This window comes from Haemorhous mexicanus, chromosome 32 (assembly GCF_027477595.1).
Source record: "Haemorhous mexicanus isolate bHaeMex1 chromosome 32, bHaeMex1.pri, whole genome shotgun sequence".
Taxonomy (NCBI): domain Eukaryota; kingdom Metazoa; phylum Chordata; class Aves; order Passeriformes; family Fringillidae; genus Haemorhous; species Haemorhous mexicanus.
The window spans coordinates 171571-242013 of NC_082372.1; positions in this window are offsets into that span (position 1 = coordinate 171571).

Here is a 70443-nt window from a genome sequence, read left to right on the forward strand (position 1 = left end):
AGGCTTGTTTGACAGTGCCAAGTACCTCCTGCAAACTGACACCAAGATGCTGAGCTGGTGATTATTGTTTACCTGGAAAACGGCCGGCATTTCTGATAGCGGGCCTGTGGGCCGGACTGGATTGCTGGTTCTTGAAATTCGGCATTGCGCAGGATGCCTCCCAGAGCCAAGCTGGCACCAGTGCCAAGTCAGGCTGGTTTGACAGTGCCAAGTACTTCCTCAAAACTGAAACCAAGAACCTGGTCTGGTGACTTTTCTTTGGCAGGGAAATGGACAGTGTTGGTGATCGGGGCCTGTAAGCCGGAGTGGCCGGATGGCTCCTGAAATTCGGCGTGGCGCAGGATGCCTCCCAGAGCCAAGCTGGCACCTGTGCCAAGTCAGGCTTGTTTGAAAGTGCCAAGTACATCCTGCAAACTGACACCTAATCCTGAGCTGGTGAGAATTTTTTACCTGGAAAAATGCCGGCATTTTTGATAGCGGGCCTGTGGGCACGAGTGGAAAGCTGGTTCCTGATACTCAGCATTGCGCAGGACGCCTCCCAGAACAGAGCTGGCCCCAGTGTCAAGTCAGGATGGTTTCACAGTGCCAAGAACCTCCTGCAAACTGCCACCAAGAACTTGGTCTGGTGACTTTCGTTTGTCAGGGAAAATCGACAGTGTTGGTGTTCCAGGGCCATTGTTGGTGTTCCAGGGCCTGTAAGACGGAGTGGCTGGCTGTGTCCCGAAATTCGGCCTTGCGCAGGATGCCTCCCAGAGCAAAGCTGACACCTGTGCCGAGACAGGCTTGTTTGAAAGTGCCAAGTACCTCCAGCAAATCGACCACAAGCTCCTGAGCTGGTGAGTATTGTTTACCTGGAAAAGAGCCGGCATTTTTGATAGTGGGCCTGTGCGCCGGAGTGGATGGCTGACTCCTGAAATTTGGCATTGCGCAGGATACCTCAAAGTGCCAAGCTGGCACCAGAGCCCAGTCAGGCTTGTTTGACAGTGCCATGTACCTCCAGTAAACTGGCACCAAGAACCTGGGCTGGTGAGTATTGTTTACCTGGGAAAATGGCCGGCGTTTGTGTGTGGTGGTCTGTGGGCCGGAGTGGCTGGCTGTCTCCTGAAATTCGGCATTGCGCAGGATGCCTCCCAGAGCCAAGCAGGCACCAGCACCAAGTCAGGCTGGTTTGACAGTGCCAAATGCCTCCAGAAAACTTTCACCAACATCCTGGGCTGGTGAGTATTGTTTACATGGGAAAATGGTCTGCGTTTCTGTTCGTGGACTGTGGGCCTGATTGTCCGGTTGGCTCCTGAAATTCGGCATTGCACAGGATGCCTCCATGAGCAGACCTGGCAACCATTCCAAGTCAGGCTTGTTTGACAGTTCCAAGTACCTCCTGCAAAATTACACCAAGTACCTGGGCTGGTGAGTACTGTTTATCTGGGAAAATGGCCGGCCTTTTGGTTCGGTGGCCTATAGTCCAGAGTGGCCTGCTGGCTCCTGAAATACAGCATTGCGCAGGGTGCCTCCCATAGCCAAGCTGGCACCAGTGCCAAGTCAAGCTGGTTTGACAGTTCCATGTACCTCCTGTAAACTGACACCTAGAATCTAGGCTCGTGAGTATTGTTTACCGGGAAAATGGCCAGCGTTTGTGTTTTCTGGGTCCTGTGGTCCTAAGTGGCCGGCTGGCTCCTGAAATTCAGCATTGCGCAGGATGCCTCCCAGTGCCAATGTGGACCAAGCATCAGATCAGGCTGGTTGGACAGTGCCAAGTACCTCCAGAAAACTGTCACCAACATCCTGGGCTGGTGAGTGTTTTTTACATGGGAAAATGGTCAGCGTTTTTGTTTGTGGACTGCGGGACTGAGTGGCTGGCTAGCTCCTGAAATTCGGCATTGCGCAGGATGCCTCCATGAGCAGACCTGGCAACCATTCCAAGTCAGGCTGGTTTGACAGTTCCAAGTACCTCCTGCAAAATTACACCAAGTACCTGGGCTGGTGAGTATTGTTTACCTGGGAAAATGGCCGGCGTTGGTTTTCGGGGTCCTGTGGTCCAGAGTGGCCGACTGACTCCTGAAATTGGGCATTGCGCAGGATGCCTCCCAGTGCCAATCTGGCCCAAGCGTCAGGTCATGCTTCTTTGACAGTTCCAAGGACCTCCTGCAAAATTACACCAAGAACCTGGGCTAGTGAGTATTGTTTACCTGGGTAAATGGCCGGCGTTTGTGTTTGGTGGCCTGTGGTCCAGAGTGTGTGGCTGTCTCCTGAAATTCGGCATTGCGCAGGATGCCTCCCAGTGCCAAGCTGGCACCAGCGCCAAGTCAGGCTGGTTTGACAGTGCCAAGTACTTCCTCAAAACTGAAACCAAGAACCTGGGCTGGTGACTTTTGTTTGGCATATAAAATGGACAGTGTTTGTGTTCCGGGGCCTGTAAGCCAGAGTGGCTTGCTGGCTCCTGAAATTCAGCGCTGCACAGGATGCCTCCCAGAGCAGAGCTGGCACCTGTGCCAAGTCAGGCTTGTTTGAAAGTGCCAAGTACCTCCTGCAAACTGACACCAAGATCCAGAGCTGGTGAGTATTTTTTACTTGGAAAAATGCCGGCATATTTGATAGCGGGCCTGTGGGCTGGAGTGGAAAGCTGGTTCCTGATATTCGGCATTGCGCAGGATGCCTCAAAGAGCAGAGCTGGCCCCAGCGTCAAGTCAGGCTGGTTTGACAGTGCCATGAATCTCCTGCAAACTGACACCAAGATCCTGAGCTGGTGAGTATTGTTTACCTGGGAAAATTGTCAGCATTTGTGTTCGGTGGACTGTCGCCCCGAGTGGCCGGATGGCTCCTGAAATTCGGCGTGGCGCAGGATGCCTTCCAGTGCCAAGCTGGCACCTGTGCCAAGTCAGGCTGGTTTGACAGTGCCAAATACCTCCTGAAAATTGTCACAAACATCCTGGTCTGGTGACTTTTGTTTGGTAGGGGAAATGGACAGTGTTGCTGTACCGAGGCCTGTAAGACGGGGTGGCTGGCTGTCTCCTGAAATTCGGCATTGCGCAGGATGCCTCCCAGAGCCAAGCTGGCACCTATGCCAAGTCAGGCTTGTTTGACAGTGCCAAGTACCTCCTGCAAACTGACACCAAGATGCTGAGCTGGTGATTATTGTTTACCTGGAAAACGGCCGGCATTTCTGATAGCGGGCCTGTGGGCCGGACTGGATTGCTGGTTCCTGAAATTCGGCATTGCGCAGGATGCCTCCCAGAGCCAAGCTGGCCCCAGTGCCAAGTCAGGCTGGTTTGACAGTGTCAAGTACTTCCTCAAAACTGAAACCAAGAACCTGGTCTGGTGACTTTTCTTTGGCAGGCAAATGGACAGTGTTGGTGATCGGGGCCTGTAAGCCGGAGTGGCCGGATGGCTCCTGAAATTCGGCGTGGCGCAGGATGCCTCCCAGAGCCAAGCTGGCACCTGTGCCAAGTCAGGCTTGTTTGAAAGTGCCAAGTACATCCTGCAAACTGACACCTAATCCTGAGCTGGTGAGTATTTTTTACCTGGAAAAATGCCGGCATTTTTGATAGCGGGCCTGTGGGCACGAGTGGAAAGCTGGTTCCTGATATTCAGCATTGTGCGGGACGCCTCCCAGAACAGAGCTGGCCCCAGTGTCAAGTCAGGATGGTTTCACAGTGCCAAGAACCTCCTGCAAACTGCCACCAAGAACTTGGTCTGGTGACTTTTGTTTGTCAGGGAAAATCGACAGTGTTGGTGTTCCAGGGCCATTGTTGGTGTTCCAGGGCCTGTAAGACGGAGTGGCTGGCTGTGTCCCGAAATTCGGCCTTGCGCAGGATGCCTCCCAGAGCAAAGCTGACACCTGTGCCGAGACAGGCTTGTTTGAAAGTGCCAAGTACCTCCAGCAAATCGACCACAAGCTCCTGAGCTGGTGAGTATTGTTTACCTGGAAAAGAGCCGGCATTTTTGATAGTGGGCCTGTGCGCCGGAGTGGATGGCTGACTCCTGAAATTTGGCATTGCGCAGGATACCTCAAAGTGCCAAGCTGGCACCAGAGCCCAGTCAGGCTGGTTTGACAGTGCCAAGTACCTCCTGCAAACTGACACCAAGAACCTGGGCTGGTGAGTATTGTTTACCCGGAAAATGGCCGGCGTTTGTGTTTTTTGGTCTGTGGTCCAGAGTGGCCGGATGGCTCCTTAAATTCGGCATTGCGCAGGATGCTTCCCAGAGCCAAGCTGGCACCAGTGCCAATTTAGGCTGGTTTGACAGTGCCAAATACCTCCAGAAAACTGTCACCAACATCCTGGGCTGGTGAGTAAAGTTTACCTGGGAAAATGGCCGGCGTCAGTATTCGGTGGCCTGCGGGCGGGAGTGGCCGGCTGGTTCCTGAAATTCGGCATTGCGCAGGTTGCCTCCATGAGCAGACCAGGCAACCATTCCAAGTCAGGCTGGTTTGACAGTTCCAAGTACCTCCTGCAAAATTACACCAAGAACCTGGGCTAGTGAGTATTGTTTACCTGGGTAAATGGCCGGCGTTTGTGTCTGCTATTCTGTGGGCCACAGTGTGTGGCTGGCTCCTGAAATTCGGCATTGCGCTAGATGCCTCCCAGTGCCAAGCTGGCCCCAGCACCAAGTCAGGCTGGTTTGACAGTGCCAAGTACCTCCTCAAACCTGAAACCAAGAACCTGGTCTGGTGACTTTTCTTTGGCATATAAAATGGACAGTGTTTGTGTTCCGGGGCCTGTAAGCCGGAGTGGCCGGCTGTCTCCTGAAATTCGGCATTGCGCAGGATGCCTCCCAGAGCCAAGCTGGCACCAGAGCCAAGTCAGGCTTGTTTGAAAGTTCCAAGTACCTCCAGCAAATCGACCACAAGCTCCTGAGCTGGTGAGTATTGTTTACCTGGAAAAGAGCCGGCATTTTTGATAGCGGGCCTGTGCGCCGGAGTGGATGGCTGGCTCCTGAAATTCAGCATTGCGCAGGATACCTCAAAGTGCCAAGCTGGCACCAGTGCCAAGTCAGGCTGGTTTGACAGTGCCAAATGCCTCCAGAAAACTTTCACCAACATCCTGGGCTGGTGAGTATTGTTTACATGGGAAAATGGTCTGCGTTTCTGTTCGTGGACTGTGGGCCTGATTGTCCGGTTGGCTCCTGAAATTCGGCATTGCACAGGATGCCTCCATGAGCAGACCTGGCAACCATTCCAAGTCAGGCTTGTTTGACAGTTCCAAGTACCTCCTGCAAAATTACACCAAGTACCTGGGCTGGTGAGTACTGTTTATCTGGGAAAATGGCCGGCGTTTTTGTTCGGTGGCCTGTAGTCCAGAGTGGCCTGCTGGCTCCTGAAATTCGGCATTGCGCAGGGTGCCTCCCATAGCCAAGCTGGCACCAGTGCCAAGTCAAGCTGGTTTGACAGTTCCATGTACCTCCTGTAAACTGACACCTAGAATCTAGGCTCATGAGTATTGTTTACCGGGAAAATGGCCAGCGTTTGTGTTTTCTGGGTCCTGTGGTCCTAAGTGGCCGGCTGGCTCCTGAAATTCGGCATTGCGCAGGATGCCTCCCAGTGCCAATGTGGACCAAGCATCAGATCAGGCTGGTTGGACAGTGCCAAGTACCTCCAGAAAACTGTCACCAACATCCTGGGCTGGTGAGTGTTTTTTACATGGGAAAATGGTCAGCGTTTTTGTTTGTGGACTGCGGGACTGAGTGGCTGGCTAGCTCCTGAAATTCGGCATTGCGCAGGATGCCTCCATGAGCAGACCTGGCAACCATTCCAAGTCAGGCTGGTTTGACAGTTCCAAGTACCTCCTGCAAAATTACACCAAGTACCTGGGCTGGTGAGTATTGTTTACCTGGGAAAAGGGCCGGCGTTTGTGTTTGGTGGCCTGTGGTCCAGAGTGGCCGGCTGGCACCTGAAATTCGGCATTGCGCAGGTTGCCTCCCATACACCAGCTGGCAATCATGCCAAGTTAGGCTGGTTTGACAGTGCCAAGTACCTCCTGCAAACTGACACCCAGTACGTGGACTGGTGAGTATTGTTTACCTGGAAAAGGGCCAGCATTGGTTTTCGGGGTCCAGTGGTCCAGAGTGGCCGACTGACTCCTGAAATTGGACATTGCGCAGGATGCCTCCCAGTGCCAATCTGGCCCAAGCGTCAGGTCATGCTTCTTTGACAGTTCCAAGGACCTCCTGCAAAATTACACCAAGAACCTGGGCTAGTGAGTATTGTTTACCTGGGTAAATGGCCGGCGTTTGTGTTTGGTGGCCTGTGGTCCAGAGTGTGTGGCTGTCTCCTGAAATTCGGCATTGCGCAGGATGCCTCCCAGTGCCAAGCTGGCACCAGCGCCAAGTCAGGCTGGTTTGACAGTGCCAAGTACTTCCTCAAAACTGAAACCAAGAACCTGGGCTGGTGACTTTTGTTTGGCATATAAAATGGGACAGTGTTTGTGTTCCGGGGCCTGTAAGCCAGATTGGCTTGCTGGCTCCTGAAATTCGGCGCTGCACAGGATGCCTCCCAGAGCAGAGCTGGCACCTGTGCCAAGTCAGGCTTGTTTGAAAGTGCCAAGTACCTCCTGCAAACTGACACCAAGATCCAGAGCTGGTGAGTATTTTTTACTTGGAAAAATGCCGGCATATTTGATAGCGGGCCTGTGGGCTGGAGTGGAAAGCTGGTTCCTGATATTCGGCATTGCGCAGGATGCCTCAAAGAGCAGAGCTGGCCCCAGCGTCAAGTCAGGCTGGTTTGACAGTGCCATGAATCTCCTGCAAACTGACACCAAGATCCTGAGCTGGTGAGTATTGTAGTTACCTGGGAAAATTGTCAGCATTTGTGTTCGGTGGACTGTCGCCGAGTGGCCGGACGGCTCCTGAAATTCGGCACTGCGCAGGATGCCTTCCAGTGCCAAGCTGGCACCTGTGCCAAGTCAGGCTGGTTTGACAGTGCCAAATACCTCCTGAAAATTGTCACAAACATCCTGGTCTGGTGACTTTTGTTTGGTAGGGGAAATGGACAGTGTTGCTGTAGCGAGGCCTGTAAGACGGGGTGGCTGGCTGTCTCCTGAAATTCGGCATTGCGCAGGATGCCTCCCAGAGCCAAGCTGGCACCTATGCCAAGTCAGGCTTGTTTGACAGTGCCAAGTACCTCCTGCAAACTGACACCAAGATGCTGAGCTGGTGATTATTGTTTACCTGGAAAACGGCCGGCATTTCTGATAGCGGGCCTGTGGGCCGGACTGGATTGCTGGTTCTTGAAATTCGGCATTGCGCAGGATGCCTCCCAGAGCCAAGCTGGCACCAGTGCCAAGTCAGGCTGGTTTGACAGTGCCAAGTACTTCCTCAAAACTGAAACCAAGAACCTGGTCTGGTGACTTTTCTTTGGCAGGGAAATGGACAGTGTTGGTGATCGGGGCCTGTAAGCCGGAGTGGCCGGATGGCTCCTGAAATTCGGCGTGGCGCAGGATGCCTCCCAGAGCCAAGCTGGCACCTGTGCCAAGTCAGGCTTGTTTGAAAGTGCCAAGTACATCCTGCAAACTGACACCTAATCCTGAGCTGGTGAGAATTTTTTACCTGGAAAAATGCCGGCATTTTTGATAGCGGGCCTGTGGGCACGAGTGGAAAGCTGGTTCCTGATACTCAGCATTGCGCAGGACGCCTCCCAGAACAGAGCTGGCCCCAGTGTCAAGTCAGGATGGTTTCACAGTGCCAAGAACCTCCTGCAAACTGCCACCAAGAACTTGGTCTGGTGACTTTCGTTTGTCAGGGAAAATCGACAGTGTTGGTGTTCCAGGGCCATTGTTGGTGTTCCAGGGCCTGTAAGACGGAGTGGCTGGCTGTGTCCCGAAATTCGGCCTTGCGCAGGATGCCTCCCAGAGCAAAGCTGACACCTGTGCCGAGACAGGCTTGTTTGAAAGTGCCAAGTACCTCCAGCAAATCGACCACAAGCTCCTGAGCTGGTGAGTATTGTTTACCTGGAAAAGAGCCGGCATTTTTGATAGTGGGCCTGTGCGCCGGAGTGGATGGCTGACTCCTGAAATTTGGCATTGCGCAGGATACCTCAAAGTGCCAAGCTGGCACCAGAGCCCAGTCAGGCTTGTTTGACAGTGCCATGTACCTCCAGTAAACTGGCACCAAGAACCTGGGCTGGTGAGTATTGTTTACCTGGGAAAATGGCCGGCGTTTGTGTGTGGTGGTCTGTGGGCCGGAGTGGCTGGCTGTCTCCTGAAATTCGGCATTGCGCAGGATGCCTCCCAGAGCCAAGCAGGCACCAGCACCAAGTCAGGCTGGTTTGACAGTGCCAAATGCCTCCAGAAAACTTTCACCAACATCCTGGGCTGGTGAGTATTGTTTACATGGGAAAATGGTCTGCGTTTCTGTTCGTGGACTGTGGGCCTGATTGTCCGGTTGGCTCCTGAAATTCGGCATTGCACAGGATGCCTCCATGAGCAGACCTGGCAACCATTCCAAGTCAGGCTTGTTTGACAGTTCCAAGTACCTCCTGCAAAATTACACCAAGTACCTGGGCTGGTGAGTACTGTTTATCTGGGAAAATGGCCGGCCTTTTGGTTCGGTGGCCTATAGTCCAGAGTGGCCTGCTGGCTCCTGAAATACAGCATTGCGCAGGGTGCCTCCCATAGCCAAGCTGGCACCAGTGCCAAGTCAAGCTGGTTTGACAGTTCCATGTACCTCCTGTAAACTGACACCTAGAATCTAGGCTCGTGAGTATTGTTTACCGGGAAAATGGCCAGCGTTTGTGTTTTCTGGGTCCTGTGGTCCTAAGTGGCCGGCTGGCTCCTGAAATTCAGCATTGCGCAGGATGCCTCCCAGTGCCAATGTGGACCAAGCATCAGATCAGGCTGGTTGGACAGTGCCAAGTACCTCCAGAAAACTGTCACCAACATCCTGGGCTGGTGAGTGTTTTTTACATGGGAAAATGGTCAGCGTTTTTGTTTGTGGACTGCGGGACTGAGTGGCTGGCTAGCTCCTGAAATTCGGCATTGCGCAGGATGCCTCCATGAGCAGACCTGGCAACCATTCCAAGTCAGGCTGGTTTGACAGTTCCAAGTACCTCCTGCAAAATTACACCAAGTACCTGGGCTGGTGAGTATTGTTTACCTGGGAAAATGGCCGGCGTTTGTGTTTGGTGGCCTGTGGTCCAGAGTGGCCGGCTGGCACCTGAAATTCGGCATTGCGCAGGTTGCCTCCCATACACCAGCTGGCAATCATGCCAAGTTAGGCTGGTTTGACAGTGCCAAGTACCTCCTGCAAACTGACACCCAGTACGTGGACTGGTGAGTATTGTTTACCTGGAAAAGGGCCAGCATTGGTTTTCGGGGTCCAGTGGTCCAGAGTGGCCGACTGACTCCTGAAATTGGACATTGCGCAGGATGCCTCCCAGTGCCAATCTGGCCCAAGCGTCAGGTCATGCTTCTTTGACAGTTCCAAGGACCTCCTGCAAAATTACACCAAGAACCTGGGCTAGTGAGTATTGTTTACCTGGGTAAATGGCCGGCGTTTGTGTTTGGTGGCCTGTGGTCCAGAGTGTGTGGCTGTCTCCTGAAATTCGGCATTGCGCAGGATGCCTCCCAGTGCCAAGCTGGCACCAGCGCCAAGTCAGGCTGGTTTGACAGTGCCAAGTACTTCCTCAAAACTGAAACCAAGAACCTGGGCTGGTGACTTTTGTTTGGCATATAAAATGGACAGTGTTTGTGTTCCGGGGCCTGTAAGCCAGATTGGCTTGCTGGCTCCTGAAATTCGGCGCTGCACAGGATGCCTCCCAGAGCAGAGCTGGCACCTGTGCCAAGTCAGGCTTGTTTGAAAGTGCCAAGTACCTCCTGCAAACTGACACCAAGATCCAGAGCTGGTGAGTATTTTTTACTTGGAAAAATGCCGGCATATTTGATAGCGGGCCTGTGGGCTGGAGTGGAAAGCTGGTTCCTGATATTCGGCATTGCGCAGGATGCCTCAAAGAGCAGAGCTGGCCCCAGCGTCAAGTCAGGCTGGTTTGACAGTGCCATGAATCTCCTGCAAACTGACACCAAGATCCTGAGCTGGTGAGTATTGTTTACCTGGGAAAATTGTCAGCATTTGTGTTCGGTGGACTGTCGCCCCGAGTGGCCGGACGGCTCCTGAAATTCGGCACTGCGCAGGATGCCTTCCAGTGCCAAGCTGGCACCTGTGCCAAGTCAGGCTGGTTTGACAGTGCCAAATACCTCCTGAAAATTGTCACAAACATCCTGGTCTGGTGACTTTTGTTTGGTAGGGGAAATGGACAGTGTTGCTGTAGCGAGGCCTGTAAGACGGGGTGGCTGGCTGTCTCCTGAAATTCGGCATTGCGCAGGATGCCTCCCAGAGCCAAGCTGGCACCTATGCCAAGTCAGGCTTGTTTGACAGTGCCAAGTACCTCCTGCAAACTGACACCAAGATGCTGAGCTGGTGATTATTGTTTACCTGGAAAACGGCCGGCATTTCTGATAGCGGGCCTGTGGGCCGGACTGGATTGCTGGTTCTTGAAATTCGGCATTGCGCAGGATGCCTCCCAGAGCCAAGCTGGCACCAGTGCCAAGTCAGGCTGGTTTGACAGTGCCAAGTACTTCCTCAAAACTGAAACCAAGAACCTGGTCTGGTGACTTTTCTTTGGCAGGGAAATGGACAGTGTTGGTGATCGGGGCCTGTAAGCCGGAGTGGCCGGATGGCTCCTGAAATTCGGCGTGGCGCAGGATGCCTCCCAGAGCCAAGCTGGCACCTGTGCCAAGTCAGGCTTGTTTGAAAGTGCCAAGTACATCCTGCAAACTGACACCTAATCCTGAGCTGGTGAGAATTTTTTACCTGGAAAAATGCCGGCATTTTTGATAGCGGGCCTGTGGGCACGAGTGGAAAGCTGGTTCCTGATACTCAGCATTGCGCAGGACGCCTCCCAGAACAGAGCTGGCCCCAGTGTCAAGTCAGGATGGTTTCACAGTGCCAAGAACCTCCTGCAAACTGCCACCAAGAACTTGGTCTGGTGACTTTCGTTTGTCAGGGAAAATCGACAGTGTTGGTGTTCCAGGGCCATTGTTGGTGTTCCAGGGCCTGTAAGACGGAGTGGCTGGCTGTGTCCCGAAATTCGGCCTTGCGCAGGATGCCTCCCAGAGCAAAGCTGACACCTGTGCCGAGACAGGCTTGTTTGAAAGTGCCAAGTACCTCCAGCAAATCGACCACAAGCTCCTGAGCTGGTGAGTATTGTTTACCTGGAAAAGAGCCGGCATTTTTGATAGTGGGCCTGTGCGCCGGAGTGGATGGCTGACTCCTGAAATTTGGCATTGCGCAGGATACCTCAAAGTGCCAAGCTGGCACCAGAGCCCAGTCAGGCTTGTTTGACAGTGCCATGTACCTCCAGTAAACTGGCACCAAGAACCTGGGCTGGTGAGTATTGTTTACCTGGGAAAATGGCCGGCGTTTGTGTGTGGTGGTCTGTGGGCCGGAGTGGCTGGCTGTCTCCTGAAATTCGGCATTGCGCAGGATGCCTCCCAGAGCCAAGCAGGCACCAGCACCAAGTCAGGCTGGTTTGACAGTGCCAAATGCCTCCAGAAAACTTTCACCAACATCCTGGGCTGGTGAGTATTGTTTACATGGGAAAATGGTCTGCGTTTCTGTTCGTGGACTGTGGGCCTGATTGTCCGGTTGGCTCCTGAAATTCGGCATTGCACAGGATGCCTCCATGAGCAGACCTGGCAACCATTCCAAGTCAGGCTTGTTTGACAGTTCCAAGTACCTCCTGCAAAATTACACCAAGTACCTGGGCTGGTGAGTACTGTTTATCTGGGAAAATGGCCGGCCTTTTGGTTCGGTGGCCTATAGTCCAGAGTGGCCTGCTGGCTCCTGAAATACAGCATTGCGCAGGGTGCCTCCCATAGCCAAGCTGGCACCAGTGCCAAGTCAAGCTGGTTTGACAGTTCCATGTACCTCCTGTAAACTGACACCTAGAATCTAGGCTCGTGAGTATTGTTTACCGGGAAAATGGCCAGCGTTTGTGTTTTCTGGGTCCTGTGGTCCTAAGTGGCCGGCTGGCTCCTGAAATTCAGCATTGCGCAGGATGCCTCCCAGTGCCAATGTGGACCAAGCATCAGATCAGGCTGGTTGGACAGTGCCAAGTACCTCCAGAAAACTGTCACCAACATCCTGGGCTGGTGAGTGTTTTTTACATGGGAAAATGGTCAGCGTTTTTGTTTGTGGACTGCGGGACTGAGTGGCTGGCTAGCTCCTGAAATTCGGCATTGCGCAGGATGCCTCCATGAGCAGACCTGGCAACCATTCCAAGTCAGGCTGGTTTGACAGTTCCAAGTACCTCCTGCAAAATTACACCAAGTACCTGGGCTGGTGAGTATTGTTTACCTGGGAAAATGGCCGGCGTTTGTGTTTGGTGGCCTGTGGTCCAGAGTGGCCGGCTGGCACCTGAAATTCGGCATTGCGCAGGTTGCCTCCCATACACCAGCTGGCAATCATGCCAAGTTAGGCTGGTTTGACAGTGCCAAGTACCTCCTGCAAACTGACACCCAGTACGTGGACTGGTGAGTATTGTTTACCTGGAAAAGGGCCAGCATTGGTTTTCGGGGTCCAGTGGTCCAGAGTGGCCGACTGACTCCTGAAATTGGACATTGCGCAGGATGCCTCCCAGTGCCAATCTGGCCCAAGCGTCAGGTCATGCTTCTTTGACAGTTCCAAGGACCTCCTGCAAAATTACACCAAGAACCTGGGCTAGTGAGTATTGTTTACCTGGGTAAATGGCCGGCGTTTGTGTTTGGTGGCCTGTGGTCCAGAGTGTGTGGCTGTCTCCTGAAATTCGGCATTGCGCAGGATGCCTCCCAGTGCCAAGCTGGCACCAGCGCCAAGTCAGGCTGGTTTGACAGTGCCAAGTACTTCCTCAAAACTGAAACCAAGAACCTGGGCTGGTGACTTTTGTTTGGCATATAAAATGGACAGTGTTTGTGTTCCGGGGCCTGTAAGCCAGATTGGCTTGCTGGCTCCTGAAATTCGGCGCTGCACAGGATGCCTCCCAGAGCAGAGCTGGCACCTGTGCCAAGTCAGGCTTGTTTGAAAGTGCCAAGTACCTCCTGCAAACTGACACCAAGATCCAGAGCTGGTGAGTATTTTTTACTTGGAAAAATGCCGGCATATTTGATAGCGGGCCTGTGGGCTGGAGTGGAAAGCTGGTTCCTGATATTCGGCATTGCGCAGGATGCCTCAAAGAGCAGAGCTGGCCCCAGCGTCAAGTCAGGCTGGTTTGACAGTGCCATGAATCTCCTGCAAACTGACACCAAGATCCTGAGCTGGTGAGTATTGTTTACCTGGGAAAATTGTCAGCATTTGTGTTCGGTGGACTGTCGCCCCGAGTGGCCGGACGGCTCCTGAAATTCGGCACTGCGCAGGATGCCTTCCAGTGCCAAGCTGGCACCTGTGCCAAGTCAGGCTGGTTTGACAGTGCCAAATACCTCCTGAAAATTGTCACAAACATCCTGGTCTGGTGACTTTTGTTTGGTAGGGGAAATGGACAGTGTTGCTGTAGCGAGGCCTGTAAGACGGGGTGGCTGGCTGTCTCCTGAAATTCGGCATTGCGCAGGATGCCTCCCAGAGCCAAGCTGGCACCTATGCCAAGTCAGGCTTGTTTGACAGTGCCAAGTACCTCCTGCAAACTGACACCAAGATGCTGAGCTGGTGATTATTGTTTACCTGGAAAACGGCCGGCATTTCTGATAGCGGGCCTGTGGGCCGGACTGGATTGCTGGTTCTTGAAATTCGGCATTGCGCAGGATGCCTCCCAGAGCCAAGCTGGCACCAGTGCCAAGTCAGGCTGGTTTGACAGTGCCAAGTACTTCCTCAAAACTGAAACCAAGAACCTGGTCTGGTGACTTTTCTTTGGCAGGGAAATGGACAGTGTTGGTGATCGGGGCCTGTAAGCCGGAGTGGCCGGATGGCTCCTGAAATTCGGCGTGGCGCAGGATGCCTCCCAGAGCCAAGCTGGCACCTGTGCCAAGTCAGGCTTGTTTGAAAGTGCCAAGTACATCCTGCAAACTGACACCTAATCCTGAGCTGGTGAGAATTTTTTACCTGGAAAAATGCCGGCATTTTTGATAGCGGGCCTGTGGGCACGAGTGGAAAGCTGGTTCCTGATACTCAGCATTGCGCAGGACGCCTCCCAGAACAGAGCTGGCCCCAGTGTCAAGTCAGGATGGTTTCACAGTGCCAAGAACCTCCTGCAAACTGCCACCAAGAACTTGGTCTGGTGACTTTCGTTTGTCAGGGAAAATCGACAGTGTTGGTGTTCCAGGGCCATTGTTGGTGTTCCAGGGCCTGTAAGACGGAGTGGCTGGCTGTGTCCCGAAATTCGGCCTTGCGCAGGATGCCTCCCAGAGCAAAGCTGACACCTGTGCCGAGACAGGCTTGTTTGAAAGTGCCAAGTACCTCCAGCAAATCGACCACAAGCTCCTGAGCTGGTGAGTATTGTTTACCTGGAAAAGAGCCGGCATTTTTGATAGTGGGCCTGTGCGCCGGAGTGGATGGCTGACTCCTGAAATTTGGCATTGCGCAGGATACCTCAAAGTGCCAAGCTGGCACCAGAGCCCAGTCAGGCTTGTTTGACAGTGCCATGTACCTCCAGTAAACTGGCACCAAGAACCTGGGCTGGTGAGTATTGTTTACCTGGGAAAATGGCCGGCGTTTGTGTGTGGTGGTCTGTGGGCCGGAGTGGCTGGCTGTCTCCTGAAATTCGGCATTGCGCAGGATGCCTCCCAGAGCCAAGCAGGCACCAGCACCAAGTCAGGCTGGTTTGACAGTGCCAAATGCCTCCAGAAAACTTTCACCAACATCCTGGGCTGGTGAGTATTGTTTACATGGGAAAATGGTCTGCGTTTCTGTTCGTGGACTGTGGGCCTGATTGTCCGGTTGGCTCCTGAAATTCGGCATTGCACAGGATGCCTCCATGAGCAGACCTGGCAACCATTCCAAGTCAGGCTTGTTTGACAGTTCCAAGTACCTCCTGCAAAATTACACCAAGTACCTGGGCTGGTGAGTACTGTTTATCTGGGAAAATGGCCGGCCTTTTGGTTCGGTGGCCTATAGTCCAGAGTGGCCTGCTGGCTCCTGAAATACAGCATTGCGCAGGGTGCCTCCCATAGCCAAGCTGGCACCAGTGCCAAGTCAAGCTGGTTTGACAGTTCCATGTACCTCCTGTAAACTGACACCTAGAATCTAGGCTCGTGAGTATTGTTTACCGGGAAAATGGCCAGCGTTTGTGTTTTCTGGGTCCTGTGGTCCTAAGTGGCCGGCTGGCTCCTGAAATTCAGCATTGCGCAGGATGCCTCCCAGTGCCAATGTGGACCAAGCATCAGATCAGGCTGGTTGGACAGTGCCAAGTACCTCCAGAAAACTGTCACCAACATCCTGGGCTGGTGAGTGTTTTTTACATGGGAAAATGGTCAGCGTTTTTGTTTGTGGACTGCGGGACTGAGTGGCTGGCTAGCTCCTGAAATTCGGCATTGCGCAGGATGCCTCCATGAGCAGACCTGGCAACCATTCCAAGTCAGGCTGGTTTGACAGTTCCAAGTACCTCCTGCAAAATTACACCAAGTACCTGGGCTGGTGAGTATTGTTTACCTGGGAAAATGGCCGGCGTTGGTTTTCGGGGTCCTGTGGTCCAGAGTGGCCGACTGACTCCTGAAATTGGGCATTGCGCAGGATGCCTCCCAGTGCCAATCTGGCCCAAGCGTCAGGTCATGCTTCTTTGACAGTTCCAAGGACCTCCTGCAAAATTACACCAAGAACCTGGGCTAGTGAGTATTGTTTACCTGGGTAAATGGCCGGCGTTTGTGTTTGGTGGCCTGTGGTCCAGAGTGTGTGGCTGTCTCCTGAAATTCGGCATTGCGCAGGATGCCTCCCAGTGCCAAGCTGGCACCAGCGCCAAGTCAGGCTGGTTTGACAGTGCCAAGTACTTCCTCAAAACTGAAACCAAGAACCTGGGCTGGTGACTTTTGTTTGGCATATAAAATGGACAGTGTTTGTGTTCCGGGGCCTGTAAGCCAGAGTGGCTTGCTGGCTCCTGAAATTCAGCGCTGCACAGGATGCCTCCCAGAGCAGAGCTGGCACCTGTGCCAAGTCAGGCTTGTTTGAAAGTGCCAAGTACCTCCTGCAAACTGACACCAAGATCCAGAGCTGGTGAGTATTTTTTACTTGGAAAAATGCCGGCATATTTGATAGCGGGCCTGTGGGCTGGAGTGGAAAGCTGGTTCCTGATATTCGGCATTGCGCAGGATGCCTCAAAGAGCAGAGCTGGCCCCAGCGTCAAGTCAGGCTGGTTTGACAGTGCCATGAATCTCCTGCAAACTGACACCAAGATCCTGAGCTGGTGAGTATTGTTTACCTGGGAAAATTGTCAGCATTTGTGTTCGGTGGACTGTCGCCCCGAGTGGCCGGATGGCTCCTGAAATTCGGCGTGGCGCAGGATGCCTTCCAGTGCCAAGCTGGCACCTGTGCCAAGTCAGGCTGGTTTGACAGTGCCAAATACCTCCTGAAAATTGTCACAAACATCCTGGTCTGGTGACTTTTGTTTGGTAGGGGAAATGGACAGTGTTGCTGTACCGAGGCCTGTAAGACGGGGTGGCTGGCTGTCTCCTGAAATTCGGCATTGCGCAGGATGCCTCCCAGAGCCAAGCTGGCACCTATGCCAAGTCAGGCTTGTTTGACAGTGCCAAGTACCTCCTGCAAACTGACACCAAGATGCTGAGCTGGTGATTATTGTTTACCTGGAAAACGGCCGGCATTTCTGATAGCGGGCCTGTGGGCCGGACTGGATTGCTGGTTCCTGAAATTCGGCATTGCGCAGGATGCCTCCCAGAGCCAAGCTGGCCCCAGTGCCAAGTCAGGCTGGTTTGACAGTGTCAAGTACTTCCTCAAAACTGAAACCAAGAACCTGGTCTGGTGACTTTTCTTTGGCAGGCAAATGGACAGTGTTGGTGATCGGGGCCTGTAAGCCGGAGTGGCCGGATGGCTCCTGAAATTCGGCGTGGCGCAGGATGCCTCCCAGAGCCAAGCTGGCACCTGTGCCAAGTCAGGCTTGTTTGAAAGTGCCAAGTACATCCTGCAAACTGACACCTAATCCTGAGCTGGTGAGTATTTTTTACCTGGAAAAATGCCGGCATTTTTGATAGCGGGCCTGTGGGCACGAGTGGAAAGCTGGTTCCTGATATTCAGCATTGTGCGGGACGCCTCCCAGAACAGAGCTGGCCCCAGTGTCAAGTCAGGATGGTTTCACAGTGCCAAGAACCTCCTGCAAACTGCCACCAAGAACTTGGTCTGGTGACTTTTGTTTGTCAGGGAAAATCGACAGTGTTGGTGTTCCAGGGCCATTGTTGGTGTTCCAGGGCCTGTAAGACGGAGTGGCTGGCTGTGTCCCGAAATTCGGCCTTGCGCAGGATGCCTCCCAGAGCAAAGCTGACACCTGTGCCGAGACAGGCTTGTTTGAAAGTGCCAAGTACCTCCAGCAAATCGACCACAAGCTCCTGAGCTGGTGAGTATTGTTTACCTGGAAAAGAGCCGGCATTTTTGATAGTGGGCCTGTGCGCCGGAGTGGATGGCTGACTCCTGAAATTTGGCATTGCGCAGGATACCTCAAAGTGCCAAGCTGGCACCAGAGCCCAGTCAGGCTGGTTTGACAGTGCCAAGTACCTCCTGCAAACTGACACCAAGAACCTGGGCTGGTGAGTATTGTTTACCCGGAAAATGGCCGGCGTTTGTGTTTTTTGGTCTGTGGTCCAGAGTGGCCGGATGGCTCCTTAAATTCGGCATTGCGCAGGATGCTTCCCAGAGCCAAGCTGGCACCAGTGCCAATTTAGGCTGGTTTGACAGTGCCAAATACCTCCAGAAAACTGTCACCAACATCCTGGGCTGGTGAGTAAAGTTTACCTGGGAAAATGGCCGGCGTCAGTATTCGGTGGCCTGCGGGCGGGAGTGGCCGGCTGGTTCCTGAAATTCGGCATTGCGCAGGTTGCCTCCATGAGCAGACCAGGCAACCATTCCAAGTCAGGCTGGTTTGACAGTTCCAAGTACCTCCTGCAAAATTACACCAAGAACCTGGGCTAGTGAGTATTGTTTACCTGGGTAAATGGCCGGCGTTTGTGTCTGCTATTCTGTGGGCCACAGTGTGTGGCTGGCTCCTGAAATTCGGCATTGCGCTAGATGCCTCCCAGTGCCAAGCTGGCCCCAGCACCAAGTCAGGCTGGTTTGACAGTGCCAAGTACCTCCTCAAACCTGAAACCAAGAACCTGGTCTGGTGACTTTTCTTTGGCATATAAAATGGACAGTGTTTGTGTTCCGGGGCCTGTAAGCCGGAGTGGCGTGCTGTCTCCTGAAATTCGGCATTGCGCAGGATGCCTCCCAGAGCCAAGCTGGCACCAGAGCCAAGTCAGGCTTGTTTGAAAGTTCCAAGTACCTCCAGCAAATCGACCACAAGCTCCTGAGCTGGTGAGTATTGTTTACCTGGAAAAGAGCCGGCATTTTTGATAGCGGGCCTGTGCGCCGGAGTGGATGGCTGGCTCCTGAAATTCAGCATTGCGCAGGATACCTCAAAGTGCCAAGCTGGCACCAGAGCCCAGTCAGGCTGGTTTGACAGTGCCAAATGCCTCCAGAAAACTTTCACCAACATCCTGGGCTGGTGAGTATTGTTTACATGGGAAAATGGTCTGCGTTTCTGTTCGTGGACTGTGGGCCTGATTGTCCGGTTGGCTCCTGAAATTCGGCATTGCACAGGATGCCTCCATGAGCAGACCTGGCAACCATTCCAAGTCAGGCTTGTTTGACAGTTCCAAGTACCTCCTGCAAAATTACACCAAGTACCTGGGCTGGTGAGTACTGTTTATCTGGGAAAATGGCCGGCGTTTTTGTTCGGTGGCCTGTAGTCCAGAGTGGCCTGCTGGCTCCTGAAATTCGGCATTGCGCAGGGTGCCTCCCATAGCCAAGCTGGCACCAGTGCCAAGTCAAGCTGGTTTGACAGTTCCATGTACCTCCTGTAAACTGACACCTAGAATCTAGGCTCATGAGTATTGTTTACCGGGAAAATGGCCAGCGTTTGTGTTTTCTGGGTCCTGTGGTCCTAAGTGGCCGGCTGGCTCCTGAAATTCGGCATTGCGCAGGATGCCTCCCAGTGCCAATGTGGACCAAGCATCAGATCAGGCTGGTTGGACAGTGCCAAGTACCTCCAGAAAACTGTCACCAACATCCTGGGCTGGTGAGTGTTTTTTACATGGGAAAATGGTCAGCGTTTTTGTTTGTGGACTGCGGGACTGAGTGGCTGGCTAGCTCCTGAAATTCGGCATTGCGCAGGATGCCTCCATGAGCAGACCTGGCAACCATTCCAAGTCAGGCTGGTTTGACAGTTCCAAGTACCTCCTGCAAAATTACACCAAGTACCTGGGCTGGTGAGTATTGTTTACCTGGGAAAAGGGCCGGCGTTTGTGTTTGGTGGCCTGTGGTCCAGAGTGGCCGGCTGGCACCTGAAATTCGGCATTGCGCAGGTTGCCTCCCATACACCAGCTGGCAATCATGCCAAGTTAGGCTGGTTTGACAGTGCCAAGTACCTCCTGCAAACTGACACCCAGTACGTGGACTGGTGAGTATTGTTTACCTGGAAAAGGGCCAGCATTGGTTTTCGGGGTCCAGTGGTCCAGAGTGGCCGACTGACTCCTGAAATTGGACATTGCGCAGGATGCCTCCCAGTGCCAATCTGGCCCAAGCGTCAGGTCATGCTTCTTTGACAGTTCCAAGGACCTCCTGCAAAATTACACCAAGAACCTGGGCTAGTGAGTATTGTTTACCTGGGTAAATGGCCGGCGTTTGTGTTTGGTGGCCTGTGGTCCAGAGTGTGTGGCTGTCTCCTGAAATTCGGCATTGCGCAGGATGCCTCCCAGTGCCAAGCTGGCACCAGCGCCAAGTCAGGCTGGTTTGACAGTGCCAAGTACTTCCTCAAAACTGAAACCAAGAACCTGGGCTGGTGACTTTTGTTTGGCATATAAAATGGACAGTGTTTGTGTTCCGGGGCCTGTAAGCCAGATTGGCTTGCTGGCTCCTGAAATTCGGCGCTGCACAGGATGCCTCCCAGAGCAGAGCTGGCACCTGTGCCAAGTCAGGCTTGTTTGAAAGTGCCAAGTACCTCCTGCAAACTGACACCAAGATCCAGAGCTGGTGAGTATTTTTTACTTGGAAAAATGCCGGCATATTTGATAGCGGGCCTGTGGGCTGGAGTGGAAAGCTGGTTCCTGATATTCGGCATTGCGCAGGATGCCTCAAAGAGCAGAGCTGGCCCCAGCGTCAAGTCAGGCTGGTTTGACAGTGCCATGAATCTCCTGCAAACTGACACCAAGATCCTGAGCTGGTGAGTATTGTTTACCTGGGAAAATTGTCAGCATTTGTGTTCGGTGGACTGTCGCCCCGAGTGGCCGGACGGCTCCTGAAATTCGGCACTGCGCAGGATGCCTTCCAGTGCCAAGCTGGCACCTGTGCCAAGTCAGGCTGGTTTGACAGTGCCAAATACCTCCTGAAAATTGTCACAAACATCCTGGTCTGGTGACTTTTGTTTGGTAGGGGAAATGGACAGTGTTGCTGTAGCGAGGCCTGTAAGACGGGGTGGCTGGCTGTCTCCTGAAATTCGGCATTGCGCAGGATGCCTCCCAGAGCCAAGCTGGCACCTATGCCAAGTCAGGCTTGTTTGACAGTGCCAAGTACCTCCTGCAAACTGACACCAAGATGCTGAGCTGGTGATTATTGTTTACCTGGAAAACGGCCGGCATTTCTGATAGCGGGCCTGTGGGCCGGACTGGATTGCTGGTTCTTGAAATTCGGCATTGCGCAGGATGCCTCCCAGAGCCAAGCTGGCACCAGTGCCAAGTCAGGCTGGTTTGACAGTGCCAAGTACTTCCTCAAAACTGAAACCAAGAACCTGGTCTGGTGACTTTTCTTTGGCAGGGAAATGGACAGTGTTGGTGATCGGGGCCTGTAAGCCGGAGTGGCCGGATGGCTCCTGAAATTCGGCGTGGCGCAGGATGCCTCCCAGAGCCAAGCTGGCACCTGTGCCAAGTCAGGCTTGTTTGAAAGTGCCAAGTACATCCTGCAAACTGACACCTAATCCTGAGCTGGTGAGAATTTTTTACCTGGAAAAATGCCGGCATTTTTGATAGCGGGCCTGTGGGCACGAGTGGAAAGCTGGTTCCTGATACTCAGCATTGCGCAGGACGCCTCCCAGAACAGAGCTGGCCCCAGTGTCAAGTCAGGATGGTTTCACAGTGCCAAGAACCTCCTGCAAACTGCCACCAAGAACTTGGTCTGGTGACTTTCGTTTGTCAGGGAAAATCGACAGTGTTGGTGTTCCAGGGCCATTGTTGGTGTTCCAGGGCCTGTAAGACGGAGTGGCTGGCTGTGTCCCGAAATTCGGCCTTGCGCAGGATGCCTCCCAGAGCAAAGCTGACACCTGTGCCGAGACAGGCTTGTTTGAAAGTGCCAAGTACCTCCAGCAAATCGACCACAAGCTCCTGAGCTGGTGAGTATTGTTTACCTGGAAAAGAGCCGGCATTTTTGATAGTGGGCCTGTGCGCCGGAGTGGATGGCTGACTCCTGAAATTTGGCATTGCGCAGGATACCTCAAAGTGCCAAGCTGGCACCAGAGCCCAGTCAGGCTTGTTTGACAGTGCCATGTACCTCCAGTAAACTGGCACCAAGAACCTGGGCTGGTGAGTATTGTTTACCTGGGAAAATGGCCGGCGTTTGTGTGTGGTGGTCTGTGGGCCGGAGTGGCTGGCTGTCTCCTGAAATTCGGCATTGCGCAGGATGCCTCCCAGAGCCAAGCTGGCACCAGCACCAAGTCAGGCTGGTTTGACAGTGCCAAATGCCTCCAGAAAACTTTCACCAACATCCTGGGCTGGTGAGTATTGTTTACATGGGAAAATGGTCTGCGTTTCTGTTCGTGGACTGTGGGCCTGATTGTCCGGTTGGCTCCTGAAATTCGGCATTGCACAGGATGCCTCCATGAGCAGACCTGGCAACCATTCCAAGTCAGGCTTGTTTGACAGTTCCAAGTACCTCCTGCAAAATTACACCAAGTACCTGGGCTGGTGAGTACTGTTTATCTGGGAAAATGGCCGGCCTTTTTGTTCGGTGGCCTATAGTCCAGAGTGGCCTGCTGGCTCCTGAAATACAGCATTGCGCAGGGTGCCTCCCATAGCCAAGCTGGCACCAGTGCCAAGTCAAGCTGGTTTGACAGTTCCATGTACCTCCTGTAAACTGACACCTAGAATCTAGGCTCGTGAGTATTGTTTACCGGGAAAATGGCCAGCGTTTGTGTTTTCTGGGTCCTGTGGTCCTAAGTGGCCGGCTGGCTCCTGAAATTCAGCATTGCGCAGGATGCCTCCCAGTGCCAATGTGGACCAAGCATCAGATCAGGCTGGTTGGACAGTGCCAAGTACCTCCAGAAAACTGTCACCAACATCCTGGGCTGGTGAGTGTTTTTTACATGGGAAAATGGTCAGCGTTTTTGTTTGTGGACTGCGGGACTGAGTGGCTGGCTAGCTCCTGAAATTCGGCATTGCGCAGGATGCCTCCATGAGCAGACCTGGCAACCATTCCAAGTCAGGCTGGTTTGACAGTTCCAAGTACCTCCTGCAAAATTACACCAAGTACCTGGGCTGGTGAGTATTGTTTACCTGGGAAAATGGCCGGCGTTGGTTTTCGGGGTCCTGTGGTCCAGAGTGGCCGACTGACTCCTGAAATTGGGCATTGCGCAGGATGCCTCCCAGTGCCAATCTGGCCCAAGCGTCAGGTCATGCTTCTTTGACAGTTCCAAGGACCTCCTGCAAAATTACACCAAGAACCTGGGCTAGTGAGTATTGTTTACCTGGGTAAATGGCCGGCGTTTGTGTCTGCTATTCTGTGGGCCAGAGTGTGTGGCTGTCTCCTGAAATTCGGCATTGCGCAGGATGCCTCCCAGTTCCAAGCTGGCCCCAGCGCCAAGTCAGGCTGGTTTGACAGTGCCAAGTACCTCCTCAAAACTGAAACCAAGAACCTGGGCTGGTGACTTTTCTTTGGCATATAAAATGGACAGTGTTTGTGTTCCGGGGCCTGTAAGCCGGAGTGGCCGGATGGCTCCTGAAATTCGGCGTTGCACAGGATGCCTCCCAGAGCAGAGCTGGCACCTGTGCCAAGTCAGGCTTGTTTGAAAGTGCCAAGTACCTCCTGCAAACTGACACCAAGATCCAGAGCTGGTGAGTATTTTTTACTTGGAAAAATGCCGGCATATTTGATAGCGGGCCTGTGGGCTGGAGTGGAAAGCTGGTTCCTGATATTCGGCATTGCGCAGGATGCCTCAAAGAGCAGAGCTGGCCCCAGCGTCAAGTCAGGCTGGTTTGACAGTGCCATGAATCTCCTGCAAACTGACACCAAGATCCTGAGCTGGTGAGTATTGTTTACCTGGGAAAATTGTCAGCATTTGTGTTCGGTGGACTGTCGCCCCGAGTGGCCGGACGGCTCCTGAAATTCGGCACTGCGCAGGATGCCTTCCAGTGCCAAGCTGGCACCTGTGCCAAGTCAGGCTGGTTTGACAGTGCCAAATACCTCCTGAAAATTGTCACAAACATCCTGGTCTGGTGACTTTTGTTTGGTAGGGGAAATGGACAGTGTTGCTGTAGCGAGGCCTGTAAGACGGGGTGGCTGGCTGTCTCCTGAAATTCGGCATTGCGCAGGATGCCTCCCAGAGCCAAGCTGGCACCTATGCCAAGTCAGGCTTGTTTGACAGTGCCAAGTACCTCCTGCAAACTGACACCAAGATGCTGAGCTGGTGATTATTGTTTACCTGGAAAACGGCCGGCATTTCTGATAGCGGGCCTGTGGGCCGGACTGGATTGCTGGTTCTTGAAATTCGGCATTGCGCAGGATGCCTCCCAGAGCCAAGCTGGCACCAGTGCCAAGTCAGGCTGGTTTGACAGTGCCAAGTACTTCCTCAAAACTGAAACCAAGAACCTGGTCTGGTGACTTTTCTTTGGCAGGGAAATGGACAGTGTTGGTGATCGGGGCCTGTAAGCCGGAGTGGCCGGATGGCTCCTGAAATTCGGCGTGGCGCAGGATGCCTCCCAGAGCCAAGCTGGCACCTGTGCCAAGTCAGGCTTGTTTGAAAGTGCCAAGTACATCCTGCAAACTGACACCTAATCCTGAGCTGGTGAGAATTTTTTACCTGGAAAAATGCCGGCATTTTTGATAGCGGGCCTGTGGGCACGAGTGGAAAGCTGGTTCCTGATACTCAGCATTGCGCAGGACGCCTCCCAGAACAGAGCTGGCCCCAGTGTCAAGTCAGGATGGTTTCACAGTGCCAAGAACCTCCTGCAAACTGCCACCAAGAACTTGGTCTGGTGACTTTTGTTTGTCAGGGAAAATCGACAGTGTTGGTGTTCCAGGGCCATTGTTGGTGTTCCAGGGCCTGTAAGACGGAGTGGCTGGCTGTGTCCCGAAATTCGGCCTTGCGCAGGATGCCTCCCAGAGCAAAGCTGACACCTGTGCCGAGACAGGCTTGTTTGAAAGTGCCAAGTACCTCCAGCAAATCGACCACAAGCTCCTGAGCTGGTGAGTATTGTTTACCTGGAAAAGAGCCGGCATTTTTGATAGTGGGCCTGTGCGCCGGAGTGGATGGCTGACTCCTGAAATTTGGCATTGCGCAGGATACCTCAAAGTGCCAAGCTGGCACCAGAGCCCAGTCAGGCTTGTTTGACAGTGCCATGTACCTCCAGTAAACTGGCACCAAGAACCTGGGCTGGTGAGTATTGTTTACCTGGGAAAATGGCCGGCGTTTGTGTGTGGTGGTCTGTGGGCCGGAGTGGCTGGCTGTCTCCTGAAATTCGGCATTGCGCAGGATGCCTCCCAGAGCCAAGCAGGCACCCGCACCAAGTCAGGCTGGTTTGACAGTGCCAAATGCCTCCAGAAAACTTTCACCAACATCCTGGGCTGGTGAGTATTGTTTACATGGGAAAATGGTCTGCGTTTCTGTTCGTGGACTGTGGGCCTGATTGTCCGGTTGGCTCCTGAAATTCGGCATTGCACAGGATGCCTCCATGAGCAGACCTGGCAACCATTCCAAGTCAGGCTTGTTTGACAGTTCCAAGTACCTCCTGCAAAATTACACCAAGTACCTGGGCTGGTGAGTACTGTTTATCTGGGAAAATGGCCGGCCTTTTGGTTCGGTGGCCTATAGTCCAGAGTGGCCTGCTGGCTCCTGAAATACAGCATTGCGCAGGGTGCCTCCCATAGCCAAGCTGGCACCAGTGCCAAGTCAAGCTGGTTTGACAGTTCCATGTACCTCCTGTAAACTGACACCTAGAATCTAGGCTCGTGAGTATTGTTTACCGGGAAAATGGCCAGCGTTTGTGTTTTCTGGGTCCTGTGGTCCTAAGTGGCCGGCTGGCTCCTGAAATTCAGCATTGCGCAGGATGCCTCCCAGTGCCAATGTGGACCAAGCATCAGATCAGGCTGGTTGGACAGTGCCAAGTACCTCCAGAAAACTGTCACCAACATCCTGGGCTGGTGAGTGTTTTTTACATGGGAAAATGGTCAGCGTTTTTGTTTGTGGACTGCGGGACTGAGTGGCTGGCTAGCTCCTGAAATTCGGCATTGCGCAGGATGCCTCCATGAGCAGACCTGGCAACCATTCCAAGTCAGGCTGGTTTGACAGTTCCAAGTACCTCCTGCAAAATTACACCAAGTACCTGGGCTGGTGAGTATTGTTTACCTGGGAAAATGGCCGGCGTTGGTTTTCGGGGTCCTGTGGTCCAGAGTGGCCGACTGACTCCTGAAATTGGGCATTGCGCAGGATGCCTCCCAGTGCCAATCTGGCCCAAGCGTCAGGTCATGCTTCTTTGACAGTTCCAAGGACCTCCTGCAAAATTACACCAAGAACCTGGGCTAGTGAGTATTGTTTACCTGGGTAAATGGCCGGCGTTTGTGTTTGGTGGCCTGTGGTCCAGAGTGTGTGGCTGTCTCCTGAAATTCGGCATTGCGCAGGATGCCTCCCAGTGCCAAGCTGGCACCAGCGCCAAGTCAGGCTGGTTTGACAGTGCCAAGTACTTCCTCAAAACTGAAACCAAGAACCTGGGCTGGTGACTTTTGTTTGGCATATAAAATGGACAGTGTTTGTGTTCCGGGGCCTGTAAGCCAGATTGGCTTGCTGGCTCCTGAAATTCGGCGCTGCACAGGATGCCTCCCAGAGCAGAGCTGGCACCTGTGCCAAGTCAGGCTTGTTTGAAAGTGCCAAGTACCTCCTGCAAACTGACACCAAGATCCAGAGCTGGTGAGTATTTTTTACTTGGAAAAATGCCGGCATATTTGATAGCGGGCCTGTGGGCTGGAGTGGAAAGCTGGTTCCTGATATTCGGCATTGCGCAGGATGCCTCAAAGAGCAGAGCTGGCCCCAGCGTCAAGTCAGGCTGGTTTGACAGTGCCATGAATCTCCTGCAAACTGACACCAAGATCCTGAGCTGGTGAGTATTGTTTACCTGGGAAAATTGTCAGCATTTGTGTTCGGTGGACTGTCGCCCCGAGTGGCCGGACGGCTCCTGAAATTCGGCACTGCGCAGGATGCCTTCCAGTGCCAAGCTGGCACCTGTGCCAAGTCAGGCTGGTTTGACAGTGCCAAATACCTCCTGAAAATTGTCACAAACATCCTGGTCTGGTGACTTTTGTTTGGTAGGGGAAATGGACAGTGTTGCTGTAGCGAGGCCTGTAAGACGGGGTGGCTGGCTGTCTCCTGAAATTCGGCATTGCGCAGGATGCCTCCCAGAGCCAAGCTGGCACCTATGCCAAGTCAGGCTTGTTTGACAGTGCCAAGTACCTCCTGCAAACTGACACCAAGATGCTGAGCTGGTGATTATTGTTTACCTGGAAAACGGCCGGCATTTCTGATAGCGGGCCTGTGGGCCGGACTGGATTGCTGGTTCTTGAAATTCGGCATTGCGCAGGATGCCTCCCAGAGCCAAGCTGGCACCAGTGCCAAGTCAGGCTGGTTTGACAGTGCCAAGTACTTCCTCAAAACTGAAACCAAGAACCTGGTCTGGTGACTTTTCTTTGGCAGGGAAATGGACAGTGTTGGTGATCGGGGCCTGTAAGCCGGAGTGGCCGGATGGCTCCTGAAATTCGGCGTGGCGCAGGATGCCTCCCAGAGCCAAGCTGGCACCTGTGCCAAGTCAGGCTTGTTTGAAAGTGCCAAGTACATCCTGCAAACTGACACCTAATCCTGAGCTGGTGAGAATTTTTTACCTGGAAAAATGCCGGCATTTTTGATAGCGGGCCTGTGGGCACGAGTGGAAAGCTGGTTCCTGATACTCAGCATTGCGCAGGACGCCTCCCAGAACAGAGCTGGCCCCAGTGTCAAGTCAGGATGGTTTCACAGTGCCAAGAACCTCCTGCAAACTGCCACCAAGAACTTGGTCTGGTGACTTTTGTTTGTCAGGGAAAATCGACAGTGTTGGTGTTCCAGGGCCATTGTTGGTGTTCCAGGGCCTGTAAGACGGAGTGGCTGGCTGTGTCCCGAAATTCGGCCTTGCGCAGGATGCCTCCCAGAGCAAAGCTGACACCTGTGCCGAGACAGGCTTGTTTGAAAGTGCCAAGTACCTCCAGCAAATCGACCACAAGCTCCTGAGCTGGTGAGTATTGTTTACCTGGAAAAGAGCCGGCATTTTTGATAGTGGGCCTGTGCGCCGGAGTGGATGGCTGACTCCTGAAATTTGGCATTGCGCAGGATACCTCAAAGTGCCAAGCTGGCACCAGAGCCCAGTCAGGCTTGTTTGACAGTGCCATGTACCTCCAGTAAACTGGCACCAAGAACCTGGGCTGGTGAGTATTGTTTACCTGGGAAAATGGCCGGCGTTTGTGTGTGGTGGTCTGTGGGCCGGAGTGGCTGGCTGTCTCCTGAAATTCGGCATTGCGCAGGATGCCTCCCAGAGCCAAGCAGGCACCAGCACCAAGTCAGGCTGGTTTGACAGTGCCAAATGCCTCCAGAAAACTTTCACCAACATCCTGGGCTGGTGAGTATTGTTTACATGGGAAAATGGTCTGCGTTTCTGTTCGTGGACTGTGGGCCTGATTGTCCGGTTGGCTCCTGAAATTCGGCATTGCACAGGATGCCTCCATGAGCAGACCTGGCAACCATTCCAAGTCAGGCTTGTTTGACAGTTCCAAGTACCTCCTGCAAAATTACACCAAGTACCTGGGCTGGTGAGTACTGTTTATCTGGGAAAATGGCCGGCCTTTTTGTTCGGTGGCCTATAGTCCAGAGTGGCCTGCTGGCTCCTGAAATACAGCATTGCGCAGGGTGCCTCCCATAGCCAAGCTGGCACCAGTGCCAAGTCAAGCTGGTTTGACAGTTCCATGTACCTCCTGTAAACTGACACCTAGAATCTAGGCTCGTGAGTATTGTTTACCGGGAAAATGGCCAGCGTTTGTGTTTTCTGGGTCCTGTGGTCCTAAGTGGCCGGCTGGCTCCTGAAATTCAGCATTGCGCAGGATGCCTCCCAGTGCCAATGTGGACCAAGCATCAGATCAGGCTGGTTGGACAGTGCCAAGTACCTCCAGAAAACTGTCACCAACATCCTGGGCTGGTGAGTGTTTTTTACATGGGAAAATGGTCAGCGTTTTTGTTTGTGGACTGCGGGACTGAGTGGCTGGCTAGCTCCTGAAATTCGGCATTGCGCAGGATGCCTCCATGAGCAGACCTGGCAACCATTCCAAGTCAGGCTGGTTTGACAGTTCCAAGTACCTCCTGCAAAATTACACCAAGTACCTGGGCTGGTGAGTATTGTTTACCTGGGAAAATGGCCGGCGTTGGTTTTCGGGGTCCTGTGGTCCAGAGTGGCCGACTGACTCCTGAAATTGGGCATTGCGCAGGATGCCTCCCAGTGCCAATCTGGCCCAAGCGTCAGGTCATGCTTCTTTGACAGTTCCAAGGACCTCCTGCAAAATTACACCAAGAACCTGGGCTAGTGAGTATTGTTTACCTGGGTAAATGGCCGGCGTTTGTGTCTGCTATTCTGTGGGCCAGAGTGTGTGGCTGTCTCCTGAAATTCGGCATTGCGCAGGATGCCTCCCAGTTCCAAGCTGGCCCCAGCGCCAAGTCAGGCTGGTTTGACAGTGCCAAGTACCTCCTCAAAACTGAAACCAAGAACCTGGGCTGGTGACTTTTCTTTGGCATATAAAATGGACAGTGTTTGTGTTCCGGGGCCTGTAAGCCGGAGTGGCCGGATGGCTCCTGAAATTCGGCGTTGCACAGGATGCCTCCCAGAGCAGAGCTGGCACCTGTGCCAAGTCAGGCTTGTTTGAAAGTGCCAAGTACCTCCTGCAAACTGACACCAAGATCCAGAGCTGGTGAGTATTTTTTACTTGGAAAAATGCCGGCATATTTGATAGCGGGCCTGTGGGCTGGAGTGGAAAGCTGGTTCCTGATATTCGGCATTGCGCAGGATGCCTCAAAGAGCAGAGCTGGCCCCAGCGTCAAGTCAGGCTGGTTTGACAGTGCCATGAATCTCCTGCAAACTGACACCAAGATCCTGAGCTGGTGAGTATTGTTTACCTGGGAAAATTGTCAGCATTTGTGTTCGGTGGACTGTCGCCCCGAGTGGCCGGATGGCTCCTGAAATTCGGCGTGGCGCAGGATGCCTTCCAGAGCCAAGCTGGCACCTGTGCCAAGTCAGGCTGGTTTGACAGTGCCAAATACCTCCTGAAAATTGTCACAAACATCCTGGTCTGGTGACTTTTGTTTGGTAGGGGAAATGGACAGTGTTGCTGTACCGAGGCCTGTAAGACGGAGTGGCTGGCTGTCTCCTGAAATTCGGCGTTGCGCAGGATGCCTCCCAGAGCCAAGCTGGCACCTATGCCAAGTCAGGCTTGTTTGACAGTGCCAAGTACCTCCTGCAAACTGACACCAAGATGCTGAGCTGGTGATTATTGTTTACCTGGAAATCGGCCGGCATTTCTGATAGCGGGCCTGTGGGCCGGACTGGATTGCTGGTTCCTGAAATTCGGCATTGCGCAGGATGCCTCCCAGAGCCAAGCTGGCACCAGTGCCAAGTCAGGCTGGTTTGACAGTGCCAAGTACTTCCTCAAAACTGAAACCAAGAACCTGGTCTGGTGACTTTTCTTTGGCAGGCAAATGGACAGTGTTGGTGTTCCGGGGCCTGTAAGCCGGAGTGGCCGGATGGCTCCTGAAATTCGGCGTGGCGCAGGATGCCTCCCAGAGCCAAGCTGGCACCTGTGCCAAGTCAGGCTTGTTTGAAAGTGCCAAGTACATCCTGCAAACTGACACCTAATCCTGAGCTGGTGAGTATTTTTTACCTGGAAAAATGCCGGCATTTTTGATAGCGGGCCTGTGGGCACGAGTGGAAAGCTGATTCCTGATATTCGGCATTGCGCAGGACGCCTCCCAGAACAGAGCTGGCCCCAGTGTCAAGTCAGGATGGTTTCACAGTGCCAAGAACCTCCTGCAAACTGCCACCAAGAACTTGTTCTGGTGTCTTTTGTTTGTCAGGGAAAATCGACAGTGTTGGTGTTCCAGGGCCAGTGTTGGTGTTCCAGGGCCTGTAAGACGGAGTGGCTGGCTGTGTCCCGAAATTCGGCCTTGCGCAGGATGCCTCCCAGAGCAAAGCTGGCACCTGTGCCAAGTCGGGTTTGTTTGAAAGTGCCACGTACCTCCTGCAAACTGACACCAAGATCCTGAGCAGGTGAGTATTGTTTACCTGGAAAAGGGCCGGCATTTCTGATAGCGGGCCTGTGGGCCGGACTGGATTGCTGGTTCCTGAAATTCGGCATTGCGCAGGATGCCTCCCAGAGCCAAGCTGGCCCCAGCGTCAAGTCAGGCTGGTTTGACTATGCCAAGTACCTCCAGTAAACTGTCACCAAGATCCTGGGCTGGTGACTATTTTTTACATGGGAAAATGGCCAGCGTTTTTGTTCATGGACTGTGGGCCTGAGTGGCCGGCTGGCTCCTGAAATTCGGCATTGCGCAGGATGCCTCCATGAGCAGACCTGGCAACCATTCCAAGTCAGGTTGGTTTGACAGTTCCAAGTACCTCCTGCAAAATTACGCCAAGTACCTGGGCTGGTGAGTATTGTTTACCTGGGAAAATGGCCGGTGTTTGTGTTCGGTAGCCTGTGGTCCAGAGTGGCCGGCTGGCTCCTGAAATTCGGCATTGCGCAGGTTGCCTCCCATACACCAGCTGGTAATCATGCCAAGTTAGGCTGGTTTGACAGTGCCAAGTACCTCCTGCAAACTGACACCCTGTATGTGGACTGGTGAGTATTGTTTACCTGGAAAAAGGCCAGCATTGGTTTTCGGGGTCCTGTGGTCCAGAGTGGCCGGCTGTCTCCTGAAATTTGGCATTGCGCAGGATGCCTCCCAGTGCCAATCTGGCCCAAGCGTCAGGTCAGGCTTCTTTGACATTTCCAAGTACCTCCAGAAAACTGACACCAAGATCCAGAGCTGGTACGAATTTTTTACCTGGGAAAATGGCCGGCGTCTGTGTCTGCTAGTGTGTGGGCCAGAGTGTGTGGCTGTCTCCTGAAATTCGGCATTGCGCAGGATGCCTTCCAGTGCCAAGCTGGCACCTGTGCCAAGTCAGGCTGGTTTGACAGTGCCAAATACCTCCAGAAAATTGTCACAAACATCCTGGTCTGGTGACTTTTGCTTGGCAGGGGAAATGGACAGTGTTGCTGTACCGAGGCCTGTAAGACGGAGTGGCTGGCTGTCTCCTGAAATTCGGCGTTGCGCAGGATGCCTCCCAGAGCCAAGCTGGCACCTGTGCCAAGTCAGGCTTGTTTGAAAGTGCCAAGTACCTCCTGCAAACTGACACCAAGATGCTGAGCTGGTGAGTATTTTTTACCTGGAAAAGGGCCGGCATTTCTGATAGCGGGCCTGTGGGCCGGACTGGATTGCTGGTTCCTGAAATTCGGCATTGCGCAGGATGCCTCCCAGTGCCAAGCTGGCCCCAGCATCAAGTCAGGCTTGTTTGACAGTGCCAAGTACTTCCTCAAAACCTAAACCAAGAACCTGGTCTGGTGACTTTTGTTTGGCATAGATAATGGACAGTGTTGCTGTACCGAGGCCTGTAAGCCGGAGTGGCTGGCTGTCTCCTGAAATTCAGCGTTGCACAGGATGCCTCCCAGAGCCAAGCTGGCACCTGTGCCAAGTCAGGCTTGTTTGAAAGTGCCAAGTACCTCCTGCAAACTGACACCAAGATCCTGAGCTGGTGATTATTGTTTACCTGGAAAAATGCCAGCATTTTTGATAGCGGATCTTTGGGCCAGAGTTGAAGGCTGGTTCCTGATATTCGGCATTGCGCAGGATGCCTCCCAGAGCAGAGCTTGCCCCAGCGTCAAGTCAGGCTGGTTTGACTATGCCAAGTACCTCCAGAAAACTGTCACCAAGATCCTGGGCTGGTGAGTTGTTCTGGATTGCAAGGCAGGATGTATTCTATTGCCATCTGTATGGCAGTTGTCTAGGTGTTAAGTAGGCAATTTCCCCTTATCTCTCTCCCTGGGAGATCACAATCACTCCTCCCTCAGCAGGGGGCATCCCGTGATAAGAGGCTATGGAATGTCACTGCATGGCTGATAAGAACTGTAACATCCCATTGTGAGATGCTCCGCCCAGAGGGAGGAGCCGAGCATTGCTATCCAGATATAATCAGGAGATTCTGACACACCAGCACAGCTTCTCCACTGGATTCACCAGAAGAACAGCAGCTGCTTCTACTTCCACGGATCTGCGGAGGAAGAATCACCCTTTTTCTACAAGACCCCCTGCTCCAACAGAACCACACCTGACACCTCAAGAGGACCGCAGCCACTTTTCCAACTGGACTGCTGCCAGCACCCTGACCAACAGGGTGTCAGGTTGAGTTCTGACTCTGTCATTTTAGTGTACTGCATTGTTTTTATTTTATCATTTTATGTTTTTTCCCCCCTTCCCTATTAAAGAACTGTTATTTCCTGCTCCCGTTTTTTTTTTTTTTTTGTTGCCTGAGAGCCCCTTAATTTAAAATTCATAGCAATTTGGAGGGGTTGGGAGAGTTTGCATTCTCCATTTCAGAAGCTCCTGCCTTCTTTAGCAGGCACCTGTCTTATCCAAACCAAGACAGATTTTTGGCGCCCAACGTAGGGCTTGAGGGCAAATAAACAAAAAGGGAATAACAGTTCTTGAGTAATCTAATTTTTGTGTGGCTATACAAACCTCATCAAGTGACACCATGTGGTCCAGTTTACCCTGGTCTGGGTGGCACGTGATCATGGCTGTATTTCTCCCATTTGTAGGCCCTTATCTTAACATGGGTCCTATAACCAAGGCTACTGTGGCTATTATCCGGTTTGTCTTATGGGTGAATAAGGTGAGGAATTAATGGATTTTTAACTTCCTCTGGAAGGCAGGCACATGGATTCACAGCTATCACACCTTAACTATGTGTTTTTGGGGTTACTTTAATAATGGCACCTGCTGTAAGGAAATTACACCAGGAGAAATCTTCTCCCAACTCTTTAATCACCTCTTTGGGTCCACCCCACCAGTTTTTGAAGGGTTCAGATCCAATCTAAACATTAATGATATCATACAGTGGCTGGTGTTGCTGATAGGCCTGTTCTATTTAGCATTTAGAGAGAGAGAGAGACTAACCTGGATAACTACCCTGACACCTACATCAGAACCTAACACGCCACCAGAGTCCAGGGATGCTGTTGCCCCAGAGCCTACTCCTACCCCACAGCCCGTCCCAGATGTGAACTACCCAGATTGGGTGGGGGGTCTGGTGAAGGAGATACGTGAGATAGGCCAGACCCTGAAGGAGTACACTTCCCCAGCTGGTGCAGAGCCCTCCCCCTGCTTTGAAGAGAATCTAATAGTGCAGCAGCAGAACCCACAGATGTTACAACTGTCCAGGTTCCAGCTGAACTGCAGAGGCAGTCACAGCCAGCAGCAGTTGCCCCTGTAGAAACAAGGAGATCTAAAACAAAAGCAGAGCACCCAGATAGGGGAGGGCCCTCACAACCCACAGGGGAGCCAGAGGTTGCAATCATCACCGAGTCCCTGACTTACGAAAGTCTCCGTAATCTACAAAAAGACATTGTATGACGGGGACGTGAGGCTTATACAACCTGGCTACTTCGAGTCTGGGACCTTATGAGTACAGGTGTGCAACTGGATGGTGGTAAGGCAAGGAATCTGGGACCCTTAACTCAGGACTCTGGTATCAATCAGATTTTTGTAAGGGAGCCAGAGTCCCTTTCCCTCTGGGAGCGGCTTTTAACAAGTGTCAGAGAGAGATTTGTCCACAGGGAAAGAATGCAGGAGCAGCACCACAGAATGCGCTGGAAGACTCTTGAGGAAGGGATCCAACAGCTGAGGGAAGTGGCAGTATTGGAGGTACTCTTTGGGAGAGATGGACAGCATGATAATGACCCCGACCAGGTCAGGTGCACAGGGCAGATGCTGTGGAGTCTGGCAAATCTGGGGCCATCTCAATAAACCACTTTCATTGCAACGATCAATGCCGATACCAACCGAGAGACAGTGGGTTCTGTGGCAAACAAACTTAGAAATTATGAAAGTATGATCAATGGCCCCATGCAAGCTCATGTCTCTGCCGTGGTCCAAGAACTCAGAGAGGAGATGAGGGAGATGAGGGAGGCGGTGAGAAGGAACAATTCCCATATTGCACCAGTGCGAGTCACAGGCCCCAGAGTTAGAGCCCAACATTTTCCACCTAGAGAGAGAGGGTACACCCCACGGGCTGACTTGTGGTTCTTTCTGAGGGACCATGGGGAAGACATGGGAAAGTGAGATGGAAAACCCACTTCAGTCCTGACAGCAAGGGTGCGTCAACTCAAGGAGGGAAACACTAACCGAGAGAACTCCAGTAAAGTGAAGGTAGCCTCAACCTCCCATGACCGAGCTGCTGAGTATGATCCGTCAGATCCCCTTGAGGGTACCTCTACCATGTATGCCCAGGGAAGAAATAATAACCAGGGTTAGGGGGGCCCTGCCTCTAGCCAGGGAGAGGCACGGGAAAATCGGATTTTCTGGACGGTGTGGATCCGATGGCCTGGCACATCAGAACCACAAAGGTACGATGCTTTAGTGGATACTGGTGCACAGTGTACCCTGATACCATCGGGACATGTGGGGGCCGAACCTGTTTCCATTGCCGGGGTGACGGGGGGATCACAGCAATTGACCCTTTTGGAAGCTGAAATGAGCCTGACTGGGAAAGACTGGAAGAAACATCCTATTGTGACTGGCCCAGAGGCCCCATGTATTCTAGGCATAGACTTCCTCCGGAATGGCTATTACAAAGACCCAAAAAGACTCAGATGGGCTTTTGGCATAGCTGCTGTAGAGGCAGAGAACATTAAGCAGTTGAACACCTTGCCTGGACTGTCAGAAAACCCATCCGCAGTAGGACTCTTGAATGTGGAAGAGCAACGAGTGCCAATCGCCACCTCAACGGTGCACCGCCAGCAGTATCGGACGAATCGAGACGCCGTGATCCCCATCCACAAAATGATCCGTGAGCTGGAGAGCCAAGGGGTGGTCAGCAAGACTCACTCACCCTTTAACAGTCCCATCTGGCCTGTGTGCAAGTCTGACAAAGAATGGAGATTGACTGTGGACTATCGTGGCTTGAATGAAGTGTCTCCACCGCTGAGCGCTGCTGTGCCAGACATGCTGGAACTCCAGTACGAGCTGGAGTCCAAGGCAGTGAAATGGTATGCCACCATTGACATTGCTAACGCGTTTTTCTCCATTCCTCTGGCAGCAGAGTGCAGGCCTCAGTTTGCTTTCACCTGGAGGGGCGCGCAGTACATCTGGAACCGACTGCCCCAGGGGTAGAAGCACAGCCCCACCATCTGCCATGGACTGATCCAGACTGCACTGGAAAAGGGTGAGGCCCCAGAACATCTGCAATACATCGATGACATCATTGTGTGGGGGAACACGGCAGTGGAAGTATTTGAGAAAAGAAAGAAAATCATCCAGATTCTGCTAGAAGCCGGTTGCGCCATCAAGAAGAGCAAAGTCAAGGGACCTGCTCGAGAGATCCAGTTCCTGGGAGTAAAGTGGCAAGATAGACGGCGTCAGATTCCCATTGAAGTCATCAACAAGATCACCGCAATGTCTCCACCAACTAGCAAGAAGGAAACACAAGCTTTCCTGGGTGCCATAGGCTTTTGGAGGATGCACATTCCCGAGTACAGCCAGATCGTGAGCCCTCTTTACCTAGTCACCCGCAAGAAGAACGAGTTCCACTGGGGCCCTGAGCAGCAACAAGCTTTTGCCCAGATTAAGCAAGAAATTGCTCATGCTGTTGCCCTTGGCCCAGTCAGGACGGGACCAGAGGTAAAGAACGTACTCTACTCTGCAGCCGGGAACCATGGTTTGTCCTGGAGCCTTTGGCAGAAGGTGCCTGGGGAGACTCGAGGCCGACCACTGGGATTCTAGAGTCGAAGCTTCAGAGGGTCTGAAGCCAATTACACTCCCACAGAAAAAGAAATCTTGGCTGCCTACGAAGGAGTTCAAGCTGCCTCAGAGGTGATTGGCACGGAAGCACAACTCCTCCTGGCACCCCGACTACCAGTGCTGGGGTGGATGTTCAAAGGAAAGGCTCCCACCACCCACCATGCCACTGATGCTACATGGAGTAAATGGATTGCCCTCATCACACAGCGCACCCGTATTGGAAACCTGAATCGCCCTGGGATTTTAGAGATAATTACAAACTGGCCGGAAGGTGAAGATTTTGGTCTTTCTGATGAAGAGGAACAAGAGCAAGTAACACGTGCCGAAGAAGCTCCACCATACAACCAACTCCCAGCAGAGGAAACACGCTACGCTCTTTTCACTGACGGTTCCTGTCGCATCGTAAGGTTGAACCGGAAGTGGAAAGCAGCCGTATGGAGCCCCACACGACAGGTTGCTCAGGCTATCGAAGGAGAAGGTGGATCAAGTCAACTTGCTGAACTCAAAGCTGTTCAGCTAGCCCTGGACATTGCTGAGAGAGAGAAATGGTCAAAGCTCTATCTTTATACTGATTCGTAGATGGTAGCCAATGCTCTGTGGGGCTGGCTGGAAAAGTGGAAAAAGGCCAACTGGCAGCGTAAGGGAAAACCAATCTGAGCTGCTGAGGAATGGAAAGAAATTGCCGCTCAGTTGGAGAACCTACCTGTGAAAGTCCGCCACGTAGATGCCCACATCCCCAAGAGCCGGGCTAATGAGGAACATCGAAACAATGAACAGGTAGATCAGGCAGCAAAAATAGAGGTGTCGAAGATAGACTTAGATTGGCAACATAAGGGAGAGTTGTTCCTAGCTCGATGGGCCCACGATGCCTCAGGTCATCAAGGTAGAGATGCCACCTATAGGTGGGCACGAGACCGAAGAGTAGATTTAACCAAAGACAGTATTTCTCAGGTTATCCATGACTGTGAAACGTGTGCTGCCATCAAGCACGCCAAGAGAGTGAAGCCCCTGTGGTATGGTGGGCGGTAGTCTAAGTACAAGTATAGAGAGGCCTAGCAGATTGACTACATCACACTGCCCTAGACACGCCAAGGCAAGCGCTACGTGCTGACCATGGTGGAAGCCACCACGGGATGGTTAGAGACCCACCCTGTGCCTCACACCACTGCCCGGAACACCATCCTGGGCCTGGAAAAGCAAGTGCTGTGGAGACATGGAACCCCTGAGAGAATTGAGTCGGACAATGGGACCCATTTCAAGAACGGCCTTATCAACACCTGGGCCAGGGAACATGGTATTGAATGGATATACCATATCCCCTACCATGCACCAGCTGCCCGGAAAGTTGAACGGTGCAATGGACTACTCAAGACTACCCTGAAGGCACTTGGTGGGGGGACTTTTAGAAATTGAGAGATGAACTTAGCAAAGGCCACCTAGATAGTCAACACCAGAGAGTCTATCAATCGAGCTGGTCCTGCCCAGTCTGAACCCCTGCACACTGTAGATGGAGATAAAGTCCCTGTTGTACACATGAAAAGTATTTTAGGAAAGACTGTTTAGATTACTCCCACCTCAGGAAAAGACAAACCCATCCGTGGAATTGTTTTTGCTCAAAGACCTGTTTACACTTGGTGGGTAATGCAGAAAGATGGAGAAAGCCGTTGTGTACCACAGGGAAACCTAGTCTTAAGTGAAAACTGTGTGTAAGGATTCATTGTGATGCAGATAGAAATAGAACAAGGGGTGGATTATGTTCTGGATTGCAAGGCAGGATGTATTCTATTACCATCTGTATGGCAGTTGTCTAGGTGTTAAGTAGGCAATTTCCCCTTATCTCTCTCCCTGGGAGATCACAATCACTCCTCCCTCAGCAGGGGGCATCCCGTGATAAGAGGCTATGGAATGTCACTGCATGGCTGATAAGAACTGTAACATCCCATTGTGAGATGCTCCGCCCAGAGGGAGGAGCCGAGCATTGCTATCCAGATATAATCAGGAGATTCTGACACACCAGCACAGCTTCTCCACTGGATTCACCAGAAGAACAGCAGCTGCTTCTACTTCCACGGATCTGCGGAGGAAGAATCACCCTTTTTCTACAAGACCCCCTGCTCCAACAGAACCACACCTGACACCTCAAGAGGACCGCAGCCACTTTTCCAACTGGACTGCTGCCAGCACCCTGACCAACAGGGTGTCAGGTTGAGTTCTGACTCTGTCATTTTAGTGTACTGCATTGTTTTTATTTTATCATTTTATGTTTTTTCCCCCCTTCCCTATTAAAGAACTGTTATTTCCTGCTCCCGTTTTTTTTTTTTTTTTGTTGCCTGAGAGCCCCTTAATTTAAAATTCATAGCAATTTGGAGGGGTTGGGAGAGTTTGCATTCTCCATTTCAGGAGAAACTCCTGCCTTCTTTAGCAGGCACCTGTCTTATCAAAACGAAGACATGAGTATTTTTTGCATGGGAAAATGGCCGGCGTTTTTGTTCACGGACTGTGGGCTTGAGTGGCCGGTTGGCTCCTGAAATTCGGCATTGCGCAGGATGCCTCCATGAGCAGACCTGGCAACCATTCCAAGTCAGGCTTGTTTGACAGTTCCAAGTACCTCCTGCAAAATTACACCAAGTACCTGGGCTGGTGAGTATTGTTTACCTGCGAAAATGGCCGGTGTTTGTGTTTGGTGGCCTGTAGTCCAGAGTGGCCTGCTGGCTCCTGAAATTCGGCATTGCGCAGGGTGCCTCCCATACGCCAGCTGGCAATCATGCCAAGTCAGGCTGGTTTGACAGTGCCAAGTACCTCCTGTAAACTGACACACAGTATGTGGACTGGTGAGTATTGTTTATCTGGAAAAGGGCCGGCGTTTGTGTTTTCAGGGTTCTGTGGTCCAGAGTGGCCGGCTGGCTCCTGAAATTTGGCATTGCGCAGGATGCCTCCTAGTGCCAATCTGGCCCAAGTGTCAGGACAAGCTTCTTTGCAAGTGCCAAGTACCTCCTGAAAATTGACACCAAGATCCTGAGCTGGAACCAATATTTTACCTGGGAAAATGGCCGGCGTCTGTGCCTGCTAGTGTGTGGGCCAGAGTGTGTGGCTGTCTCCTGAAATTCAGCACTGCGCAGGATGCCTTCCAGTGCCAAGCTGGCACCTGTGCCAAGTCAGGCTGGTTTGACAGTGCCAAATACCTCCTGCAAACTGACACCAAGAACCTGGACTGGTGAGTATTGTTTACCTGGGAACAGGGCCGGCGTTTGTGTCTGCTATTCTGTGTGCTGGAGTGTGTGGCTGTCTCCTGAAATTCGCCATTGCGTAGGATGCCTCACAGAGCCACGCTGGCCCCAGCGCCAAGTCATGCTGGTTTGACAGTGCCAAGTTCTCCTGCAAACTGACACCAATAACCCCGGCTGGTGAGTATTGTCTACCTGTGAAAATGGTTGGCGTTTGTGTTCGGTGGCCTGTGGTCCGTGGTGGCCGGAAGGCTCCTGAAATTCGGCATTGCGCAGGATGCCTCCCAGTGCCAAGTTGAAACCAGGGTCAAGTCATTCTGGTTTGACAGTGCCAAGTACCTCCTGCAAACTCGCAGCAAGAACCTGGGCTGGTGAGTATTGTTTACCTGCAAAAATGGCCGACGTCTGTGTTCGGTGGCCTGTGACCCGGAGTGGCCGGATGGCTCCTGAAATTCTGCATTGGGCAGGGTGCCTCCCAGAGCAAAGCTAGCAACAGCACGAACTCAGGCTTGTTCGACAGTGCTAAGAACCTCCTGCAAAATGGCACCAAGAACCTCGGCTGCTGAGTATAATTTACCTGGGAAAATGGTTGGCGTTTGTGTTCAGTGGCGTGTAAACCGGAGTGGCCGGCTGGCTCCTGAAATTCGGCATTGCGCAGGATGCCTCCTGGAGCAAAGCAGGCACCAGTGCCAAGTCAGGCTTTTCTGGCAGTGCTAAGAACCTCCTGCAAACTGGCACCAAGAACCTGGGCTGGTGAGTATTGTTTGCCTGCGAAAATGGCCGGAGTTTTTTTTTAGTGGCCTGTGGTCCAGAGTGGCCGGCTGGCTCCTGAAATACGGCATTGAGCAAGATGCCTCCCAGAGCCAAGCTGGCACCAGCGCCAAGTCAGGCCTGTTTGAATGTGCCAAGTACCTCCAGCAAACTGACACCAAGATTCTGAGCTGGTGAGTATTTTTTACCTGGAAAAGGGCCTGCATTTTTGATAGGGGCCCTGTGGGCCGGAGTGGATGGCTTGTTCCTGAAATTCGGCATTGCGCAGAATGCCTCCCAGTGCAAAGCAGGCCCCAGCGTCAAGTCAGGCACGTTTGACAGTGCCAAGAACCTCCTGCAAACTGGCACCAAGAACCGCAGCTGGTGAGTGTTCTTTACCTGAGAAAATCGCCGGCGTTTGTGTTCGGTGGCCTGTGGTCCGGAGTGGCCGGCTGGCTCCTGAAATTCGGCATTGCGCAGGATGCCTCCCATACACAAGCTGGCAATCATGCCAAGTCAGGCTGGTTTGACAGTGTCAAGTACCTCCTGCAAACTGACACCCACTACCAGGCCTGGTGAGTATGGTTTACCTGGAAAAGGGCCGGCATTGCTTTTCGGGGTCCTGTGGTCCGGAGTGGCTGGCTGGCTCCTGAAATAAGGCATTGCGCAGGATGCCTCCCAGAGCAGAGCTGGCCCCAGCGTGAAGTCAGGCTGGTTTGACAGTGCCAAGTACCTCCTGCAAACTGACACCAAGAATCTAGGCTCGTGAGTATTGTTTACCTGGGAAAATGGCTGGCGTCTCTGTTCGGTGGCCTGTGGTCCGGAGTGGCTGTATGGCTCCTGAAATTCGGCATTGCGCAGGATGCCTCCAAGTGCAAAGCTGGCACCAGCGCCTAGTCAGGCTGGTTTGACAGTGCCAAGAACCTCCTGCAAACTGGCACCAAGAGCCTCAGCTGGTGAGTTTTATTACCTGGGAAAATGGCCGGCGTTTGTGTTTGGGGGTCTGTGGTCCGGAGTGGCTGGCTGTCTCCTGAAATTCAGCATTGCGCAGGATGCCTCCCAGTCCCAAGCTGGCACCTGTGCCAAGTCATTCTGGTTTGACAGTGCCAACAACCTCCTGCAAACTGGCACCAACAATCTAGGCTCGTGAGTATTGTTTACCTGGGAAATTGGCCAGCGTTTGTTTTTGGTGGCCTGTGGTCTGGAGTGCCTGTATGGCCCCTGAAATTCGGCCTTGCGCAGGATGCCACCCAGAGCCAAGCTGGCACCAGCGACATGTCAGGCTTGTTTGAATGAGCCAAGTACCTCCTGCAAACTGACACAAAGATCCTGGGCTGGTGAGTATTTTTTCCTGGAAAAATTCCAGTATTTTTCAAAGGGGCCAGGTGGGCTGGAGTGGATGGCTGGTTCCTGAAATTCGTCATTGCGCATGATGCCTCCCAGAGCCGAGCTGGAACCAGCGCCAAGTCAGGCAGGTTTGACAGTGCCAAGAACCGCCTGAAAATTGGCACCAAGAACCTGGGCTGATGAGTGTTGTTTATCTGCGAAAATGGCCGGCGTTTGTGTTCGGTGGCCTGTGGTCCAGAGTGGCTGGCTGGATCCTGAAATTCGGCATTGCGCAGGATGCCGCCTGGAGCTAAGCTGGCCCTAGCGTCAAGTCAGGCTTGTTTGACAGTGCCAAGTTCTCCTGCAAACTGACACCAATAACCCCGGCTGGTGAGTATTGTCTACCTGCGAAAATCGTTGGCGTTTGTGTTCGGTGGCCTGTGGTCCGGGGTGGACGGAAGGCTCCTGAAATTCGGCATTGAGCAGGATGCCTCCCAGTGCCAAGTTGAACCCAGGGTCAAGCCATTCTGGTTTGACAGTGCCAAGTACCTCCTGCAAACTGGCACCAAGAACCTGGGCTGGTGAGTATTGTTTACCGGCAAAAATGGCCGACGTCTGTGTTCGGTGGCCTGTGACCCGGAGTGGCCGGATGGCTCCTGAAAATCAGTATTGCGCAGGGTGCCCCCCAGAGCAAAGCTGGCACCAGCACGAACTCAGGCAGGTTTGACAGTGCCAAGAACCTCCTGCAAACTGGCACCAAGAACCTGGGCTGGTGAGTATTGTTTACCTGCGAAAATGGTCGGTGTTTGTGTTCGGTGGCCTGTGACCCAGAGTGGCCGGATGGCTCCTGAAAATCGGTATTGCGCAGGGTGCACCCCAGAGCCAAGCTTGCACCAGTGCCAAGTCAGGCTTGTTTGACAGTGCCAAGAACCTCCTGCAAACTGGCACCAAGAACCTGGGCCGGTGAGTATTGTTTACCTGCGAAAATGGTCGGTGTTTGTGTTCGGTGGCCTGTGACCCAGAGTGGCCGGATGGCTCCTGAAAATCGGTATTGCGCAGGGTGCCCCCCAGAGCCAAGCTTGCACCAGTGCCAAGCCAGGCTTGTTTGACAATGCCAAGAACCTCCTGCAAACTGGCAGCAAGAACCTCGGCTGCTGAGTATAATTTACCTGGGAAAATGGTTGTCGTTTGTGTTCAGTGGCGTGTAAACCAGAGTGGCCGGCTGGCTCCTGAAATTCGGCATTGCGCAGGATGCCTCCTGGAGCAAAACAGGCACCAGTGCCAAGTCAGGCTTTTTTGGCAGTGCTAAGAACCTCCTGCAAACTGGCACCAAGAACCTGGGCTGGTGAGTATTGTTTACCTGCGAAAATGGCCGGCGTTTGTTTTCCGTGGCCTGTGGTCCAGAGTGGCCGCATGGCTCCTGAAATTCGGCATTGAGCAGGATGCCTCCAAGAGCCAACCTGGCACCAGCGCCAAGTCAGGCCTGTTTGACAGTGCCAAGTACCTCCTGCAAAATGACAACAAGATCCTGAGCTGCTGAGTATTTTTTACCTGCAAAAGGCCCTGCATTTTTGATATGGGCCCTGTGGGCAGGAGTGGATGGCTTGTTCCTGAAATTCGGCATTCCGCAGGATGCCTCCCAGTGCAAAGCAGGCCCCAGCGCCAAGTCAGGCTGGTTTGACAGTGCCAAGAACCTCCTGCAAATTGGCACCAAGAACCGTGACTGGTGAGTGTTTTTTACCTGAGAAAATCGCCGGCGTTTGTGTTCGGTGCCTGTGGTCCGGAGTGGCCGGCTGGCTCCTGAAATTCGGCATTGCGCAGGATGCCTCCCATACACAAGCTGGCAATCATGCCAAGTCAGGCTGGTTTGACAGTGTCAAGTACCTCCTGCAAACTGACACCCACTACCAGGCCTGGTGAGTATGGTTTACCTGGAAAAGGGCCGGCATTGCTTTTCGGGGTCCTGTGGTCCGGAGTGGCCGGCTGGCTCCTGAAATTGGGCATTGCGCAGGATGCCTCCCAGAGCAGAGCTGGCCCCAGCGTGAAGTCAGGCCTGTTTGACAGTGCCAAGTACCTCCTGCAAACTGGCACCAAGTACCTAGCATGGTGAGTATTGTTTAACTGGGAAAATGGCTGGCGTCTCTGTTCGGTGGCCTGTGGTCCGGAGTGGCTGTATGGCTCCTGAAATTCGGCATTTAGCAGGATGCTGCCTGGAGCTAAGCTGGCACCAGTGCCAAGTCAGGCTGGTTTGACAGTGCCAAGTACCTCCTGCAAACTGGCACCAAGTACCTAGCATGGTGAGTATTGTTTAACTGGGAAAATGGCTGGCGTCTCTGTTCGGTGGCCTGTGGTCCGGAGTGGCCGTATGGCTCCTGAAATTCGGCATTGTGCAGGATGCTGCCTGGAGCTAAGCTGGCACCAGTGCCAAGTCAGGCTGGTTTGACAGTACCAAGTACCTCCTCAAAACTGAAACCAAGAACCTGGTCTGGTTACTTTTATTTGGCAAGGAAAATGGACAGTGTTGGTGTTCCGGGGCCTATAAGCAAGTGTGGCTGTCTGTCTCCTGAAATTCGGCACTGCGCAGGATGCCTCCCAGAGCCAAGGTGGCACATGTGCCAAATCAGGCTTGTTTGACAGTGCCAAGTAACTCCTGCAAACTGACACCAAGATCCTGAGCTGCTGAGTATTTTTTACCTGGAAAAGAGACGGCATTTTTGATAGGGTGCCTGTAGGCCTAAGTGGATGAGTGACTCCTGAAATTCGGCCTTGCGCAGGATGCCTCCCAGTGCAAAGCTGGCACCATCGCCAAGTAAGGCAGCTTAGACTATGCCAAGAACCTCCTGCAAACTGGCACCAAGAACCTGGGCTGGTGAGTATTGTTTACCTGCGAAAATGGCCAGCGTTTATGTTCGGTGGCCTGTGGTCCAGAGTGGCCGTAGGGCTCCTGAAATTCGGCATTGCGCAGTGTGCCTCTCAGAGCAAGGCTGGATCCAGTGCCAAGTCAGGCTGGTTTGACAGTGTAAAGTACCTCCTGCAAACTGGCACCAAGAACCTCGGCTGCTGAGTATAATTTACCTGGGGAAATGGTTGGCGTTTGTTTTCGGTGGCCTGCAAACAGGAGTGGCCGGCTGGCTCCTGAAATTCGGCATTACGCATTATGCCTCCTGGAGCTAAGCTTGCACCAGCGTCAAGTCATTCTGGTTTGACAGTGCCACGTTATCCTGCAAACTGGCACCAAGAACCTGGGCTGGTGAGTATTGTCTACCTGGGAAAATGGTTGGGGTTTGTGTTCAGTGGCCTCTGGTCCGGAGTGGCCGGCTGGCTCCTGAAATTCGGCATTGCGCAGGATGCCTCCCAGCGCAAAGCTGGCCCCAGCGCCAAGTCAGGCTGGTTTGACAGTGCCAAGAACCTTCTAAAAACTGGCACCAAGAACCTGGGCTGGTGAGTATTTTTTACCCGGAAAAGGGACGGCATTTTTGATAGGGGGCCTGTGGTCTGGAGTGTCTGTATAGCTCCTGAAATTTGGCATTGCGCAGGATGCCTCCCAGTGCAAAGCCGGCCCCAGCGCCAAGTCAGGCAGGTTTGACAGTGCCAAAAACCTCCTGCAAACTGGCACCAAGAACCTGGGCTTGTGAGTATTGTATACCTGCGAAAAGGGCCGGCGTTTGTGTTCGGTGGCCTGTGGTCCAGAGTGGCCGGCTGGCTCCTGAAATTCGGCATGGCGCAGGTGCCTCCCAGAGCAAAGCTGGCACCAGTGCCAAGTCAGGCCGGTTTGACAGTGCCAAGAACTTCCTGCAAACTGGCACCAACAATCTAGGCTGGTCAGTATTGTTTACCTGGGAAATTGGCCCGCGTTCGTATTTGGTGGCCTGTGGTCTGGAGTGGCTGTATGGCTCCTGAAATTCGGCATTGCGCAGAATGCCTCCCAGAGCCAAGCTGGCCCATCCGCCAAGTCAGGCTGGTTTGACAGTGCCAAGAACCTCCTGCAAACTGGCACCAAGACCTTGGGCTGGTGAGTATTGTTTACCTGCGAAAATGTTTGGCGTTGTAGTTCCTAGGCCTGTGATGCGGAGTGGCTGGCTGGTTCCTGAATTTCGGCATTGCGCAGGATGCCTCCAAAAGCCAAGCTGGCACCAGTGCCAAGTCAGGCCCTTTTGACAGTGACAAGTACCTCCTGCAAAATGACACCCAGTACCTGGGCTGGTGAGTATGGTTTACCTGTAAAGGGCCAGCATTGCTTTTCGGGGTCATGTGGTCCGGAGTGGCTGGCTGTCTCCTGAAATTCAGCATTGGGCAGGATGCCTCCCAGTGCCAAGATGGCCCCAGCGCCAAGTCAGGCAGGTTTGACAGTGCCAAGAACCTCCTGCAAACTGGCATCAAGAACCTGGGCTGGTGAGTATTGTTTACCTGCGAAAATGGCCGGCGTTTGTGTTCGGTGGCCTGTGGTCTGGAGTGGCCGGCTGGCTCCTGAAATTCGGCCTTGCGCAGGGTGCCTCCAAGAGCCAAGCTGGCACCAGTGCCAAGTCAGGCTTTTTTGAATGTGCCAAGAACCTCCTGCAAACTGGCACCAAGAACCTGAGCTGATGAGTATTGTTTACCTGGGAAAATGGTTGGCGTTTGTGTTCGGTGGCCTGTGGTCCGGAGTGGCCAGCTGGCTCCGGAAATTCGGCATTGCGCAGGGTGCATCCCAGACTCAAGCTGGCACAAGTGCCAAGTCAGGCCTGTTTGAAAGTGCCAAGTACCTCCTGCAAACTGACACCAAGATCATGAGCGGGTGAGTATTGTTTACCTGAGAAAATGGCCGGCATTTTTCAAAGGGGCCATGTGGGTTGGAGTGGATGGCTTGTACCTGAAATTCGGCATTGCGCAGAATGCCTCCCAGAGCAGAGCTGGACCCAGCGCCAAGTCAGGCTGGTTTGACAGTGCCAAGAACCTCCTGCAAACCACCACCAAGAACCTGGGCTGGTGAGTATTGTTTACCTGCGAAAATGGCCGGCGTTTGTGTTCAGTTGCCTGTGGTCCAGAGTGGCTCTATGGCTCCTGAAATTCGGCATTGCGCAGGATGACGCCTGGAGCTAAGCTGGCGACAGCGTGAAATCAGGCTAGTTTGACACTGCCAAGTTCTCCTGCAAAATGGCACCAAGAACCTGGGCTGGTGAGTATTGTCTACCTGTGAAAATGGTTGGCGATTGTGTTCGGTGGCCTGTGGTCCGGCGTGGCTGGAAGGCTCCTGAAATTCGGCATTGAGCAGGTTGCTTTCAAGAGCCAAGCTGGCCCCAGCGTCAAATCAGGCCTGTTTGAATGTGCCAAGTATCTCCTGCAAACTCGCACCAAGAACCTGGGCTGGTGAGTTTTTTTTACCTGGAAAAGGGCCGGCATTTTTGAAAGGGGCCCTGTGGGCTGGAGTGGATGGCTTCTTCCTGAAATTCGGCATTGCGCAGGATGCCTCCCATACACAAGCTGGCAATCATGCCAAGTCAGGCTGGTTTGACAGTGCCAAGTACCTCCTGCAAACTGACACCCACTACCTGGCCTGGTGAGTATGGTCTACCTGGAAAAGGGACGGCATTGCTTTTCGGGGTCCTGTGGTCCGGAGTGGCCGACTGGCTTCTGAAATTCGGCATTTAGCAGGATGCCTCCCAGTGCCAAGCTGAACCCAGCGTGAAGTCAGGCTGGTTTGACAGTGCCAAGTACCTCCTGCAAACTGGCACCAAGTACCTAGCATGGTGAGTATTGTTTAACTGGGAAAATGGCTGGCGTCTCTGTTCGGTGGCCTGTGGTCCGGAGTGGCTGTATGGCTCCTGAAATTCGGCATTTAGCAGGATGCTGCCTGGAGCTAAGCTGGCACCAGTGCCAAGTCAGGCTGGTTTGACAGTACCAAGTACCTCCTGCAAACTGGCACCAAGTACCTAGCATGGTGAGTATTGTTTAACTGGGAAAATGGCTGGCGTCTCTGTTCGGTGGCCTGTGGTCCGGAGTGGCCGTATGGCTCCTGAAATTCGGCATTGTGCAGGATGCTGCCTGGAGCTAAGCTGGCACCAGTGCCAAGTCAGGCTGGTTTGACAGTACCAAGTACCTCCTCAAAACTGAAAAAAAGAACCTGGTCTGGTTACTTTTATTTGGCAAGGAAAATGGACAGTGTTGGTGTTCCGGGGCCTATAAGCAAGTGTGGCTGTCTGTCTCCTGAAATTCGGCACTGCGCAGGATGCCTCCCAGAGCCAAGGTGGCACATGTGCCAAATCAGGCTTGTTTGACAGTGCCAAGTAACTCCTGCAAACTGACACCAAGATCCTGAGCTGCTGAGTATTTTTTACCTGGAAAAGAGACGGCATTTTTGATAGGGTGCCTGTAGGCCTAAGTGGATGAGTGACTCCTGAAATTCGGCCTTGCGCAGGATGCCTCCCAGTGCAAAGCTGGCACCATCGCCAAGTAAGGCAGCTTAGACTATGCCAAGAACCTCCTGCAAACTGGCACCAAGAACCTGGGCTGGTGAGTATTGTTTACCTGCGAAAATGGCCAGCGTTTATGTTCGGTGGCCTGTGGTCCAGAGTGGCCGTAGGGCTCCTGAAATTCGGCATTGCGCAGTGTGCCTCTCAGAGCAAGGCTGGATCCAGTGCCAAGTCAGGCTGGTTTGACAGTGTAAAGTACCTCCTGCAAACTGGCACCAAGAACCTCGGCTGCTGAGTATAATTTACCTGGGGAAATGGTTGGCGTTTGTTTTCGGTGGCCTGCAAACAGGAGTGGCCGGCTGGCTCCTGAAATTCGGCATTACGCATTATGCCTCCTGGAGCTAAGCTTGCACCAGCGTCAAGTCATTCTGGTTTGACAGTGCCACGTTATCCTGCAAACTGGCACCAAGAACCTGGGCTGGTGAGTATTGTCTACCTGGGAAAATGGTTGGGGTTTGTGTTCAGTGGCCTCTGGTCCGGAGTGGCCGGCTGGCTCCTGAAATTCGGCATTGCGCAGGATGCCTCCCAGCGCAAAGCTGGCCCCAGCGCCAAGTCAGGCTGGTTTGACAGTGCCAAGAACCTTCTAAAAACTGGCACCAAGAACCTGGGCTGGTGAGTATTTTTTACCCGGAAAAGGGACGGCATTTTTGATGGGGGCCTGTGGTCTGGAGTGTCTGTATAGCTCCTGAAATTTGGCATTGCGCAGGATGCCTCCCAGTGCAAAGCCGGCCCCAGCGCCAAGTCAGGCAGGTTTGACAGTGCCAAAAACCTCCTGCAAACTGGCACCAAGAACCTGGGCTTGTGAGTATTGTATACCTGCGAAAAGGGCCGGCGTTTGTGTTCGGTGGCCTGTGGTCCAGAGTGGCCGGCTGGCTCCTGAAATTCGGCATGGCGCAGGTGCCTCCCAGAGCAAAGCTGGCACCAGTGCCAAGTCAGGCCGGTTTGACAGTGCCAAGAACTTCCTGCAAACTGGCACCAACAATCTAGGCTGGTCAGTATTGTTTACCTGGGAAATTGGCCCGCGTTCGTATTTGGTGGCCTGTGGTCTGGAGTGGCTGTATGGCTCCTGAAATTCGGCATTGCGCAGAATGCCTCCCAGAGCCAAGCTGGCCCATCCGCCAAGTCAGGCTGGTTTGACAGTGCCAAGAACCTCCTGCAAACTGGCACCAAGACCTTGGGCTGGTGAGTATTGTTTACCTGCGAAAATGTTTGGCGTTGTAGTTCCTAGGCCTGTGATGCGGAGTGGCTGGCTGGTTCCTGAATTTCGGCATTGCGCAGGATGCCTCCAAAAGCCAAGCTGGCACCAGTGCCAAGTCAGGCCCTTTTGACAGTGACAAGTACCTCCTGCAAAATGACACCCAGTACCTGGGCTGGTGAGTATGGTTTACCTGTAAAGGGCCAGCATTGCTTTTCGGGGTCATGTGGTCTGGAGTGGCTGGCTGTCTCCTGAAATTCAGCATTGGGCAGGATGCCTCCCAGTGCCAAGATGGCCCCAGCGCCAAGTCAGGCTGGTTTGACAGTGCCAAGTACCTTCTGAAAACTGAAACCAAGAACCTGGTCTGGTGACTTTTGTTTGGCAGGGAAAATGGACAGTGTTAGTGTTCCGGGGCCTGGAAGCCGGACTGGCTTGCTGCCTCCTGAAATTCGGCATTGCGCAGGGTGCCTCCCAGAGACCAGCTGGCACCTGTGCCAAGTCAGGCTTGTTTGAAAGTGCCAAGTACCTCCTGCAAACTGGCACCAAGAACCTGAGCAGGTGAGTATGGTTTACCTGGAAAAGGGCCGGCATCTTTGTGAAAGGGGGCCTGTCGGCCGGAGTGGATGGCTGGCTCCTGAAATTGGGCATTGCGCAGGATGCCTCCCAGTGCAAAGCTGGCCCCAGCGCCAAGTCAGGCTGGTTTGACAGTGCCAAGAACCTCCTGCAAACTGGCACCAAGAACCTGAGCCGGTGAGTATTGTTTACCTGGGAAAATGGTTGGCGTTTGTGTTCGGTGGCCTGTGGTCCGGAGTGGATGGCTGGCTCCTGAAATTGGGCATTGCGAAGGATGCCTCCCATACACAAGCTGGCAATCATGGCACGTCAGGCTTGTTTTACAGTGCCAAGTAATTCCTGCAAACTGGCACCAAGAACCTGGGCTGGTGAGTATGATTTACCTGCGAAAGTGGCCGGCATTGCTTTCCGGGGTCATGTGGTTCGGAGTGGCCGGCTGGCTCCTGAAATTCGGCATTGCGCAGGATGCCTCCCATACACAACCTGGCAATCATGCCAAGTCAGGCAGGTTTGACAGTGCCAAGTACCTCCTGCAAACTGACACCCACTACCAGGCCTGGTGAGTATGGTTTACCTGGAAAAGGGCCGTCATTGCTTTTCGGGGTCATGTAGTCCGGAGTGGCCGGCTGGCTCCTGAAATTCGGCATTGCGCAGGATGCCTCCAAATGCAAAGCTGGCCCCAGCGCCAAGTTAGGCTGGTTTGACAGTGCCAAGTACCTCCTGCAAACTGCCCCAAAAACCTAGGCTGGTGAGTATTTTTTACCTGGAAAAGAGATGAAAATTTTGATAGGGGGCCTGAGGGTCGAAGTGGATGAATGACTCCTGAAATTCAGCATTGCGCATTATGCCTCCCAGTGCCAAGCTGGCACCAGCGCCAAGTCAGGGTTTTTTGACAGTGCCAAGTACCTCCTGCAAACTGGCACCAAGAACCTGGGCTGGTGAGTATTGTTTACCTGCGAAAAGGGCTGGCGTTTGTGTTCGGTGGCCTGTGGTCCAGAGTGGCTGTATGGCTCCTGAAATTCAGCCTTGTGCAGGATGCCTCCCAGAGTCAAGCTGGCACCAGTGCCAAGTCAGGCTTGTTTGACACTGCCAACAACCTCCTGCAAGCTGGCACCAAGAAGATGGGCTGGTGAGTATTGTTTACCTGCAAAAATGGTTGGCGTTTGTGTTCGGTGGCCTGTGGTCCGGAGTGGCCTGGCTCCTGAAATTCGGCATTGCGCAGGGTGCCTCCCATACACAAGCTGGCACCCGTGCCAAGTCAGGCTTGTTTGACAGTGCCAAGAACCTCCTGCAAACTGGCACCAACAATCTAGGCTCGTGAGTAATGTTTACCTGGGAAAATGCCCAGCGTTTGTTTTTGGTGGCCTGTGGTCCAGAGTCGCCGGCTGGCTCCTGAAATTCGGCATTGTGCAGGATGCCTGCCAGAGCCAAGCTGGCACCTGTACCAAGTCAGGCTTGTTTGAAAGTGCCAAGTACCTCCTGCGAACTGACACCAAGATCTTGAGCTGGTGAGTATTTTTTACCTGGAAAAGGGACGGCATCTTTGATAGGTGCTATGTGGGCCGGAGTGGATGGCTTGTACCTGTAATTCGGCATTGCGCAGGATGCCTCCCAGTGCAAAGCTGGTCCCAGCACCAAGTCAGGCTGGTTTGACAGTGCCAAGAACCTCCTGCACACTGGCATCAAGAACCTGGACTGGCGAGCATAATTTACCTGGGAAAATGGTTGTGGTTTGTTTTCGGTGGCCTGTTTTCCGGAGCGGCCTGCTGGCTCCTGAAATTCGGCATTGTGCAGGATGCCTTCCAGAGCCAAGCTGGCGCCAGTCCCAAGTCAGACTGGTTTGACAGTGCCAAGTACCTCCTCAAAACTGGCACCAAGAACCTGGGCTGGTGAGTGTTGTTCACCTGGGAAAATGGACAGTGTTGGTGTTCCGGGGCCTGTAAGCCAGAATGGCTGCCTGCCTCGTGAAATTCGGCATTGCGCAATGTGCCTCCCAGAGCCAAGCTGGCACCAGTGCCAAGTCAGGCAGGTTTGACAGTGCCAAGAACCTCCTGCAAACTGGCGCCAAGAACCTGGGCTGGTGAGTATTGTTTACCTGGGAAAATGATCTGCATTTATGTTCGGTTGCCTGTGGTCTGGAGTGGCCGGCTGGCTCCTGAAATTCGGCATTGTGCAGGATGCCTCCCAGAGCCAAGCTGGCCCCAGCCCCAAGGCAGACTGGTTTGACAGTGCCAAGTACCTCCGCAAAACTGGCACCAAGAATCTGGGCTGGTGAGTATTGTTTACCTGCGAAAAGGGACAGTGTTGGTGTTCCGGGTCCTGTAAGCCAGAATGGCTGACTACCTCCTGAAATTCGGCATTGCGCAGGATGCCTCCCAGAGCCAAGCTGGCACCCCTGCCAAGTCAGGCAGGTTTGACAGTGCCAAGTACCTCCTGCAAACTGGCACCAAGAACCTGTGCTGATGAGTATTGTTTACCTGAGCAAATAGTCGGCGTTTGTTTTCGGTGGCCTGTGGTCTGGAGTGGCTGTATGGCTCCTGAGATTCGGCATTGCGCAGTGAGCCTCCCAAAACAAAGCTGGCACCCGTGCCAAGTCATGCTGTTTTGACAGTGCCAAGTACCTCCTGCAAACTGGCACCAAGGACCTGGGCTGGTGAGTATTGTGTACCGGTGCAAATAGTCGGCGTTTGTTTTCGGTGGCCTGTGCTCTGGCGTGGCCGTATGGCTCCTGAAATTCGGCATTATGCATTATGCCTCCCAGTGCAAAGCTGGCACCAGTGCCAAGTCAGGCAGGTTTGACAGTGCCACGTTCCTCCTGCAAACTGGCACCAAGAACCTGGGCTGATGAGTATTGTTTACCTGCGCAAATAGTCGGCGTTTGTGTTCGGTGGCCTGTGGTCTGGAGTGGCTGTATGACTCCTGAAATTCGGCATTGCGCAGGATGCCTCCCAGTGCAAAGCTGTGACCCGTGCCACGTCAGGCTGGTTTGACAGTGCCAAGAACCTCCTGCAAACGGGCACCATGAACCTGGTCTGACGAGCATAATTTACCTGGGAAAACTGTTGGGTTTGTGCTCTGTGGCCTGATTTCCGGAGTGGCCTGCTGGCTCCTGAAATTCGGCATTGCGCAGTGTGCCTCCCAGAGCCAAGCTGGCACCCGTGCCAAGTCATGCTAGTTTGACAGTGCCAAGTACCTCCTGCAAACTGGCACCAAGAACCTCGGCTAGTGAGTATTGTTTACCTGGGAAAATGGTTGGCATTTATGTTCGGTTGCCTGTGGTCTGGAGTGGCCGGCTGGCTCCTGAAATTCGGCATTGTGCAGGATGCCTCCCAGAGCCAAGCTGGCCCCAGCCCCAAGGCAGACTGGTTTGACAGTGCCAAGTACCTCCGCAAAACTGGCACCAAGAATCTGGGCTGGTGAGTATTGTTTACCTGCGAAAATGGACAGTGTTGGTGTTCCGGGTCCTGTAAGCCAGAATGGCTGACTACCTCCTGAAATTCGGCATTGCGCAGGATGCCTCCCAGAGCCAAGCTGGCACCCCTGCCAAGTCAGGCAGGTTTGACAGTGCCAAGTACCTCCTGCAAAGTGGCATCAAGAACCTGGGCTGGTGACTACAATTTACCTGGGAAAATGGTAGGCGTTTGTTTTCGGTGGCCTGTAAACAGCAGTGGCCGTTTGGCTCCTGAAATTGGGCATTGCGCAGGGTGCCTCCCAGAGCATAGCTGGCGCCTGTCCCAAGTCAGGCTGGTTTGACAGTGCCAAATACCTCCTGCTAACTGGCACCAAGAACCTGGGCTGGTGAGTATTGTTTACCTGGGAAAATGGACAATGTTGGTGTTCCGGGGCCTGTAAGCAAGAATGGCTGTTTACCTCCTGAAATTCGGCATTGCGCAGTATGCCTCCCAGTGCCAAGCTCACCCCAGTGCCAAGTCAGGCTGGTTGACAGTGCCAAGAACTTCCTGTAAACTGGCAACAAGAACCTGGGCTGGTGAGTATAGTTTACCTGCGCAAATAGTCGTCGTTTGTGTTCGGTGGCCTGCGGTCTGGAGTGCCTGTATGGCTCCTGAAATTCGGCATTGCGCAGTGTGCCTCCCAGAGCATAGCTAGCACCAGTGCCAAGTCAGGCTGGTTTGACAGTGCCAAGAACCTCCCGCAAACTGGCACCAAGAAAATCGGTTGGTGACGATAATTTACCTGGGAAAATGGTTGGAGTTTGTGTTTGGTGGCCATTAAACAGGAGTGGCCGGCTGGCTCCTGAAATTCGGCATTGCGCAGGGTGCCTCCCAGAGCATAGCTGGCCCCAGTGCCAAGTCAGGCAGGTTTGAGAGTGCAAAGAACCTCCTGCAAACTGACACCAAGAACCTGGGCTGGTGAGTATTGTTTACCTGTGAAAATGCTCGGCGTTTGTGTTCGGTGGCCTGTGGTCCAGAGTGGCCGGCTGGCTCCTGAAATTCGGCATTGTGCAGGATGCCTCCCAGAGCCAAGCTGGCCCCAGCCCCAAGTCAGGCTGGTTTGACAGTGCCAAGTAACTCCTCAAAATTGGCACCAAGAATCTGGGCTGGTGAGTATTGTTTACCTGGGAAAATGGACAGTATTGGTGTTCCGGGGACTGTAAGCCAAAATGGCTGTCTACCACCTGAAATTCGACATTGCGCAGGATGCCTCCCAGTGCAAAGCTCGCCCCAGTGCCAAGTCAAGCTGGTTTGACAGTGCCAAGAACCTCCTGCAAACTGGCACCAAGAACCTGGGCTGGTGAGTATTGCTTACCTGCGAAAATGCTCGGCGTTTATGGTCAGTGGCCTGTGGTCTGGAGTGGCCGTTTGGCTCCTGAAATTCGGCATTGCGCAGTGTGCCTCCCAGAGCCAAGCTGGCACCAATGCCAAGTCATGCTGGTTTGACAGTGCCAAGAACCTCCTGCAAACTGGCACCAAGAACCTGGGCTGGTGAGTATTGTTTACCTGCGAGAATGCTCGGTGTTTCTGTTTGGTGGCCTGTGGTCTGGAGTGGCTGGCTGGCTCCTGAAATTCGGCATTGTGCAGGATGCCTCCCAGAGCCAAGCTGGCCTCAGCGCCAAGTCAGACTTGTTTGACAGTGCCAAGTACCTCCGCAAAACTGGCACCAAGAATCTGGGCTGGTGAGTATTGTTTACCTGCGAAAATGGACAGTGTTGGTGTTCCGGGGCCTGTAAGCCAGAATGGCTCTCTACCTTCTGAAATTCGGCATTGCGCAGGATGCCTCCCAGAGCCAAGCTCGCCCCAGTGCCAAGTCAGGCTGGTTGACAGTGCCAAGAACCTCCTGCAAACTGGCACCAAGAACCTGGGCTGATGAGTATTGTTTACCTGCGAAAATGCTCGGCGTTTGTGTTCGGTGGCCTGTGGTCTGGAGTGCCTGTATGGCTCCTGAAATTCGGCATTGCGCAGGATGCCTCCCAGTGCAAAGCTGTGACCCGTGCCACGTTAGGCTGGTTTGACAGTGCCAAGAACCTCCTGCAAACGGGCACCATGAACCTGGTCTGACGAGCATAATTTACCTGGGAAAACTGTTGGGTTTGTGCTCTGTGGCCTGATTTCCAGAGTGGCCTGCTGGCTCCTGAAATTCGGCAGTGCGCAGGGTGCCTCCCAGAGCCAAGCTGGCACCCGTGCCAAGTGATGCTAGTTTGACAGTGCCAAGTACCTCCTGCAAACTGGCACCAAGAACCTCGGCTAGTGAGTATTGTGTACCGGTGCAAATGGTCGGCGTTTGTTTTCGGTGACCTGTGCTCTGGAGTGGCCGTTTGGCTCCTGAAATTCGGCATTACGCAGTGTGCGTCCCAGAGCCAAGCTGGCACCAGTGCCAAGTCAGGCAGGTTTGAAAGTGCCAAGTTCCTCCTGCAAACTGGCATCAAGAACCTGGGCTGGTGAGTACAATTTACCTGGGAAAATGGTAGGCGTTTGTTTTCGGTGGCCCGTAAACAGGAGTGGCCGGCTGGCCCCTGAAATTGGGCATTGCGCAGGGTGCCTCCCAGAGCATAGCTGGCGCCAGTCCCAAGTCAGGCTGGTTTGACAGTGCCAAGTACCTCCTGCTAACTGGCACCAAGAACCTGGGCTGGTGAGCATCGTTTAGCTGCGAAAATGCTCGGCGTTTGTGTTCGGTGGCCTATGGTCCGGAGTGGCCGGCTGGCTCCTGAAATTCGGCATTTTGCAGGATGCCTCCCAGAGCCAAGCTGGCCCCAGCGCCAAGTCAGGGTGGTTTGACAGTGCCAAGTACCTCCTCAAAATTGGCACCAAGAATCTGGGCTGGTGAGTATTGTTTTCCTGGGAAAATGGACAATGTTGGTGTTCCGGGGCCTGTAAGCAAGAATGGCTGTTTACCCCCTGAAATTCGGCATTGCGCAGTATGCCTCCCAGTGCCAAGCTCACCCCAGTGCCCAGTTAGGCAGGTTTGACAGTGCCAAGAACCTCCTGTAAACTGGCACCAAGAACCTGGGCTGGTGAGTATTGTTTACCTGCGCAAATAGTCGGCGTTTGTGTTCGGTGGCCTGCGGTCTGGAGTGCCTGTATGGCTCCTGAAATTCGACATTGCGCAGTGTGCCTCCCAGAGCCAAGCTAGCACCAGTGCCAAGTCAGGCTGGTTTGACAGTGCCAAGAACCTCCCGCAAACTGGCACCAAGAAAATCGGCTGGTGACTATAATTTACCTGGGAAAATGGTTGGCGTTTGTTTTCGGTGGCCTGTAAAAAGGAGTGGCCGGCTGGCTCCTGAAATTCGGCATTGCACAGGATGCCTCCCAGAGCCAAGCTGGCACCAATGCCAAGTCATGCTGGTTTGACAGTGCCAAGAACCTCCTGCAACCTGGCACCAAGAATCTGGGCTGGTGAGTATTGTTTACCTACGAAAATTGTCGGCGTTTGTTTTCGGTGGCCTGTGGCCCAGAGTGGCCGTATGGCTCCTGAAATTCGGCATTGCGAAGTGTGCCTCCCAGAGCGAAGCTGGCACCCGTGGCATGTCAGGCTTGTTTAACTGTGCCAAGTACCTCCTCAAAACTGGCACCAAGAACGTCAGATGGTGAGTATTGTTTACCTGGGAAAATGTTTGGCATTTGTGTTCGGTGTCCTGTAAACAGGACTGGCCGGCTGGCTCCTGAAATTCAGGATTGCGCAGGGTGCCTCCGATAGCCAAGCTGGAACCAGTGCCACTTCAGGCAGCTTTGACAGTGCCAAGAACCTCCTGCAAACTAGCACCAAGTACCTAGCCTGATGAGTATTGTTTACCTGGGAAAATGGTTGGGGCTTGTGTTCGGTGGCCTGTGGTCCGGAGTGGCCAGCTGGTTCCTGAAATTCGTCATTGCGCAGTGTGCCTCTCAGAGCCAAGCTGGAACCCGTGCCAAGTCAGGCTTGTTTGACAGTGCCACGTACCTCCTGCAAACTGTCACCAAGATCCTGAGCTGGTGAGTGTTTTTTACCTGGGAAAAGGGCCGGCATTTTTGATAGGTGCCATGTGGTCCGGAGTGGCCAGCTGTCTCCTGAAATTCTGCATTGCGCAGGATGCCTCCCAGTGCAAAGCTGCACCCGTGCCAAGTCAGGCTGCTTTGACAGTGCCAAGAACCTCCTGCAAACTTACACAAAAAATCTAGGCTCGTGAGTATTGCTTACCTGGGAAAATGGCCGGCGTTTGTTTTTGGTGGCCCGTGGTCAGGAGTGGCCGTATGGCTCCTGAAATTCGGCATTGTGCAGGATGCCTTCCAGAGCCAAGCTGGCACCTGTGCCAGGTCAGGCTGGTTTGAAAGTGCCAAGTACCTCCAGCAAACTGACACCAAGATCCTGAGCTGGTGAGTATTGTTTACCTGCAAAAACGGCCGGCATTTTTGATAGATGCCATGTGGGCTGGAGTGGATGGCTTGTACCTGAAATTCGGCATTGCGCAGGATGCCTCCCAGGGCAAAGCTAGCACCCGTGCCACGTCAGGCTGGTTTGACAGTGCCAAGAACCTCCTGCAAACGGGCACCATGAACATGGTCTGACGAGCATAATTTACCTGGGAAAATGGCTGGCGTCTGTGTTCGGTGGCCTGTATACATGAGTGGCTGGCTGGTTCCTGAAATTCGGCATTGCGCAGGATGCCTCCCAGAGCCAATCTGGCACCCGTGCCAAGTCAGGCAGGTTTGACAGTTCCAAGTAACTCCTCAAAACTGGCACCAAGAACCTGGGCTGGTAAGTATTGTTTACCTGCGAAAATGCTTGGCGTTTATGGTCGGTGGCCTGTGGTCTGGAGTGGCTGTCTGGCTCCTGAATTTCGGCATTGCACAGTGTGCCTCCCAGAGCCAAGCTGGCACCCATGCCAAGTCAGGCTAGTTTGACAGTGCTAAGAACCTCCTGAAAACTTGCACCCACAATCTAGGCTCGGGCGTATTATTTACCTGGGAAAATGGCCGGCTTTTGGTTTTTGGTGGCCTGTGGTCCGGAGTGGCCGTATGGCTCCTGAAATTCCGCATTGCGCAGGGTGCCTCCCAGAGCCAAGCTGGCACCTGTGCCAAGTCAGGCTTGTTTCACACAGCCAAGTACCTCCAGCAAACTGACATCAAGATCCTGAGCTGGTGAGTATTTTTTACCTTGAAAATGGCCGGCATTTTTGATTGGGGCCATGTGGGCCGGATTGGATGGCTGGCTCCTGAAATTCGGCATTGTGCAGGATGCCTCCCAGTGCAAAGCTGGCCCCAGCGCCAAGTCAGGAAGGTTTGACAGTGCCAAGAACCTCCGGCAAACGGGCACCAAGAACCTCAGCTGGTGAGTGTTGATTACCTGGGAAAATGGTCGGGCTTTGTGTTCCGTGGCCAGTGGTCTGGAGTGTCCGTATGGCTCCTGAAATTCGGCATTGCGCAGGATGCCTCCCAGAGCCAAGCTGGCACCACTGCCTAGTCAGGCTGGTTTGACTTTGCCAAGAACCTCCTGCAAACTGGCACCAAGAACCTCGGATGGTGAGTGTATTTTACTGGGTAAAAAGGTGGGCCCTTGTTTTCGGTGGCCTGTAAACAGGAGTGGCCTGCTGGCTCCTGAAATTCGGCATTGCGCCGGGTGCCTCCCAGAGCCAAGCTGGCCCCAGTGCCAAGTCAGGCATGTTTGAAAGTGCCAAGTACCTCCTGCAAACTGGCACCAAGATCCTGTGCTGGTGAGTATTTTTTACCTGGAAAATGGCCGACATTTTTGATTGGGGCCATGTGGGCCGGATTGGATGGCTGGTTCCTGAAATTCGGCATTGCGCAGGATGCATCCCAGAGCCAAGCTGGCACCAGCAAAAAGTCAGGCTGGTTTGACAGTGCCAAGAACCTCCTGCAAACTGGCACCAAGAACCTGGGCTGGTGAGTATAGTTTACCTGCGAAAATGTTTGGGGCTTGTGTTCGGTGGCATGTGGTCCAGAGTGGCCAGCTGGTTCCTGAAATTCGGCATTACGCAGTGTGCCTCCCAGAGCCAAGGGGGCCCCAGTGCCAAGTCAGGCTGGTTTGAAAGTGCAAAGAACCACCTGCAAACTGGCACCAAGAATCTGGGCTGGTGAGTATTGTTTACCTGGGAAAATGGTTGGCCTTTGTTTTCGGTGGCCTGTCGTCAGGAGTGGCCGTATGGCTCCTAAAATTCGGCATTGCGCAGGATGCCTCCCAGAGCCAAGCTGGCACCTGTGCCATGACAGGCAGGTTTGGCAGTGCCAAGTACCTCCTGCAAACTGGCATCAAGAACCTGAGCTGGTGAGTATTGTTTACCAGGGAAAATGGTTGGGGCCAGTGTTCGGTGGCCTGTCGTCTGGAGTGGGCGTATGGCTCCTGAAATTCGGCATTGCGCAGGATGCCTTTCAGAGCCAAGCTGGCACCCGTGCCAAGTCAGGCTGGTTTGAAAGTGCCAAGTACACTCCTGCAAGTTGACACTAAGATCCTGAGCTGGTGAGGTTTTTTTTACCTTGGAAAAGGGCCGGCATTTTTGATAATGCCTTGTGGGCCGGAGTGGCTGGCTGCCTCCTGAAATTCGGCATTGCGCAGGATGCCTCCCAGTGCAAAGCTAGCCCCAGCGCCAAGTAAGGCAGGTTTGACAGTGCCAAGAACCTCCGGCAAACTGGCACCAAGAACCTGGGGTGGTAAGTGTTGATTACCTGCGAAAATGGTTGGCCTTTGTGTTCCGAGGACTGTGGTCCGGGGTGGCCTTATGGCTCCTGAAATTCAGCACTGCGCAGGATGCGTCCCAGAGCCAAGCTGGCACCAGTGCCAAGTCAGGCTTGTTTGACAGTGCCAAGAACCTCCTGCAAACTGGCACCAAGAACCTGGGCTGGTGAGTATAATTTACCTGGGAAAATGGCTGGCGTCTCTTCGGTGGCCTGTATACATGAGTGGCCGGCTGGTTCCTGAAATTCAGCATTGCGCAGGGTGCCTCCCAGAGCCAAGCTGGCACCAGCATCATGTCAGGCTGGTTTGACAGTGCCAAGTTATCCTGCAAACTGTAACCAAGAACCTGGGCTGGTGAGTATAATTTACCTGGGAAAATGGCTGGCGTCTCTTCGGTGGCCTGTATACATGAGTGGCCGTATGGCTCCTGAAATTCGGCATTGCGCAGGATGCCTCCCAGAGCCAAGCTGGCACCAGTGCCAAGTCAGGCTGGTTTGAGAGTGCAAAGAACCTCCAGGAAAATGGCACCAAGAACCTCGGATGGTGAGTGTTATTTACCGGGGAAAAAGGTAGGCCCTTGTTTTCGGTGGCCTGTAAGGAGGAGTGGCCGGCTGGCTCCTGAAATTCGGCATTGCGCAGGATGCCTGCCAGAGCCAAGCTGGCACCTGTGCCAGGTCAGGCTTGTTTGAAAGTGCCAAGTACCTCCTGCAAGTTGACACTAAGATCCTGAGCTGGTGAGGTTTTTTTTACCTTGGAAAAGGGCCGGCATTTTTGATAATGCCTTGTGGGCCGGAGTGGCTGGCTGCCTCCTGAAATTCGGCATTGCGCAGGATGCCTCCCAGTGCAAAGCTAGCCCCAGCGCCAAGTAAGGCAGGTTTGACAATGCCAAGAACCTCCGGCAAACTGGCACCAAGAACCTGGGGTGGTAAGTGTTGATTACCTGCGAAAATGGTTGGCCTTTGTGTTCCGAGGACTGTGGTCCGGGGTGGCCTTATGGCTCCTGAAATTCAGCACTGCGCAGGATGCGTCCCAGAGCCAAGCTGGCACCAGTGCCAAGTCAGGCTTGTTTGACAGTGCCAAGAACCTCCTGCAAACTGGCACCAAGAACCTGGGCTGGTGAGTATAATTTACCTGGGAAAATGGCTGGCGTCTCTTCGGTGGCCTGTATACATGAGTGGCCGGCTGGTTCCTGAAATTCAGCATTGCGCAGGGTGCCTCCCAGAGCCAAGCTGGCACCAGCATCATGTCAGGCCCTTTTGACAGTGCCAAGTTATCCTGCAAACTGTCACCAAGAACCTGGGCTGGTGAGTATAATTTACCTGGGAAAATGGCTGGCGTCTCTTCGGTGGCCTGTATACATGAGTGGCCGTATGGCTCCTGAAATTCGGCATTGCGCAGGATGCCTCCCAGAGCCAAGCTGGCACCAGTGCCAAGTCAGGCTGGTTTGAGAGTGCAAAGAACCTCCAGGAAAATGGCACCAAGAACCTCGGATGGTGAGTGTTATTTACCGGGGAAAAAGGTAGGCCCTTGTTTTCGGAGGCCTGTAAGGAGGAGTGGCCGGCTGGCTCATGAAATTCGGCATTGCGCAGGATGCCTGCCAGAGCCAAGCTGGCACCTGTGCCAGGTCAGGCTGGTTTGAAAGTGCCAAGTACCTCCTGCAAACTGACACCAAGATCCTGTGCTGGTGAGTATTGTTTACCTGGAAAATGGCAGGCAATTTTAATTGGGGACATGTGGGCCAGAGTGGATGGCTGGTTCCTGAAATTCTGCATTGCACAGGATGCCTCCATGAGCCAAGCTGGCACCAGAGCCAAGTCAGGCTAGTTTGACAGTGCCAAGTACCTCCTGCAAACTGGCACCAAGAACCTGGGCTGGTGAGTATTGTTTACCTGGGAAAATGGCAGCCGTTTGTTTTCGGTGGCCTGTGGTCTGGAGTGGCCGTATGGCTCCTGAAATTCGGCATTGCGCAGTGTGCCTCTCAGAGCCAAGCTAGCCCCAGCGCCAAGTCAGGCCTGATGGAAAGTGCTAAGTACCTCCTGCAAACTGACACCAAGATCCGGAGCTGGTGAGTATTTTTTACCTGGAAAAGGGCCGGCAACTTTTATAGGGGCCATACGGGCCGGAGTGGATGCCTGGTTCCTGAAATTCGGCATTGCGCAGGGTGCCTCCATGAGCCAAGCTGGCACCTGTGCCAAGTCAGGCTTGATTGAAAATGCAAAGTACCTCCTGCAAACTGACACCAAGATCCTGGGCTGGTGACTTTTCTTTACCTAGGAAATGGGCCGGCGTTTGTGTTCCAGACCATTTGGCCAGGGGTGGCGGTCGTGGTCCAGAATTTCGGCATTGCGCAGCATGCCTCCCAGAGCCAAGCTGGCACCAGCACCAAGTCACGCTGCTTTGACAGTGCCAAGTACCTCCTGCAAACTGACACCAAGGACCTGGGCTGGTGACTTTTGTCTACCTAGAAAAAGGCCCGGCGCTAGGGATCGGGGACCTGTGGGTCGGAGTGGCCGGCTGGCTCCCGAAACTCGACATTGCGCAGGATGCCTTCCAGAGCCAACAGGCACCAGCCCTAAGTCAGCCTGATTTGAAAGTGGCAAGTACCTCCTGAAAATTGACACCAAGAACCTGGTCTGGTGAGTATTGTTTATATGGGAAAAGGGCCTGCGTTGGTGTTCGGGGACCTCTGGTGCAGTGTCTGGCTGGCTCCTGAAATTCGGCATTGCGCAGGATGCCTCCGAGACACAAGCTAGCATCAGCGTTAAGTCAGGCTGATTTGACGTTGGAAAATACCTCTTGAAAATTGACACCAAGGACCTGAGCTGGTGACTTTTGTTTACCTTGGGGAAGGGCCGGCGTTGGTCTTCTAGGACCTGTGGGCTGGAGTGGCCAGCTGGCTCCTGAAATTCGGCATTGCGCAGGATGCCTCCCAGAGCCAAGCTGACATCAGCGCCAAGTCACGCTGCTTTGACAGTTCAAAGTTGCTCCTGCAAACTGACACCAAGATCCTGGGCTGGTGACTTTTGTTTACCTAGGAAATGGACCGGATTTGGTGTTCCAGACCATTTGGCCAGGGGTGGCGGTCTTGGTCCAGAACTTCGGCATTGCGCAGCATGCCTCCCAGAGCCAAGCCGGCACCAGCCCTAAGTCAGCCTGATTTGACAGTGGCAAGTACCTCCTGACAATTGGCACCAAGAACCTGGGCTGGTGAGTATTGTTTACCTGGGAAAAGGGCCGGCGTTAGTTTTGGGGGCCCTGTGACCTGGAGTGGCCGGCTGGCTCCTGAAATTCGGCTTTGCGCATGATGCCTCCGAGACACAAGCTTGCCCCAGCGTTAAGTCAGGCTGATTTGACAGTGGCAAGCACCTCCTCAAAATTGACACCAAGGACCTAGGCTGGTGACTTTTGTTTACCTTGGGGAAGGGCCGGCATTGGTCTTCTAGGGCCTATGGTCCAGAGTGGGTGGCTGGCTCCTGAAATTCGGCATTGCGCAGGATGCCTCCCAGAGCCAAGCTGGCACCAGCGTTAAGTCAGGCTGATTTGACATTGGAAAATACCTCTTGAAAATTGACACCAAGGACCTGAGCTGGTGAATTCTTTTACCTTGGGGAAGGGCCGGCGTTGGTCTTCTAGGACCTGTGGGTCGGAGTGGCCAGCTGGCTCCTGAAATTCTACATTGCACAGGATTCCTCCCAGAGCCAAGCCGCCACCAGCCCTAAGTCAGCCTGATTTGACAGTGGCAAGTACCTCCTGAAAATTGGCACCAAGAACCTGGGCTGATGAGTGTTGCTTACCTGGGAAAAGGGACTGCGTTAGTTTTGGGGGCCTTGTGACCTGGACTGGCCGGCTGGCTCCTGAAATTCTGCTTTGCGCATGATGCCTCCGAGACACAAGCTTGCCCCAGCGTTAAGTCAGGCTGATTTGACAGTGGCAAGCACCTCCTCAAAATTGACACCAAGGACCTAGGCTAGTGACTTTTGTTTACCTTGGGGAAGGGCCGGCGTTGGTCTTCTAGGGCCTATGGTCCAGAGTGGGTTGCTGGCTCCTGAAATTCTGCATTGCTCAGGATTCCTCCCAGAGCCAAGCTGGCACCAGCGCCAAGTCACGCTGCTTTGACAGTTCAAAGTTACTCCTGCAAACTGACACCAAGATCCTGGGCTGGTGACTTTTGTTTACCTAGGAAATGGGCCAGCGTTGGTGTTCCAGACCATTTGGCCAGGGGTGGCGGTCTTGGTCCAGAACTTCGGCATTGCGCAGCATGCCTCCCAGAGCCAAGCTGGCACCAGCCCTAAGTCAGCCTGATTTGACAGTGGCAAGTACCTCCTGACAATTGGCACCAAGAACCTGGGCTGGTGAGTATTGTTTACCTGGGAAAAGGGCCTGCGTTAGTTTTGGGGGCCTCTGGTGCAGAGTATCTGGATGGCTCCTGAGAGTTGGCATTGCGCAGGGTGCTTCCAATACACACACTGGTACCAGCGCCAAGTCAGGCTGGTTTGACAGTGGCAAGTACCTTCTCAAAATTGACACCAATGACCTAGGCTGGTGACTTATGTTTACCTTGGGGAAGGGCCGGCGTTTGTCTTCTAGGGCCTGTGGGCCAGAATGGCGGGCTGGCTCCTGAAATTCGGCATTGCGCAGGATGCCTCCCAGACCCAAGCTGGCACCAGCGTTAAGTCAGGCTGATTTGACATTGGAAAATACCTCCTGAAAATGGACACCAAGGACCTGAGCTGATGACTTTTGTTTGCCTTGGGGAAGGGCCGGCGTTGGTCTTCTAAGACCTGTGGGTCGGAGTGGCCAGCTGGCTCCAGAAATTCTGCATTGCTCAGGATGCCTTCCAGAGCCAAGCTGACATTAGTGCCAAGTCACGCTGCTTTGACAGTTCAAAGTTACTCCTGCAAACTGACACCAAGATCCTGGGTTGGTGACTTTTGTTTACCTAGGAAATGGGCCGGCGTTGGTGTTCCAGACCATTTGGCCAGGGGTGGCGGTCTTGGTCCAGAACTTCGGCATTGCGCATCATGCCTCCCAGAGCCAAGCTGGCACCAGCGCGCAGTCAGCCTGATTTGACAGTGGCAAGTGCCTCCTGAAAATTGACACCAAGAACCTGGTCTGGTGAGTATTGTTTATATGGGAAAAGGGCCGGCGTTGGTGTTCGGGGGCCTCTGGTGCAGTGTCTGGCTGGCTCCTGAAATTCGGCATTGCGCAGGATGCCTCCTAGACACAAGCTAGCATCAGCGTTAAGTCAGGCTGATTTGACAGTGGCAAGCACCTCCTCAAAATTGACACCAAGGACCTAGGCTAGTGACTTTTGTTTACCTTGGGGAAGGGCCGGTGTTGGTCTTCTAGGGCCTATGGTCTGGAGTGGCTGGCAGGTTCCTGAAATTCGGCATTGCGCAGGATTCCTCCCAGAGCCAAGCTGGCACCAGCGCCAAGTCATGCTGCTTTGACAGTTCAAAGTTACTCCTGCAAACTGACACCAAGATCCTGGGCTGGTGACTTTTCTTTACCTAGGAAATGGGCTGGCATTGGTGGTCCAGACCATTTGGCCAGGGGTGGTGGTCTTGGTCCAGAACTTCGGCATTGCGCAGGATGCCTCCCAGAGCCAAGCTGGAACCAGCATAAATCAGGCTGATTTGACATTGGAAAATACCTCCTGAAAACTGACACCAAGGACCTGAGCAGGTGACACATGTTCACCTTGGGGAAGGTCCGGCGTTGGTCGTCTTGGACCTGTGGGCTGGAGTGTCCGGCTGGATCCTGAAATTCGGCATTGCCCTGGATGCCTTCCAGAGCCAAGCTGGCACCAGAGCCAAGTCACGCTGCTTTGACAGTTCAAAGTTACTCCTGCAAACTGTCACCAAGGACCTGGGCTGGTGACTTTTGTTTACCTAGGAAATGGGCCAGCGTTGCTGTTCCAGACCATTTGGCCACGGATGGCAGTCTTGGTCCACAAATTTGGCATTGCACAGGATGCCTCCCAGAGCCAAACTGGCACAAGCACTAAGTCAGCCTGATTTGACAGTGGCAAGTACCTCCTGACAATTGGCACCAAGAACCTGGGCTGGTGAGTATTGTTTACCTGGGAAAAGGGCCTGCGTTGGTGTTCGGGGGCCTCTGGTGCAGAGTATCCTAATGGCTCCTGAGAGTTGGCATTGCGCAGGATGCTTCCAATACACACGCTGGTACCAGCGCCAAGTCAGGCTGGTTTGACAATGCCAAGTACCTCCTGAAAATTGACACCAAGAACCTGGGCTGGTGAGTATTGTTTACCTGGGAAAAGGGCCGGCATTAGTTTTGGGGACCCTGTTACCTGGACAGGCAGGCTGGCTCCTGAAATTCGGCATTGCGCAGGATGCCTCCCAGAGTCAAGCTGGCACCAGCGCCAAGTCACACTGCTTTGACAGTTCAAAGTTACTCCTGCAAACTGACACCAAGGACCTGGGCTGGTGACTTTTGTCTACCTAGAAAAAGGCCCGGCGCTAGGTTTCGGGGACCTGTGGGTTGGAGTGGCCGGCTGGCTCCCGAAATTCGGCATTGCGCAGCATGCCTCCCAGAGCCAACAGGCACCAGCGCGCAGTCAGCCTGATTTGACAGTGGCAAGTGCCTCCTGAAAATTGACACCAAGAACCTGGTCTGGTGAGTATTGTTTATATGGGAAAAGGGCCGGCGTTGGTGTTCGGGGGCCTCTGGTGCAGTGTCTGGCTGGCTCCTGAAATTCGGCATTGCGCAGGATGCCTCCTAGACACAAGCTAGCATCAGCGTTAAGTCAGGCTGATTTGACAGTGGCAAGCACCTCCTCAAAATTGACACCAAGGACCTAGGCTAGTGACTTTTGTTTACCTTGGGGAAGGGCCGGTGTTGGTCTTCTAGGGCCTATGGTCTGGAGTGGCTGGCAGGCTCCTGAAATTCGACATTGCGCAGGATTCCTCCCAGAGCCAAGCTGGCACCAGCGCCAAGTCACGCTGCTTTGACAGTTCAAAGTTACTCCTGCAAACTGACACCAAGATCCTGGGCTGGTGACTTTTCTTTACCTAGGAAATGGGCAGGCGTTGGTGGTCCAGACCATTTGGCCAGGGGTGGCGGTCTTGGTCCAGAACTTCGGCATTGCACAGGATGCCTCCAAGAGCCAAGCTGGCACCAGCCCTAAGTCAGCCTGATTTGACAGTGGCAAGTACCTCATGACAATTGGCACCAAGAACCTGGGCTGGTGAGTATTGCTTACCTGGGAAAAGGGACTGCGTTAGTTTTGGGGGCCCTGTGACCTGGAGTGGCTGGCTGGCTCCTGAAATTCGGCATTGCGCAGGATGTCTCCGAGACACAAGCTTGCCCCAGCGTTAAGTCAGGCTGATTTGAAAGTGGCAAGCACCTCCTCAAAATTGACACCAAGATCCTGGGCTGGTGACTTTTCTATACCTAGGAAATGGGCTGGCGTTGGTGGTCCAGACCATTTGGCCAGGGGTGGCGGTCTTGGTCCAGAAATTCGGCTTTGCGCAGGATGCCTCCCAGAGCCAACCTGGCACCAGCGTTAAGTCAGGCTGATTTGACATTGGCAAGCACCTTCTCAAAATTGATACCAATGACTTAGGCTGGTGACTTTTGTTTACCTTGGGGAAGGCCCGGCGTTGGTCTTCTAGGGCATATGGTCCAGAGTGGGTGGCTGGCTCCTGAAATTCGGCATTGCGCAGGATTCCTCCCAGAGCCAAGCTGACATCCGCGCCAAGTCACGCTGCTTTGACAGTTCAAAGTTACTCCTGCAAACTGACACCAAGATCCTGGGCTGGTGACTTTTCTTTACCTAGGAAATTGGCGGACGTTGGTGTTCCAGACCATTTGGCCAGGGCTGGCGGTCTTGGTCCAGAACTTCGGCCTCGAGCAGGATGCCTCCCAGAGCCAAGCCGCCACCAGCCCTAAGTCAGCCTAATTTGACAGTGGCAAGTACCTCCTGACAATTGGCACCAAGAACCTGGGCTGGTGAGTGTTGCTTACCTGGGAAAAGGGACTGCGTTAGTTTTGGGGGCCTTGTGACCTGGAGTGGCCGGCTGGCTCCTGAAATTCGGCTTTGCGCATGATGCCTCCGAGACACAAGCTTGCCCCAGCGTTAAGTCAGGCTGATTTGACAGTGGCAAGCACCTCCTCAAAATTGACACCAATGACCTAGGCTGGTGACTTTCGTTTACCTTGGGGTAGGGCCGGCATTGGTCTTCTAGGGCCTATGGTCCAGAGTGGGTGGCTGGCTCCTGAAATTCGGCATTGCGCAGGATGCCTCCCAGAGCCAAGCTGGCACCAGCGTTAAGTCAGGCTGATTTGACATTGGAAAATACCTCCTGAAAATGGACACCAACGACCTGAGCTGGTGACTTTTTTTTAACTTGGGGAAGGGCCAGCGTTGGTCGTCTAGGACCTGTGGGTCGGAGTGGCCAGCTGGCTCCTGAAATTCTGCATTGCTCAGGATTCCTCCCAGAGCCAAGCTGACATCAGCGCCAAGTCACGCTGCTTTGACAGTTCAAAGTTACTCCTGCAAACTGACACCAAGATCCTGGGCTGGTGACTTTTCTTTACCTAGGAAATTGTCGGGCGTTGGTGGTCCAGACCATTTGGCCAGGGGTGGCGGTCTTGGTCCAGAACTTTGGCCTCGAGCAGGATGCCTCCCAGAGCCAAGCTGCCACCAGCCCTAAGTCAGCCTAATTTGACAGTGGCAAGTACCTCCTGACTATTGGCACCAAGAACCTGGGCTGGTGAGTGTTGCTTACCTGGGAAAAGGGACTGCGTTAGTTTTGGGGGCCTTGTGACCTGGAGTGGCCGGCTGGCTCCTGAAATTCGGCTTTGCGCATGATGCCTCCGAGACACAAGCTTGCCCCAGCGTTAAGTCAGGCTGATTTGACAGTGGCAAGCACCTCCTCAAAATTGACACCAATGACCTAGGCTGGTGACTTTCGTTTACCTTGGGGTAGGGCCGGCATTGGTCTTCTAGGGCCTATGGTCCAGAGTGGGTGGCTGGCTCCTGAAATTCGGCATTGCGCAGGATGCCTCCCAGAGCCAAGCTGGCACCAGCGTTAAGTCAGGCTGATTTGACATTGGAAAATACCTCCTGAAAATGGACACCAACGACCTGAGCTGGTGACTTTTGTTTAACTTGGGGAAGGGCCAGCGTTGGTCGTCTAGGACCTGTGGGTCGGAGTGGCCAGCTGGCTCCTGAAATTCTGCATTGCTCAGGATTCCTCCCAGAGCCAAGCTGACATCAGCGCCAAGTCACGCTGCTTTGACAGTTCAAAGTTACTCCTGCAAACTGACACCAAGATCCTGGGCTGGTGACTTTTCTTTACCTAGGAAATGGGCTGGCGTTGGTGGTCCAGACCATTTGGCCAGGGGTGGCGGTCTTGGTCCAGAACTTCGGCCTCGAGCAGGATGCCTCCCAGAGCCAAGCCGCCACCAGCCCTAAGTCAGCCTAATTTACAGTGGCAAGTACCTCCTGACAATTGGCACCAAGAACCTGGGCTGGTGAGTGTTGCTTACCTGGGAAAAGGGACTGCGTTAGTTTTGGGGGCCTTGTGACCTGGAGTGGCCGGCTGGCTCCTGAAATTCGGCATTGCGCATGATGCCTCCGAGACACAAGCTTGCCCCAGCGTTAAGTCAGGCTGATTTGACAGTGGCAAGCACCTCCTCAAAATTGACACCAAGGACCTAGGCTGGTGACTTTCGTTTACCTTGGGGTAGGGCCGGCATTGGTCTTCTAGGGCCTATGGTCCAGAGTGGGTGGCTGGCTCCTGAAATTCGGCATTGCGCAGGATGCCTCCCAGAGCCAAGCTGGCACCAGCGTTAAGTCAGGCTGATTTGACATTGGAAAATACCTCCTGAAAATGGACACCAACGACCTGAGCTGGTGACTTTTGTTTAACTTGGGGAAGGGCCAGCGTTGGTCGTCTAGGACCTGTGGGTCGGAGTGGCCAGCTGGCTCCTGAAATTCTGCATTGCTCAGGATTCCTCCCAGAGCCAAGCTGACATCAGCGCCAAGTCACGCTGCTTTGACAGTTCAAAGTTACTCCTGCAAACTGACACCAAGATCCTGGGCTGGTGACTTTTCTTTACCTAGGAAATGGGCTGGCGTTGGTGGTCCAGACCATTTGGCCAGGGGTGGCGGTCTTGGTCCAGAACTTCGGCCTCGAGCAGGATGCCTCCCAGAGCCAAGCCGCCACCAGCCCTAAGTCAGCCTAATTTACAGTGGCAAGTACCTCCTGACAATTGGCACCAAGAACCTGGGCTGGTGAGTGTTGCTTACCTGGG